Genomic DNA, 72,089 nt, shown 5'->3' on the forward strand with positions numbered 1-72,089 from the left:
TGTGGAGGGAGACCCTGTATTGTCTCAGATTGGTCGTATTGAATGTCAATAAATTGTAAAGCGGTGGCCGTTTTGTAGCAGAGGAGACATCTCGCAGTTACAGGGCTGTTTATGACATGGATTGTGGCGGGAATGCGCTGTCCTCTATGTATCAGATCACACCAGAATTGTCCTTTGGATTGCAAGGTACGGGTTGCCCCCCACTGGAAGATGCAAGCCTGGGACGGTTGCAGAGGGTAGGTGCTCGCCATAGTCTCGTATGTTTTTTCATTCATCACATTCACTGTGACTCCCATATCAATGAGGAACGGGGTATGGAGTCCACCTATGCCTACTGTCACTTTGTGGGCGGTGCTATCATTGGAGTTGTCATAGATGAGTCAGATGTATTTCCTGCTGTACCTGTCGGACTCGTAGTAGGGCTCTTTGTTTGATGGCTCTTCTTCTACTGGGGGATTCTCATACGGGTCATCCACAGAAGCTTCTCTCCTGGGTCTCTGATCTTCCACCTGGTATGGTTGTGTGCGGAAGAGGTGTCCTGATGTCTCAAAGAGTCCACACAGTGTGTCGACTTGTACGTTTTCTACAGCTCGTATGAATCCAGGCTATGTTGGATAGGTCGCTGTGTTTCTGTTGAGGTGGATCCTCGTACCATCCCTCTCTGGATACGGCTGTTGGTTGGGTGGCCTTGTTGGGTCATATCTCCTGTTGGAGCCTGACTGTAGCGGTTGTCTGTATGTCGGCAGTCGTGGTGCCTTTTCTCAGCACATAATTTGGAAATGGTTCTCCTGCCCACACCTCATGCACATCTGGCCAATGGGTGGGCATTGTCCCTTATGTGGAAACTCGAACCCACACCTGTAGCAACGTCTTTCTGGTAGGGCTCTGCGATTGATGTTCCATGTGTCTTGGCGGGCTGTTGTACCCGAATATCGGGCTTGCCCTTGTGGGTTGGTGACAATGGCGGCTACTGTGTCTGTTGTTTTTGGGGCTTTCAATGTTGGCTGCATGTGCGTTGACCCTTTCATATATCCTTACCAAGTCTGATACTTCCTTCAGCGGGAGTGGTTTCTTTAGTGGGTGTTTCCTGAATTGCAATGATATGCACCCTTCTATCACCCTTATTCGGATGGCTTCATCATCATTAAAGTTTGCAAAGTCGCAGTATGTTATCTTCCTCTGGAGGCGTAGAATGAATTGGCAGATTTTTTCATGGGGTGCATGTGCACATTGGTTGAACGTATATCGCTCATAGTTCCTGTCGCGGAGGACTACCAATCGTCCGTTTATAGTGGCGGTTAGGAGTTGATAGGTGGATTTATCTTGGGCAGGGATGGTTTTGATAATGCCCTTCACTTCTTTCCCTACTAAGTTCGTGAAAATGTCCAGTTTGTTGGGAGCGTCCTGATTCCCCACTGCTCTCATGAAATCCTCGAATTCCTCCATCCACTTCTGCCATCTTTGGCCTTGATCTTCCTGTGGTTCTAGGGTGAATGGGTATGGGTGTTGTAAGAATGTTTCTGAGTTTGTAGGGACCACTCCCACCGGGTTTTGCACTAGTGCGACTGCTGCTCCTGGTACCCTTTGGGACATAGTTGCCTTGTCCCGGTGGGATGCCGGGCTTGTTGACCTTTTTTTGTTTGTTGGTTAAGGCATTGTCAGGGCTTAATGACCAGGTGGGCACCGCACTTGTTCTACTTAAGAGTATGGGTGTCTGGTTTGTGGACTGTGGTTGCCCTCACGTGAGTTAGTGAGTTGCTTCGTATGGTCCTCGAGGTGTATGGCAGGCTGGGCTGATTTACGTGTGCTTATTTGACTTCCAGCCACTTGGAGTGTGTGGCATGTGGCTTCCTGTGACTGCAATATTTAGGTGGGCTTGGGAGCACTGGTCGTGGTGCACCCACGTGTAATGCAGTTCTGGGAGCACTGGTCTTGGTGCACCCATGTCTAACGTAGTTCTGGGTTGTATTATTTATAGGCGGGTCTGTGCCATTGTTGAAAATGCAGTGAACATTTCGTTCCACTCCTCGCATTCTAGTGGTTATGGCTGCAGTGGCTTGTGTGTAGCGTGCGTAACACGCGGCCCGGTGCTGGTTGGGCATTGTGTTTTCTCTTTTATGTTTGAGGGGGGGCGCCCTCCTGCACTGAGCCATGTATCTGGCGTAGCTTTGTTCGCTCAGCCGAGGTGTTCCTTACCGTCTTCTCTGTGGCTGATGTACGCAGAGTCTGAGTACGTTTTCCACTGTTGGCGGTCGTCGGGTCGGTTCTGGCATACCACGTGTCTCTGATCCCCACCTTCTCCGGATCGGCCACTTCCTCCCCTCATCAGGGGGGCTGCCTCCGTCAGCCATCTTGCATCCACTTCACAGCTGCTACATTTAGCTGCGGGCAGCCGTGCAGTCCTCCTCATCGCAGGCTGATACAAGGGCGTTGGTCGTTCTCCTCTCCACCTGCGCCAGCTGCCTCCTCTGGCTGCAGCGTTCACTCGATCCACGTCTCCTCCTCTGCGAGCCAACGGGCGTGGGCCCTGGCTCACCGCCAGTTGCTACACCCTGGTCACACGTGCACCCAATAACAAAGCCAGACACAGGGCTCACACGTCTTACTCTTTTATTATTCTGTTACAGACTACCCTTCTCTCCTTGTCCCCGCCCCTTCCTTTTCCTCTCCTCGCTCCCTCCATCGCTCCCTGGTTCCCTCCTTCTTAAGGGAGGAGCGTCCCATTGTCCATAACAACATCTCGGTCCAGATTCTGCTGCTGAGTGCCGATGGACAGGCAGGGACCCCTATGGACTTGGCCTGTATTTTGGCTTGTTCCCTTGATGGGTCACTCACTGCGACAATCCATTGGCAGTGCCACCTGATACCTTGGGATAATTTTTTGTACACAAATAACATTTTCAATCAAGTTTATGCCAATGTGCCAGTTTCTAACTAGAAATCAACACTTTATTTCCTGCGGATATCGAATTGGAAACCGATTCTGGACATCACTAATATGTTGGCCTTCTAGGCACTAATCATTAATTTTTATTACAATCATTCACTTTCAGTATTGCTTACACACATTTTTTGTTTAGACAGGCGATGAATTCATAATACATACCAAACAATACACACAGTTTTGGCAAAATTCACATTTTCTTTCTATTTTTGTGTGTGATAAAATATGTATCTAGAACATTACATGCCAATAAGCCTCAATTCCAGTCTGGAGATGCTGACCAGCCCAGGCTTTGCATTCTGGAATTTCCAGTTCTGGGTTTATAATGGAGGAATTCTGGACTTCAAGTTCCAGGATGCAAAGTTAAAAGCAGAATTTGACAAGCATCTCCCGAATGCAATAGGGCATGTCAGCATGTATGTCTGCCATCTTACCAGTCACTGTCTTCACAGACAGATGTGCCAAGGACTGTCCTCCCCTGTTAGCAGGTGTGTTGTTAGGTCTGGAAAGATCCAGGGCTATGCGAATGTCAGGACTCTTGGGACTCGGAGCTAGCTAGCCTTTCAGTTGTAGCCCCTAAGCTTCTATCCGGGGCTATAGCCAAAAGACCTAGGGCAATAGCCCCCTCAGCTCCCGCCCTAGAATCACCTCTGCCTGTGAGGGTGCATACATGCTGTAGCTACAACGAGCAACCCTGTGGCGCACTGGGTTGAGTGCAGACTCCTTTATGCAGAAACTAAAGATCACAGGAGTGGACCCTACCATTGCCTTTTAACTGTCCAGTGTCCACTAATTTGGCTAGTGGTAAATACTAAGTTTATTTAAGCACTGTATAAGACATTTCCTTTTGTAATCCCACGGTCTGCTGCATTCTTACAGAAAGTCCGTACTCCAGAGTATTTCGGTGGGGGGAAGGTGGGGCCTGTGGGAGGAAGCACAGGAGCAGCTACATGGGGCCGCAGACGCTAGCCAGCGTACCACCACACCACTACTTCCTTTTTTCCACTTCCCACCCCTGGAAGTAGGATTGGACACTTGGTTCCCTGGCTAGGCCCTGCACCATGTAACACGTCTACATGAGGCCCAATATGAACTGTCACTGTGCCCTCTCCCATGAGATAACTGTCCGGATTATGATGTGCAAGCTGGCGGAGATGCTGGGATGTGGTCCAGCTTCAGAGAGGTGGTGCCTCCAATGCACCTGCCGCACTGACACAGAGGACACACACCCTGCAGCCCACGCTGGCGCCTGGTGCCCGGACGCAGGCAGAGGAGGCCCAAGTTGTGCAGGTTCCAGACCTGGCTGCCCTGCTGGCACTGTCCATGACCTGCAGGGAAATCCGATTCCAGGAGGTGGAGGAGGAGAGGGGCCAGGGCCTCTTGGCCACAGACGAGAAGTCGAAGGCCAGGAGAGGACCTTCCTGTAGTCACTGACTGCACTGGAGTCCCTGCGGAGAAGCGTGCAGAACCACCTGCACTGCAGCCTGGGAGAGGCTGAACAGCTCCAGCTCCTCCAGCGTGCAGTGGATTTGCGGGACACAGACGGCACTCTGACTGTAAATTGGACTATCTAGGGGTTGAGACCCTCAACCACACGCCACTATAAGAGGGAACTGTGCCCTGAGATGACCCGGCCCCTTGTTTTTTTAAACATTTTTATTTTACTTACTGTGCACAAGTGTGACACCTCCCCTCGCCTTTGCTGGGCCAGGCAGGCTGCACTGGCAGTGTGACTGCAGAGGTAGCTCCCCCCTCAGCGAATAGGTCTAGTTGGCGTTGCACAGCACATGTTTTTCCAGCCAGAAAGCCTTCTCGTTCAGTCCAGCCAACTGTAAAGTGTTCAAATAAGAAACCTGGAATAAGACATGAAACCCACCAATGCTCACGTCGGAGATCTTCTCCGACGTGAGCACTGTCCTCTGTGTGTTTGAGGGATTTTGCTCACATTCAGGATTTCTAGCTCCCGCTGCCGGCATGCGCAGAGCTAGAAACCTAAAGTGCAAGCAAAATCCAGAAAACATAAGGAGGACAGTGCTCGTGTGAGCGATGTCCTCTATGTGTTCACAGGATTTTGCTTGCACTCCGGATTTCTAGCTCCCCACTGCCAGCAATGTGGCTCATGCTGGCAGTGGGGAGCTAGAAATCCGAAGTGCAAGCAAAATCCCACAAACACACAGACGACAGGGCTCACAGATTCTGTGTGTTTGCTGGATTTTTAACACAAATCACATTGTAACCTGAAATGAAAAATATATCCAGCATTACCTGTAGCCAAAGAGATTGAAGAAATTTCACTATTCAGTGAATTCAAAACAGAGTTAATAGCAGTCTTTCCGATTCGCGTGTGGGCGGATAATGTGTTCTGGACGGAAGATCAGCGCAGGAGTGGTAGTCTTTGTCCTCAAGAGGGGAGTCACTACCAGTGAGGTCCCACTTGTCTAGACCTCTAGATGGGTCTTGCTGAGCGGCTCACCTTCCTAGCCTCAAAGTGGGTGACTGCCCCAGGGACGAATAGTCGAGATTCTGCCTGTCATCCACTGCTGACCATGCCCGCGTTGGGATTTCATTAAGGGATGACAGCGGCGTCAGCTGTTCCAGCCCCCAGGTGCAGAGGAGGTGAGAGCTGGCCACATGAAATTGCTATTCCCGCCTTCTGCCTGACATGCACTGCTGACCAGGTGTCCCCTTTTGGCTCTAATTAAGGGACATCAGTGGTGTAAAATGATCAAGCCTTTATCAGGTGATGCAGCAAGAGCAGGCCATGTGACTGTAAAGACTCGAGGGGGGTGTCTGTACTCCTGCTCTCTATATGGCAGAGGAGAGGCACAGAGGACCCCAGCCAAGATTCTCTAATATCGGTAATGTAGTCGAGAATTAAAAGCTGAGCTCTCATGAGGTGATGCAGGCTGGTTCTTAAGTACAGTGTAGTCCCCAAGCCCCACAAAGGAATGTCCACACACTGTATTAGTGAAAACACAGTTTTTATATAATTAAGGTTCAAGGTTATATACACAATCACATTAACTCACTTTGTGCTTAGTTAATCTACATTGGCAAATATATACAGTTCTAAGTGGTATGACAATTATTATCAGATTTCCTTAAAGTGCATTAACGGTACTCTAGTCAAATGGCACACAAATCAATTAATGAAGTGAACTAACAATTGTCAAAGCTGTCGCAATGGATATCAGAACCGTCTGTCCCACTTCCCTCCTCCGACCCCTCACCTGATGAGCTGAAATCCATAGTGTACCTGGGGGCTTCTCGGTATTGACGACAATTTGAAGCTGAATCCCTTCCATGGTGTGAAGCCACAGCGGCCACCTGTGAACTGTGGCCACTGCGGCCCCGTCACCGAAGGCGGGTGAATAGGGGAAAAAGCCAAATGACAAAAAACCCTTGCTGAGATCGATGTGCTGGAGATTCGGCTAGATGGAGTCCGGAAATCAGGAGCAGTCCGGAACAGGCCGAATGTAGGATTCCGATGAGGCAGAGCAATCAGAATAATCGGTTCAAAAGGAAGGAAGGAAGAGTGGAAAACACAGGTAAGCTAGAGGAGCCTGGACTTAAAGCGGACGTGAATGTAAAGGATCTGAGTCCAGCGGAAGAGCACGTCGCTAGACAGGAGGGAAAAACGAGACTGGGAGAGGGAAAGGAACCCCGAATGGGAGAGAGAGAGAGAGAGGAAACGAAAATACACACAAGCGTACAGCAACAAAGTAAGCAAGCGTTAGCTCAAAGTTGCATCGCGCCGTCCACTGGGGAAACGCAGAAGAAATGCTTCCCGGCTACGGCGACGTCACCACGTGAAAAATGCAAGAAAGACTAGACCGCCACCTATGCAAGGGCAAGAAAGGCGTGTGACAACCTAATGACCACTCCAACAGAACCGTCGCCACAGTCTCCATGCGGTCTGACGCATGACAACAATAGGCATAGGAGGAAAAGCAGTTGGTTAGAACAGTTGGCAAAATACTGGCCCCTACCACTAGGCACAGTTCTGTGTGGAGATCCCCCCCACCTGAGTAACCTGTAAAATAAAGATATACTACAAGCCTAGTCCATATATTGTTCAATTAATCTTATTTCCTGCTAATATGTTTCTACCACCCCAATGTACCTGGAATAGCAGAGTTCCTCGAGGAGGCGTTGATGGATCCTTCTTGAGTGACTCCCTTTAAAGCAGGAGCCACGGATCGTCGATGTGCCTCAAAGAAAGTGAACTTGCTGTCGATGTTCCTCGACGGAATGTTTGGTGGCATTGAGGCAGCAGCTTCAGGTCCTGGCGGTGCTCATCGTTGACAAGTCAAAGACGTCCTGCAAGGATGAGGCGTGCGGGGCACCTCAATATCGATAGTTCGGAACCGCAAAGAGTCTATGAAGAACTTTGGCCCAGCAAGGGCGTCGAGTCGTCCGGCGTCCCTGCGGTCTTCAGGTGGCGGGAAACCCACTGGTGGATTCTTCGCAACGCGTCAGCGGCCTCGACAGTTTCCGGTGGGACAAAGCGGTCACCGGTGCGGTCGAAAGATTCATTTGATTCAAATGTCTTAATCAATGGAGCGTGCGGCTCAAGTCGTCGACGGCACGGCATCAAGCGGTCCCTGCTTCTGGGCAAGACAGCTTTGACTGGCCTCCAGCAGTTATAGCAAACCTACAAACCCTGGTCGACGACGGTGGATGGAATGACCGGTGCTTCTCTTCGTTCTCCTCGGCAGTCCCCGTCTCCGGTCGGCAGCCGGTCGAGGGTCTGACTTCCAGGGAGCTTCGGTGAAGGTTAGCGGTGCTCGATGGTCCCTCGGAGCTCGGGAAGAAGGCACCTTACAAGGTCCTCTCTCGAATCGGTCCTCGAACTTGACAGCTGTCGGATCGGGTCAAAGCAAATGCAGCAGCAAATCTTCTTCTTCCAGCTGGGCTTCAAGGATAAGCTTCAAGTATCAACTTCAGCTTCTGAACGAATTCTAGCAGTGAGAGGCCCCCAGATACACTGTTCTGTCTCTCATTCATTCTGCTGGGTCAAACTCAGGCAACCAATCACTCAGAAGGGCATTCAGCAGTCAGTGAGCCAATAAGGCATACAGTACATTCAGGCCATTCTCCTCCCTTTCAGACACTCAGAACAAGGAATATGTATTGGGACAAGTACCCAGCCATTCAACACTACACACTGCATTCATACCAGTTTCAGGCAGGGCTGTCTCAGTCATTGTGTTTCATACCAGTAACCAGACATCCACAACAAGAAGTGCATATTGGTCACACACTCCATTCACCCAGGTCCCACCCACAGGTATGTACCCAGAACATACAGTCACTGGGAAGGCTCCAGCCAGTCTGGCCTGGAATTCACTACAATACCATATATGGAACTTCCACCCAGCAGCCAGTCAGGGGGAAGGGACAGAGTCAGAGCTTCCCAGGTCTTTGGGAAAACAAGGTAACAGGCAATAGAAAGCAAGACGCCATAGGTGCCATCTTGTTTCCTATCAGGAATCAACTGATTCCAGTGGCAGGGCCTGGGTATCCTAAAATGGAGGATACTCGGAGCACCTGTCAAATTCAGCATGGAGTGGCCACCAGCCCATACCCTGATCTGTGGGCCACACACAGGTGCCCAAAAACATACACTTGGCAGACCTTCCAGGATTTTGCGGCATGAAATGGCAATTTTGCGGCATGAAATGGCAAATTTTGCAGCACAAACCTTTATTTATTGCAGCATTTTTGCAGGACATTTTGTATTAACTGGAGGGTGTAAGATTGCCACATTGCAGGAAATAGGTAGAGTGCAAGGCTAGAAGAGAGCCAGGGTATCATTATTATGTGTCTTTTGTATTAATTTAATAGGAAGAGTCCCAGATGTCTCTGGCTTGGCAGAACAGTGTTTGATTTGGCTACATTTCTGGTTTAATGTTCATGCCTATTTAATAGTATTAACTAAATTGATCATTATCAATTGTAATGCTGAAAATATTCCCCTTCTATGTTCTCCAATCCCCCAAACACTCACACACATCTCACCAACTCTCCATCACAACTTACATTCCTTAACCTCTCACTGTCATACAAATACTCATGTGCTATGTCACACTGTCAAGTCAGAATCTGCACTGCCCAGCCCCTGCCACACTCCAAATCATACTCCCAACTCACACCTTACACTCTACAATTCCTCCCTCAATATACAGTCCTTCATTCTTTTGTGCTGCTTCTGCTTCTTGCATCTTTTCTCCCATTCTATCACATTCTTCCCTCATCCTTTTTCCCAATCTGCAGCTCACTGCCTCTTTCTGGCCAACCGCTTCCTCTACTTTCTGTACCTCTGCTCGCTCTCAGATTTCTGGCCCACCGCATCACTGCTTCCTCTGCTCTCTTGTGCAGCACTACCTCCTCTGACCCACTGCTCTTCCTCTGCTTTCTTGCCCATCACTTCACATCTCACCCATCACTCTCCCTCTCTCTCATAGTGTAACCATTTTTTTTATTTTTTTTAAAATGTAGATTTTGACCCAGTTCCTCAAATGATGGGGCATTTAAAAAAAGAACGGAGGATATGCTATTTTTAGACAACCCATTTTTGGAAATGAGCAGGTCACCTTATTCTCAAAGATGACCGGCGCATTTCCACAGGCTTGGGCTGTAGCGCAAATTGTGCGCTGGCAGCTGCCTTGAATGGTGTTCTGGGTTGTTTGACCGAAGTGTAATTATTTGCGGCGGAATTGACCGTAGTCAATTTTGCTGCAAATTGATTTGCACTTCAGCCAAACAACCCAAAATGTACCTTTCACCACCACCCGACCCCCTCCCCTACTTAACTGCTTGGTCGCTGCCGCTTCCCCTGCAACCCTGCGGTGCCAGATCCGTCCCTCTAACGCGGGTCGGATCCGTCCCTCTAACACGGGTCGGATCCGACTCTGCAGGGTCCTTTTTCGTTATTTTCTTTTTTTTCTGTCCCCGCCTCCAATTTTGAGGAAAAAGGGGAAAACACTTCTGCAACCACCCTAGACCAAAAATACTAAACAAGGGGAGCGGGTGACACCCCCGCAACACATGTTCAGTATTTATAAAAATCGATTGAATAGTACTGGACGTAATTGGTCAAATTGTAACATTCGATAGATTTTTGTCATCAAAATGGGCAGTACTTTGAATAGAATCGCTCTCCCGACAGTGTTCTGCAAGCTCCCAGCGCCTTTCACAGGGACAGGCACGCTAGGTGCCTGCCGCTGTAAAATGTGACCCAAAAAATGCATTTTTATCCTGTTTGAGGAACAGAAATGCAAGCGACTCAGCAGCGGTTCATACCTTAAAAGAAATGCATGACAGGGTCAGGAAAGACCCTGTCATGCAGTGGCAGCCCCACATCCCGTGCGCGTAGGGTTGCCTACAATTTCTGCACATTTAAAAGTGAATCTTGCTTGGAAATGAGGGATGTGCTTTTAAATTGACAGAAACGCCACTTTATTTGATCAAGGAGGTGAAAAAGGCCATCTGAATGGGCGCGCATATAAAATGTGCCCATTCATGTGTCCCTTGTGGATTGGGCTGCAATTTTTGGGGCGCAAGTGATTTCATTTCTTGTGTAAATAAAAAAAAAAAAAAGGTTGTGAACCTGGCACCCTGAGGATTATTTTTTTCAAAACAGTAATTTTTGCAGATTACTTAAAAAAAAAAAATTAAAAAAAAAGTTATTTTTTTTTTTTTAAAGATGCTGTTTTTGCACAAAACGGTCATTTTTGCGGCATTTTGCGCAAAACGGCCGTTTTCGCGGCATTTTGCGGGATCGCAAAATCGCAATAAGCTGGAGGGTCTGACTAGGGGCACAGGGTTGTACCCCCACCCATGGGTGCCATAAGGGTATCCCATGGGTTTGTACACCAAACCAAAAATAGGAAGAGCTGCACTGCCAGGAGTCCCACGTGGACTCCTGGGCAGAAAACAATACAGGACACAAATGAAAAAGGACTACAGGACAAGGACAGTGAGGCCCTGTCCCTCCAATACATTTCCATCATCACAGTGACATCGCATTTCCTGCCTGTTTCCACTGCTGACTACGTCAACCTTGATCTTCCATTAAGGGACACCAGTGGTATAAGACAATCCAGCCTCCAGCAGGAGAAGCAGTGAGAGCAGGTCACTGACCTCACTCTTCCCGTCTTACGCCTGCCACCCACTGATGATCACGCTGACCTCTGGCCTCCATTAAGGGACAACAGTAGCATAAGACGATGCAGCCTTCAGCAGCAGACAGATACTGTGAGAGTAGGTCATGTGAACTTTCTCTTCCTGCTTTCTGCCTGCCACCCACTACTTATCACGTCAACCTCAAGCTCACATTAAGCAACACCAGTGGTGTAAGCTGATACAGCCTCCAGCAGCAGACGTGGTGAGCGAAGGATACTTGACCTTGCTTTTCCTGCCTTCTGCCTATCATCTACTGTTGATTTATCTATCTATGTATTTATTTATTTATTTATTTATTCGTATTTGTTGAGCACACAGCAGCCCTTAGGCATCGTGGCGCTTGTTACAGAGGATGATCAATTCTTAGTTACATATATAGGAGCAGAGCTTAGTTGTGTAAAGGAAGCCAGGAAAAACATAGTACATGCTTAAACACCATACATTTTACATTTTACGCAATATACATATTGTAATGCGAGAAGATGAATGGAGGTGTGTGAGATGTAGGAGGTAGCTGTGGCGGCAGGGGAAGGAGTTAGTTGAAGAGGGCAGTTTTCAGGTGTTTCCGGAAGGCTGTGAGGGACGTCTCAGCTCTGAGGGCAGTGGGGAGAGCATTCCAGAGCTTAGGGGCTAAGAACGGGAATCCTAACCCCCTGCTATGGCCCTGTTGATGTGTGGGATGTTGATTTGGTTGGTGTAGTGTATTCTAATGGGCCGTGAGGATGTGGTCCTTAATAAGGTTTCTGATAGGTATGATGGTGCAGTGAGGTTGAGACATTTATGAGTGATGGTGAGAATTTTAAAGGTGATTCTGTCTTTGACTGGTAGCCAGTGGGCTGCCTGTCTGGCTTGGGTGATGTGGTATCTTTTCGGGATGCTTAGTGCAGCTCTTAGTGCATTGTTCTGGGTAACTTGAAGTCTGTTTACGTTTCTTTTTGAGGTGCCTGCTAGAAGGGTGTTGCAATAGTCTAGCTTGGCCCCTATCGTAGCACTGGCAATTGAGAGGCAGTTTTATTTGGTTAAAAAGGGTTTTATGGCATTGATAAGTTTTGTGTTTAGGGCTGAGGCAATTGTGTTAACACGTTTGTCCATTGATAGGGTGGAATCAGTGTGGACCCCTAAAGTCTTTACTGATGAGGATACCGGAATGTTGGATTTATCTATGTCAAAGTTGGTCTAGCAGGGGTCTAGCTTGGCTAGTGTGGCTTTTTGGCCGAGAATCAGGATCTCGGTCTTGTCCCCGTTGAGGCATAGGCCGTTTGCTGCCATCCAAGCTTGGATGGTGGCGTGGATTAGATGCAATGCCTCTGCGTCTTGGACATATGAGCCTGTTAGAGGTAGCAAGACTTGCGTATCGTCAGCGTAATTGGTGTATGTGATACTGAGTGCATCGAGCTTGTCCAAGAGCGGCTTCGTAAAGAGATTGTATAGTGTGGGGGCTGTGCAAGAGCCCTGTGGGACTCTGCAGTGGATGGTGGTGGGTGCAGCATTAGCTGTGTTGGAGAATACCTTCATTACTCTGCCTTCGAGGAAAGATGTGATCCAGGAGGCTGCTTGTTTGGAGAATTGTGCTGCTTGGGTGAGGTGGGCTGCGAGGGTCTTGTGATCTATAAGATCGAAGGCAGCTGAAAGGTCTAGGAGGAGGAGGAGGAGCAGGAGAGCAGGCTTGCATTTGTCCATGATTTGCGTGATTTTGTTTTTTAGGTCTAGTAAGGCAGTTTCTGTACCATGCCTTTTGCGGAAACCGGACTGTCTTTTACCTAGGATGGAGTTAGTTTCTAAGTATGATTGTATTTGTTTGTGGGCTGCCTTGTCCAGAATTTTGAGAAGGAATGGGACGGTTGTTATGGGTCTGTAGTTGTTTGGCTGTGCAGGATCTAAGGTGGGTTTTCTCAAGAGGGGGCGAATCCAGGCTTCTTTGAGGCTATCTGGGACGATGCCTGTTTTAAAAGAGGAGTTAATGAAGGCTCTCAGAAGCGGGGCGAGGGCTTCAGCACAACCCTGAATGATTTTCGGCGGGCATATGTCTCCTTTACAGGGTGATGGTTTGAGGTGTTTGAGGAGGTCTATGACCTCTGGTTCTGAGATGTCTTTGAGGGAGAAGTTGGGCGAGTAAGGGGCTTTGTGCTCTGGGGGGATGTGAGTAGGTTGGAACGTGCTGCGTAATGGATTATAGTGATCCAGGATTTTCTTCTGAAGGAGGTCTATTTTGTTGAGCATTGCAGCTTGTATGCTTGCGCACCTGGCTTCTTCTTTGATGATTTCATCGGTGCTAGTAGGACTAGATTTTCTGTCAAAGCTGCTAACTGCTGGAACAAATTACCTCTTGACCTCAGAACGGAACAACCGTACCCGAAATTCAGGCACAAGATAATCAACTGGCTGCGCGCCAATGACATATAACTTACACCTAGCTTCCTACTCAGCCACGACCTACCCTCTGCCTGGACACCCCAAGACATGCCCTGGTTCTGGGTATATGTTTGTATATATTCTTGTATATATTTGCTTTTTGCCGCTGTGTTTTATATGCATATGCTTGTATATAGTCTCACATATTTTTGCTCTTATTTGCCACTGTGTTGTATATACTCTTGCCAAATACTGTAACAAGCTTAAACCTTCATGTTGCGCCCGGCTACCCATTGTTTTGGCACGCATTAACAAATAAACAAACAAACAAACAAACAAACCGTAGAGGTGAGTTCATTGAAGATGGTGAATAATTCTTTGGGTTGCGAATTGGCATTAGTTATTTGTAGATTGTATGAGTTGGATTTGGCAGTGATGATGCCCTGTTTGTATTGCAGGGCAATCATCTTGAAGCTTTCTTTGGAGGCGTTGCAGGGGTTAGTCTGCCAGTTTTTAAGAGCCAGTCGTTTGTTAGAACGTAGCGTTTTAAGTTCTTCAGTGAACCAAGAGTTCTTGTGGAAGGATTTTTTCTCCTTTTTACATTCAAGTGGGGCTATTGAGTTTACTGCATTGGTGAGGGTGTCCTTGAAGATGTCCGCTAAGATGGTAGGGTCCTGTGAGAAAGGGGGAGATAGGCATGGAGTGTTGAGGTATGGTAGGAGGTTTTCTATTGTAAGTTTTTTAGCGCTTCTTGTTTGCGCTATAGGGGCCTGAGTGATGATTTTGGAGCAATGGTCAGTCCACGGGTAGGCAAGGTTAGACGTGATGATTGAGTCACAGTTGTGGTCAACAACCCAATACAGGATGCGACCTTTGGCGTGCGTGGCGCCTGAGACTTTTTGGGAGAAGCCTATGTTTAGAAAGTCTTTGGTCAGAGCTGTGGCTGGTTTATCTTTGGGGTCGTTGTAGCCAAGGTTATGATCACCTAGGAGTATGGTTTTAGTAGATCTTTTGATATTATCACTGAGTAGGTGTGTGAGGTGGCCTTGAAAGTCTGCCTGAAGACCAGGGGGCCGGTATAAGACATGGATGTTGATGGTGTTATTAGGTGATAGGGATAGTTTGACAGATAGGATGTCTGCATTGCCCTCCCAATGGTGGGGGATGGGTCTGATGGATAGGGAGTCTTTGTGGATTAGAGCAACTCCACCACCTATTTTGGAGTGTCTATCCTGCCTGTGAGTTATGTAGCCAGGGGGTAGAGTGAGGGTGATGGCAGGGCCGGAGGCATCATGTAACCATGTTTCCTAGTATGTCTAGGTCTTGGCTGGATATGAGGTCATTTATTTCAAGAGCATGAGCGGGGAGAGAGCGCACGTTGAGTAGGGCACATTTGTGGTGTGGTTTTGCCTGTAGGTGGTCTTGGTAGGCAAGCTTTGGGTAGGAGTTTAAAAGGTGTAGAGGTTGGTGGTGCGGGTTTGAAGCTGAGATGTGTAGCAGGCCTAGTTGTAAGTGTGGAGTGGTAAGTGATGTTACTGGAAGTTCTCGCGGCAGTGCGGGAGCCCAGTCTGAGGTTTCTTGACTTAGTGGGCATGGGTGAGGTGATTGTGTGCGGGGGTAGGGTACGTGATCTAAGTCTAGAAAGTCTGGTAGCTTGATAAGGTGAGCCTGGTTGTGTGAGTCTCAGGGCCCATGTGTCATGGGAGGAATCAGACCTAGTGATAGATTGGGCGGTATGGTGCTCTGTGGCGGTGTGTTGAGGAGATGTTCCTGTGTGTTAAGAGATAGTGAGCGTGGCAGACTGGGAGGTATGTGAGTGGATCATAGTGGAAGCTAAGCAGAAGCTAATAACGAGGGAGCTGATGGTCGGTTTAAGGTAGAGACAGGGGTGTGAGACTCTCAGCCTCATGTTGGCCTGGAAGAAGGTAGGAGTGTTAATGTCCAGGGCGCAAAGTATCAAGGAGGCTAGATATGAAGTGCAGCTACAATACAAGGTGGCAAGGTATCTAGATGCAGGATGCAGTCGAGGTACAAGCTATCAGGGTGGCTGTACATGAGATGCAGACACAAATACAAAATATGAGAGTGGCTAGATACAAGATGCAGTGAGAATACAGAGTAGCATGGTATTTAAATACGACATGCAGGAAAAGTACAGCTATAAGGGTGGCTTGCAATCAAAATACAAAGTATAAAAGTGGCTAGATACGAAATTCAGCCAGAACAGACTATCAGGGTAGCTCGGAAACACAATCAAAATATGAAGGTGGCTAGGTGTGAGATGCAGTGACAAAACAGAGTAGCCTGGTAGATAAATGCGAGGTGCAGTCAGGGTACCTATCTGGTCCACTATCCGAGTGGCTGAGCGTGAAAAGCAGTTCAAAATGCACAATAGCACGGTAAGCTGAGCGCGTCATGAAACCGGAACACATGATGTATACATGCCACTAGGGCTAGATGCAGTGAACAGTAAAGGTACAGGTGTGAAGGTAGCTAAAGACAGTTATGCAATCAGAGTCTCAAATATAAAGGTGGGCTGTTATGGTACTCAATCGGGAGCAAGCTTCCATGGACGGAAACCAGTGGCATAAGTCGATCAAGCCTCCAGCAGCTCATATGCTGAGAGCAGGCCACATTCTTTCCACCTTCTACCTGCTATCCACTGCGAATCATGCCGACCCGAGCTTCCATTAAGGGGCACCGGTGGCATAAGCCGATCAAGCCTACAGACGCAGATGGAGCGAGAGCAGGTCAGGTGACCTCACTCGTCTCTCCTTCTGCCTGCCATACACTGTTGACCATGTCCACCTTGGGCTTCCATTAAGGGATGCCAGTGGCGTAAGCTGTTCCAACCCTCACCAGCAGACGAAGTGAGAGAAGGTCACATGACAATGCTATTGCCACCTTCTGCCTGCCACCCACTGCTGACCAGGCCCACCTCTCGGGCTCCCATTAAGAGACATCAGTGGAGTAAGCTGATGAAGCTTTTTTTAGCTGATGTATTGAGAGCAGGGCATGCGACCTCGCTCTTCCTGCCTTCTGCCTGCTGTCCACTGCTGACTATGCCAACCTTGAGCTTCCATTAAGGGACATATGTGGCATAATCCTATCCAGCTTCCAGCAGCAGATGCAGTGAGAGCAGGTCATGTGACCTTGCTCTTCCCATCTTCTGCCTGCCATCCGTTCCTGACCACACCCATCTTGGGCTTCTTTTAAGGGACACCAGCGGCAAAGGCCAATCCATCCTCCAGTAGCAGACTCAGCAAAGCAGGACATAAGACCTTGCTCTTCCTGGGATTCTGCCCACCATCCACTCCTGGCCATGACCACCCAGGCCTTATTTAATTTCAAGCAGTCTTCTCTGTGTCCTCATCACTGGGCACCCTCATCAAAGGACACTTGAACACTAGGAAGCCACATGTTTGTGCCTCAAAGGTCCTGGCAGTGTCAAGGGCCATCCTCTCTGCACCTTGCTACTGTTAAGACGTGGCCATGTGTCTCTCACATCCCACTTTATCCCCATAACCTCCAGGCACAGCCCGGACAAATGCACTCATCCAAACCACACATCTAACCTGGCTGAATTTTTCCAAATCCCACTCATCACTGCTCGCCCTTCTCCCACATACAGTACATGCCCTTTAATGATGATTAACCTCCACTCAGCCATATCACAGATAGAAGACATTTAAGACTTAATCAGTGCCAATGCAGTCGATACTATATTCATTACCAAAACTTGTTTCACACTGATTTTCTCCCAAGTTTGTGATGTCCTCGTCACACCCAGATAAAGCATCCAACATGTTGACTGGGGGGCAGGCATCCACAAAATCAGCTGGCCTTGTACGGTACACAGTCAATGGAAACTCTCACTTGCCAGTTCCTTTTAGCACACAAGGACTCAGCCACTTTCCACCACATGTACAGCTCACCTCGCAGGCGTGGCACCTTCTCAGATGGGATTATGGTCTTCCTTTCCAGCTTCAGTCTCTCACAGAACCAACCTTTTCTGTGGAAACGCCCATCTTCTCGGGACGCAAACAAGCAAAAACACCAGAGACACTTACCTGTCCCTGCCAGAGTCACTGGAAATAACCCAACGTGCACTAGCCGCTACACACATTAGAGGTAATAACCTAGACCTCATATTATTTCCCCCTCCCCCTCACCTAAACTGTGTGGAACCCATCAGTCTCAGAAGGACAGACAATCTAGCCACCCCATTCTCATTATTACACTACCTGGCATCCTACAAGGGTCAGGATAAATGGTAGTACATTGTTTCTTCAAAACCCTTCCAGTAGAGGCACTGGATAACAGTTTCATTAACTTCCCCACCTCTGTCACGTTCAGCACACTGTTAGAAATATGTAGCAAAAACTTAAAGGAGTTGTCAGGTGCTTTCACTCTTGGAAAATTGGGCTGCACCAGAACCAAAAAGCCTGCCCCTGGCATACTGAAAATCTGTCTATCAACAAACAGTTCATGAGATTGAGAAATGTTGGCACAAGACGCACAAACCATAGGCATTTCCATCCCTCAAGACATTATGTTACAATCTCTGACCCTGCTATTTGAAGCTAACAATACTTATTTCACCATTACCACCATTTTGGCAACCTCTAACAGGAGCAAAGGCCTTTTTGCAGCTGTCAAATATTGCACCCAGACCCAAAGATACCGGAATCCCAAAGGAAGTGTGAGGATATCAAAATGTTCTTTATCAACAAGCTCAATACCATCAGGCTCCACATCGAGGATTCCAAATCCTCTGACCACTTCCCTATGTCCCCACCAAGGGCCATTCAACCCTGGACTGACTTCTCTCCCCGCTCAACTGAAGACCTCTTGTACATGCTTGCATCCTTACAACAATGACATCGTTAAAAACCTACCGGTCCTGCCCTAATGACTCTTCTTAGGTTAGTCAGTGTTTACCCCGGCAAGGGTACATTCGCAGATGTCTTAAAAACAGAGCGTGTATGCCCACTTCTGAAAAACTGACACTCAACCCAGAAGACCTAGCAAACTAGTGGTTGGTTACAAGCCTCCAATTTCTCACCATTTGAGAAGGAATCTACTAAGCAATTCCTTACAAACATTGAGCCACTTTGTCTGCTCCGGGATTACCTATCTGGGTTCTAGCCCAAATTCAGCTAGTTCTCCACAACCTTTTGGCTGCATTTGACATGGCCTAGCATCACACACTACTTGCCTTCCTTGCACATAGGATGGTCTTCTCCGGAACCGTCCTGAAATCGTTCACATCCTACCTATCTGGCAGACACCACTCTGGCCAGATGGGCTCTCTCAGGTCTGAATGCCAGCCTGTCACCTTTGGAGTCCCTCAGGGTTTAATTCTCTACGTGGTCATCTTTAGCATCTATATAGAACCGCTGGTCTTCCTCCTAGATGACTCCAACATCGCAATATACCAGTGGGCCAATGGTACAAAGTTGTACCTAAATGTCAAGGGCCCACAAGATATTGTTCGCCTTTGCTCATGCCTTGAAACAATAGCCTTGGCAGCATTAAAACATGGATGACAAGTTCCTGCTGTGAAGGCATCATGAATGAGGACACAGACAACAGATTCAAAGTTTTAAAGAAAACGGTTTAATTAATGTCAGGATGGTTGAACATCTAACTTGCCCTATGCTAAGGTAGTATTTCTCTCCAAATAAAACTAATGAAAGTCTGAGCCAAAGAGTTCAATTTAGGAATCCGTCTGGGTCCAAAACCTATGCTTGCCCTCACAACTAAATATATACAATGTGTAGGGATGTCAGTAGCCAAAAGAAAATAGTGTTCAATACAAAAGTCTGAGCTTCTTCCAGCTTCCTTTCCCAAGTGTAAAGCAGTTCCACAAAAAGTCTCAAAGGTACCTTCTTTGGATTCAATAAGATATAGTTTTAACCAAGGCTCTGGCTTCCCTTCCCCAGGTTCCAAGCCACAAAACACAAAGGAACCTTTAGACTCTGTATCTCTCTCTGTGGTTTAAGTTTAAAGTTCCAATATAAATTCAACTTCAGGGTTTATTTGCTTATTCTTCAGAGTTAAGTTAAATTTGAAGCACAATATGTGGTAAATTGCTTGTTCGTTAAAGTAAAATTCACTGTGGAATTCCGCATGTAATGGTTTGCTTAAATTTAGGGTCCCATTCCTTCTCTGGCTAAGAACGGGTATTGGTTCTGGCTGGTCGCAGCCTCCCTGCCTCCCTGAAACTTGAGGAGAACCATCTCCGGTTCCGGAGCACCTTAAATCCCTCCTCTTTGGTTCTGCTTTCTCCCCCTCTCCCCTGCTGAATTCCTGGCTTATACTGAAACTGCACTGGTTACTTGGCCACCCTTCTGATCTCGGGCCCAAGCCCTGCCAATTGCACACCTGCACTGTCTCCATGGAAACCTCTGCACCTGGGGACTGTTGTCTGTATCCCTACAGTCCCCTCACCAGAACTTCGTCTGCACTCACCCTGCACTTGCCACCTGCTGGCCATTCTTTTATTTATCTTGTTTATTTATTATCCCATGTACCGCACTTTCCTTTCTTTTATTTATCTTGTTTATTCATTAACCCATGTATTGCACTTTCCCCTCTCCTTCCCCCGCCAACCCCACACACTTTTCCTTTTTCCCCCTTCCCTTGAAATTGCACGATCTGAATGACACCTGGCCTAGTAAGATCGTTGTCTGTCTTCCCTCTGTTCTCCCTCCCTTGCCTCGGCGGGCCTTGAAACACTTGTGTATAGGCGCGTTATAAATGCCATATCATGTCATATTTTAATTTGGTGTTCAATAATGGTGATTTTCACTCTGAACTTTGTTTTACATTATGTATTGTTCAAGAAGCATTGCTCATTCTGCTTTAAATGCTTCTGTAATTGTCTGAAGTTTGTTCTGTGTTAAGAGTTTAAAGTTAGTTAGTTTTAGTTTAAGTGGATTACCCAATGTCCGGAGACCTTCGAAAATGTGTCTTGTACTGCACGCAACCACGCTGATACAAAGTAATCCTGGTGGTTCAGTGATTTAAGTTGCAAAAGACCGGAGACTTTTCGAAAACATGCTCATGAGAGCCACGTGACGACGCTGCTACAAAATATCTCTTGACAATAAAGTTGATTCATTCGCACACTGGCTTTCACAGCCACAAGAAACTCATTGGTCGCTCTGACAGGTCTCGATGTAGCCCAGAGCACAAAGTATCTGATTTTCAAGGTCCAGCCCCATCCTTCTGCCTCTCAGGCACTCCTGTGTGGACCTCTCCACACAGGAGAACGAGCAACGCGGACATGAGGGAAAGGGATATGGTACCCAACGTCTCTGCGTCTCATTCCGTGAAGGTTCTCTGCAACCTGCCTTGATCTCCATGCTGCTTTTGCCTGGAACTTTTGCCCGAAAAAATACATTTTTTAAAATGTATTTAGGGGGTCCCCCCAAATCCCTCCTCCCCTATTATTTATTCCCTATTTCCCACACAACCCTACCCATTATATGACTTTACTCCCCCCACCCCATATTTTTCAATGATTTCTTCAGCAAAACATTTTTGGAAAACAATGGTGCGAAAAAAACTGGGGATGAATGAATGTCGCACAAAGAAGAGGAAATCCTTGAGATTGAGAGCAGCTTGGGTACCCATGAGAGACACATGTACATGACCTTTGCTTCTGTGTGATACCTGTAGGAGTCTGAAGAAATGCCTGTGATTGTGTGAGATAGGACATATGTGGATTTCAGTGACTTTAAGTGAACATAACTACAAAACGACAATAAAAATAAAGCTGTGTCCAGGTATTGCTTCACACATGTAAGAAGGAAGAGGGGAAGACAATACCTATTATGCCCTGCTTTGGGAATGCCCATCACCTTGTCATCAGAAATTCACAGTCTGTGAAAGAAATGGTCGCTGTGGCCCAGACAATCATTTCACATTTTGGCCAGGTTCATCATGCCAAAAATACACAGCGTCAATTACAGGTGTACCACAAATTGCTGCTGTACAGTCTGAACACCTCAGTAGCCACCCAATCGGAGCTATACTTTAAAAATGTTGGAAAGTCTACATGAGCAGTTTAATGCCATCACAGATTATTTGCAATGATCAGATCAGAGCTCTAGATGGGGCATGCATTATAATGAGCCAGGGCAGCAGCAGTGTAATGCCTGCTTTGCACTCTTTTCAAGGAGGCCACAAAGCGGGTTAGCCATAAAAGTGCATCCGTCAGTTAAGGGCTCCCTTTAGTTAACCTGCTTCAGCTGAACCTGCTCAGCATGTGACAGCCTATGCCTTGGCAGGTGATGTGGATGTATCATCGCTGCTGAGAGACTTACTCCCAACTTTGAACGGGGATCCATAGGTATCGGGGTTTAAACATAGCAATGAGTACTGTGAGAAACATGAAGGTGTCTCACCCGCTAGTCCCCGGGGATCTGTCATCCAGGTGGCCAGGACACTGCCTTTGCTTTTGGATCAAGTTCCTGGGGGACCAGTGCGGGAGGATCACCTGGATCTTCAGAGAGAGGAAGTGGGACACCAGATGGTGAGACACGGTATCCTCTTCCCTGTAACACCTTTTCCGCAACTCTCCCCCTTAAAATATGCTATTTGGGGCCCCTGTTGAAAGGTAAACTACAGACTGCCTACCAACTACTCAATCTTGCCCAGGGAGTCACCTTTGTATGCATCAAAGAAGGGCTACTGAAAAGAGTAGGTCAAACTAGTAATTTCTATCAGCAACAATTGAGGGCCATTAGAATCCTGGAGAAACCCACCTGGAAATGGGTGAATGTATCAAAAATACTGTAGCCCTTTGGATCAATAACAAATCCTTAGAAGAATTAATACAAATGATAACATTAGAACAGTTCATCCATTCCTGACCCCTTTTTACCACTCAAATGCAGCCAAACACTTCAACTTGGTATATTGAGGAGAGGAACGGAAAGATTACAAACCTACCCACCAACCCCAACCTCAGGGAGTAGACAAACCAGGAGGGTCATATCAAATCAAGGAATGGATATCAAAAGAAAAGAACAACTAGAAGCCAAAAGATCTGACCCTAAAAGTAGAGATGAAAGTAAAACAGTGGAACCCAAAAGAAGCAGACGACCCTTTGTTATCTTCTTTTAATGCAGATAAACTGGCATTTTGACAGCCACTATCTGAACAATTTGAAATACGAACCTATGGAAATAGACTGTTTAAAGGGAGAAGAGTGGGAAGAATCCAAAGAAGATCTAGAGACCTTCAGCATATGTTTATGTCGGTCCTCTGCTGACTTCACATATGAAAAGTCTTGGGTGAATGGGAGACAGCAAAAGGCATTAATTTATTCAGGTAGCAAGTAACCCGCTATAAGAGCTGTCCTGGTCACAACAATGGATCTCGAGAATGCTACCCGAGTTAGAGTTACCTCTCTACATGGGGACAATGAAATGCCCCCTAAAATACCTGTATATATTAACATCCGGGGCGAGTCCTGATTAATATCTTCAGCCATCATTCTTGGACTCCCTGAGGAAGTCATTCTGGGTCGGGCTGGCACTCAAATTAATATTCCAAAAACTCTTCAATAAGGGACTCCAAAAGGACGGAATCCCATGAACCCCCCCAAGATATAAAGAACCCATAACACCAGAGTCATCCTCTAGAGACCAGTTCATTGGTTATTTTCGAGAGACCGATAAAACCACCTTGCCTCTACCTATACAGTCAGAAAAAGATTAGTAGAATATGCGAGAGTCCCTGGATATATCCCGTCCCTGTTCTTTCCCAGGTCTTAGCAATGAAGGACCTGGGCGAAACCAGTCATATCCACCTTGCATAGAGGAAGGGTATGTGAGAAACCTGAAGGTGTCTCACCCGCTAGCCCCAGGGGATCTGTCATCCAGGTGGTCAGGACACAGCCATCACATTTGGATCCAGTTCCTGGGGGTGGAACAGTTTGGGAGGATCACCTGGATGAGGGGTCTTCAGGGAGTGGAAGTGGGACACCGTATGTTGAAATGCAGTATCCCCTTCCCTCCAACACCTTTTCCCCATCCTAACAGGTAGGATGCCTAGCAACTCAACTCCCCGCCCCCTTTCCCGACACAAACACTTTCTCATGGACAGATCACCATGAGCGATGACGGACTGACACCAGAGTCATATACCTGACATGTCCCAATACAATGGTCAGGCAAAGTCAGGCAATTACTGATCATTACACACACCTGATGTCCATCACACTTCCCCACACGGATAAAAGGCTGAGCATGAAAGCACACTCTGAGCGGGGCAAAACAGACGAAGAAACAACAGTTCCAAGATGGCAGTTTAATACAAGGAGAAAGACGACGAGACCAGAGAGGGTTGGAAGGAGGGAAGTGCCCTTGCCCATTAAAGACTGTTACTTTCGTGAACCTTTGAAAGTAAGAAACCTAAGACCAGGAACTAAAGCTGATGAAACCTGCACGGTGCGTCAGAGGTACCTGGGGCTCTCCCGCGTCGATGACCAAGGTGGGGAGGAGTGATTGCCACCGTGGTACTGGCCTTGGCTCCCGGTGAGCTGGAGAGACTGATACCAAACCAGCCTGTGTTTTGAACCAAGGTTTCAAGCAGCAACATTATATGAAGATATCTAAAGAGAACAGTGTGTGAGACATATGTGATGAGCGATGCAAATATAATTGGAAACCAATGGTGTAACTGAACTTTGGGAGACCAAGAAAAGATACCGTAGACAGAGTGGTGCGTGGCCACGTGGGTGCTCATTCGAAAGTCTCTGTTAGGTATCCAACTGATGCTAAGTGTGAGAAAAGGGAATCTTTTCTAAGACAAGCTTAACCTTGTGCACATTCGAAAGTCTTCCATGGTTTAATGTATACTACAATTGGCCCGAGCCCCACTCAGGGACTCTAATTGGTTAAAAGAAAGGGATCTGAGCCCGGCTGAGGGGAACCCGTGGTGAACCGTGAGTCACTCGAGAAAGAATATTCTTTGAACATTTTAACAAGGGGATCTGACCCCAGAAGAGGGGGATACAACATTGAACTTTTGTTTTTGAAAGGGATCTGAGCCGGGCTGAGGGGGATCCAGGGTGAACACCCAAATTGAATACTTGTAAAAAAAGAAAATAACTTTTGCATCTTGTTTTTGTACATCAGGCCCTCTGGATCAAGAGACTTATTAAGAAGTAAAGAGATGCTGGTAATGGAACTGTATCCTCGTGCCAAAGAAGCCAGAGTATGTACTTTGCTCGAGTGAACCGCCGTGCTGAAAACGTGGGGAAGGGAGGCCAATGGGCCAAACATTCTGACATGTAATTTTGTGAACACTATCCCACACTATTTGTAAATTAGCAATAATGATTGGCCATAGGTTTTCTAGTATAGGCCCTTTTATTTTGACAAGACTCCACCAGGACTGCATTATTATTATTATTTGATGGTCGTAACTTGCTCTCATCTATAGAGTTAGGTTTAGATAGGCATTTATCACACCCTTGCGAAAGTTCATTAAACACCCTTGAACTGTGGTCACTTGTGTCTGTCTTACTGTTGATACCATGCCTTCCTTAAAGTACCTACTGGCTACTTTCTATCTGCACGTGTTGGGGAGGAGAACCCTCAGCAAACATCAAATGAAGGATAAACTGTGTAAATAAGCAAGAATGCATTGTTTCAGTACTTGCAACATAAATTATAGAAAGAAGGCAGTCAGTAGAAATAACATGAGCCAGCCCAAACTTCACAAATCACATTAGGAATGTCATGGTCAAGATTAATGGCATTAATGGGTAGTACATCAATGACACCTGTTGAAAGGTTTGCGACCAATCAAGGCGCAGTTTAGTGGGAGTAAAAGCTGTGGGACACCCTCATCGGGGGAGCATGCATCTTGAATAAAGATGGTTATCAGAGATAGACAGTGCCTCATCAGCTGCACTGATACCTATCTTCTCGACATTCAACCTGTGGGAAAAAAGATGGGCAAGTACAGCAGCACTTGTGGGAGTTGCTATTGATTTGATAAGCTGCCCTTCAGAAATATGTTTTTTTATTGCAGCCAGGGCTATTGTCTCTAACTGCAAGAAAAGCCTCTCACTGCTGCATGCTGAAAAATGTACATTTATAAAAATGAACAAGACCTACATTGCGGCAGACTATGACATGACATCTTCCCATAGCCAACCCACCAGATCAAATGATGACAGTAACTTGCTACCTGTTACATGTTAGACACTGAAAAAGTGGAGCAGGGTTGATTTGCGGGGCATATGACTGGGAAACGGTTAACTGCAAGACTCACTTTAGTTGACTTATTGATGACAACATGCCATTGCCTTTTATGAAAGTACTATTTTTAAGTCCTACTATTATCACCGTCAGCCACCTGACAAATGCCCTTGGGCCTTCCCAAACAGTGCAGCCACCACTTAAAGTTATCAGGTTCTCCTAAAGAGTGCAGCAACCCACTGATACGTTCTCAGGATTTCTCTTGGAGCACAACGACTGCGAAGGTTTGCATGCATTCCCACTGAGTGCCCTCACCCCCTAAAGTTCCCTCAACTGTGCTACTGAGCACTGCTACTCTCAGTTATGTGGTGTGTCCCTGAAAGAACAGTCAGTTCCCCTATCTATGGTCATTCCTTGCCCCTGTATAGCCATGGAGAGCAGGGAATGATGGTGCTGCAGCATATGCCTCACCACAGCAGCCTCAATTGCAATAGAGTGCAGCTCTCCACAGCTGTGGGACACCAGGTAAAGCAAGAAGTGTGTGCTTCATTTGCCATCTCCACAGGTGCTGCCGAAATGTGCATGCTGCTTCCAACCACTTGCTGAGGCGGCACAGGCAACACAGGCCTATTGGTGCCAACAGTCATAAGAGATGCTGGCACTGACTGGCCAAGCGTGCACCGTGCAGTGTTTGTCTACTGCTTGGCACGGCATGCCCAATGATGATGTGGTGCTGCGCTCTGGCCCTGGGAAGTGATAGATACTGCATCCTCACTACCGCACGAGGGGTCTGAAGAGGGAGAGCTAAACAGGACCCTTGTTACACCTATCCGGCTCTCATCTCGGTGACAGAGAAACAAGAGGTGTACATCATTCCTCTGCCCTTCCTCCCCATCATCAATGTATTGCAGGCGGGAGAAACGCTACTCACTCAGACAACCGTTCAGACCATATCCTGATGATGGTGCTGAAGAGATACAGCTGCAATCGATTGAACAAGTTGACTGACTGTAACCTTGAAGAAAACCGATGACATCACAACGGACACCATGACATAAATGCCTTAGAAATGAAGCACATAGGCATCCCTGCATGAAGTTACACAGACACTTAGATTTATTGCTGACAGACACGAAGAACATGCTTATGACTCAAATAGTTAGAGGACTGACACACGTACACCTTTGCTATGTGGAAACCGCAAGATGCACAAGAATAGATATGAACTACTTGCTGACGCTTAAACGCAACTAACATGGGCTTCCATGTAAATCAAGATGGAAGACACAAGTACATGGAGTGAATGGAAGAAGCAGAAAGGACTCGAGTATACAGAGAAAAGCTGACAGGCTGATCCTGCGGAATCATGCAGACCGGGCTTCCAATTCAGCCACCGTGCACAGCCTTGCCAAGGAAACCGAGAGAATTAAAGTTTCAAGTTAGCAGAAGTGATAGGACACCTGCAGGCAATACAAGTTGAAAATCCTCATAATTGCAAGCAGAAAAAATCATCCAAAAGTAACACCAGGTTCAAAGCCGAATGTTCTGTCTCAGGGCCTAGGAGGTCGGAGATGGTAATTTGTTGAGAACATGCAGCACTTTCGGGACAGTTCTCACCACCTTGAATAGATGCACTTTTCCTGGTAAATTTCCAAAGCTCCAAGGCTGAGAAGACCCTTTTTGCCCAATCCCCATTCACCTTCCACGTTAAGCTCATGATTTGTTGCACCGTCCAGTCACCTCACACTAATCTGTAATGTTGTATTTGTAACATTAAGAGGTGGTCTCAGGAGCCACCAGATATGTTTTATACAATTGCCACACTAACCCCTTATAGAATGTGTAGATAGTTGACCTTACTAACAAACCCTGACCCTCGTTAGGTTTTCTAGAATGTAACTTCATTTTGTGACATCATGAATTAACAAAACTGGATGACAGACTCAAGATTGAGGAGCAAGTGTGGAGAATGCTGCATTGTTCATACTTCAATCACTGTCATTGAACGTTCAATTAAGGTAGTGAACCCTTTGTCGTATGGCTGGATCTACTGTTTTTTGGTGCAGGGAATTTCCTCGGCCCAGTTCCTCTTGCATGTAATTGGGGAGATTGATAATAGTTCCCCTGCCTGTAATTCAGGTGGTAGCATAGGATGGTTGCTAAGATCCCTGGCAACTAAGACCGTTTTTTCCCACTGCGTGCCCAAAGGGATGCATCACAACCCACGAGGACCGGATTGAAAAGCATACGTTGACACTGAGAGGTCGCCAGGAACCACCTTGGTGAAATTCCTGCCCCCTCCATGTGTGACGCCAAGCAGACCAGAGGCCAGAGTGGCAGATTGTGGGAGAGACAGTGCCTGAGGAAATCAGAGGATCCGCAGAGTCTAGGTATGGTCTCAGCTATATGACAAATAGTGGGGAGGGAAATTGTTGTTTGTGATTTGTTTTGTGTTATTTGTGAAGTATACCTGTTTCCAGGCGTTTAGCTAGGTTATGGATGAATTAGTTCCTGCTTTCTAGGCGTTAGCTTAGTTATGCAGATGATGAGGTTTCCCCTCTTTCTAGGTGCTACCTTAGTTTACACGTGAATTATGTATGGATGCCTGTTTCTAGGTGGTCAGCTTAGTTTATGTATGAATCATGTATGGATCCCTGTGTCTAGCCACAAATTTAGGTCAGGGAAGGTTGTTTCGTAGTTCATCTTTATATGTATTCCTTTGCTCCGATATAGAAGAAGTTGCACATATTTTGTTGGATTACCCTGTGATTTGAAAAGCAGGAAGATGGCTGCATGTCAGTTGTATTGTTGTGTCTTGGGGTATTGTGGGATTTGAGAGTGCACTCGAAGTATTGGCATCTTTGCCTTAGGCTTGTGGCATCACATTAAAGGTTGTTAATAGGACTTGGCATGTAGATGAGGGGGTGAAGGACCATAGTGGGTCACAGACTTGTTGTTGAAGGAAAACAGGAACAAATCTGGTGGAAAACAAATGTTTTTAACTTGAACGGGCGATGATGGAAATGTAAAAGAGTGTTATACTATTTGGGTTGGGATCGAGGAGCACATGAAAGAATTGTGGCTTGGCCTTTAAGGGCTAAGAATAGAGTGTGGGCTGTGCACGGAGCATGCTCCTGTTGGCGTTGGTGAGCCAGAGAGGGTCGTGAAACATCCAGAGAGCTGTTTTGGTTTTGGAGAATTTGATTAAGAATTGACAGTAACTGTGATATATATATATATATATATATATATATATATATATATATATATATATATATATATATATATATATATAATTTGACAAGTTGTTGAAACATGTCAAATGTCCGAGCTTGAGGTCAAGTAAGTATCGGCAGTCAGAAAGTGACGTGCCACCATGGGGGATACGCCCCTTAAAAACCTGTGCAAGTCCCTTCCACAGAATCAAGACAAAATCTGCAAATATAGTGCAGAATGGACATGCAATACAGAGGGCAAAATGGGAAAGCCATGGCCACGGGAGGGCAGTCTTTCCAAATCTGCGCTGCAACACATGGCCATGTATTTACATGCTGCCCATAAAGGCAAACATTTAGTAATCGATTAGCTATGTTGGAGCTATGGCAAATGTTTGAGGACAGGGAAGAGGACCCACCAAAGAAAGAGCGTATGCTGAGCCAGCATAATGTGGGGAGTGAAGCACCCATGGCTCCTCCTCACCCTCCTCAACCCTCTGATCCTGCGAGAGAAGGCCAGGAATGTTACCCCTTGAAAGAATTAAAAGCATTGGCAGGATATACCAACCCCATATATGCACCACCGGCATATATCAGGGAAAACACACATAGAAGAAAAGGAAAGAGAGAAGAAAAGGCAGAAGGAAATAGAGGAAAAGGCGATGAGAAAGGCAGAGGAAAAAAAAGAGAGGCAGGTGCAAGTGAAGAAGGAAAAGAGGAAACTGGAAATTGAAAGGCTTGTTAAAGAGCATCGATACAGAGAGGAAGAAGAAAGAGACAGAGAGAGAGAAGTAGAGAGAGGCGTCGCAAGGAGGTAGATGACATCATGACAGGATCAAAATATTTAAATGATGATGAGAGGCTTAATTTTGAAGATTAAGAGGACAAAAACAGCAATGAAAACATGGGAACCATGGGGTCAGTGACGATGCAGATGGGAGGAGGCCACGGTGCCTCTACAGGGAAGTAAGCCCAGGCTGGGAACACTGTGGGGTGGAGAGGAAGACATTGAGATGGGCAAGTTAGAACCTGAGGGATGCCTCAAGGGTTCCAAAGGCAGATCAAATATCACAGACAAATTTACTCCATATTCACAGAGGCTCAGAGCTTTACCAGGACAGAAAAGAGCCAGTATGACGAGAGCGTTCACTACCACAAAAGACATAGGGAAGCCTGACAGAGGAGTAGGGCTGACACAGTTGTCATTGCTAGTAAAGGGTGGCAGAACACAACAATATATACCGTGGGAACAGATGGACAAAGATTATTTGAGGTGTAAGTTACCCTTGTTGACTGCAGGAGTGGTATAGTGGATTTATGAGTTAGAAAGACTGACGGCAGGAACAACGTTGGCAGCAGTAGATGACATGAAGAGCTTACTCTCAGCCATTCCTGGAGAGGTAGCTGACGATGTTTGAAAATGAGCAGGGTACCCCAGAGTGAAAGCACAGAACACAATGTAGGATGGCGCGCCGTTCAATAACTACAGAGCAGTCGTATAGCAGGCTCTGAGAGTACAATACTCAGACACATCTGACATAAGCATGATTATGGCACACAAAATGTGTGAGGATGAAGACCCACTTCAATATATTCAGGAGATACAAGAAAGATGGTTTCTTGAGACCCGCAAACCGTGGGATAAAATGGTGGGTTTATTTGATCACATATTAAGCCAAGGGCTACTAGAGCAGGTACAGAAGCAATTAGAGAACTTAGTGGGGATGTAGGCAAAACCATGGTCAGAGATCCTGTTGATTATAATACATTATTGTTGAGTAATACCGGAAAACGCAAGGAAAGCAAACCGGAGGAAGCAAAGTTAGCAGAGTTAGTACAGAAAAAACGATCTCCACTATACAATGGAAGGGGTGATGCTGGTGAGTAGTTACCCAGAATGCAAAAAACTCACAGCGGCTGAGGGATGTTTTGTGGGAAGAGGAGATGCTACCTATTGTCCACAGGAAAGAGGAGGGGTGCCTGGGGAAGGGCAGTTGGGTATCCAATGCCGCAGGGTGAAGACAGGAATAACAGGGAATAGCCAAGACCAATGGGAGGTTCGACCCAATGTTGGACTTGTGGTAAAATGGGTCACATATCACAAATGTGTAGGAGTGGAGGGGGAATGCAGCAGAATGGGGGTGACATTTTAGCCCACATACCAGGCCGAGCAGCCTGACTATTATGCCCAAGATTAAACACAGACACAGACACACCGCTGCAATTAACGGCAGCACAACAGGCACCAGGGCAGTCAAAACAGCCCATGGTATACACACCATAGACACATGGGTACACACAGCCATTGCAACCAGCATAGCAAGCACCAGCACAGGAAAACGCAGTAGCCACAAGACACGCAGACTCCGCGATGTAGACTCCCATACATAGACTAGGGGGAACGACTGTGGTGGGGGCAACCCCTTTACGGGGACAGGTATGACTTTACATTCACAATAGGACAGCCCAAGATGGACCTGATGTGTTCAATCCTATCTATTACACCCGACCCGAATGAGGAACCACATGTAGGGGTAGCTATAGGGGACAAGACTTTCTCTTTTCCTGTGGATACAGGGCGACCAGATCCTGTTTTAGGGAGGGAGATACCCAATGTCAGGCATTCCCATGAATGTGCAAGGATTCTCTGCGGCTAATGATTTGGTTACTTTTTACTGATGAACTCCTTATAGCTCTAGGGGAACATGGCCTTACCATGCCACTGTTATAATCCTGACAAACACCAGTGAACATGATCGGAAGGTATATGATGAGCAAACTTAACATAACCATCTAATTCAATGAGCAGGGAATAGTGTGTTTTACCCCAGGAATTCACTACAGGAAACACACTATAATTCATTCATGTATTTTGTGGTCAGATCTTACAGAGGAGGGTGCCTGTAGACCCAGAGTTATTTTGAGATGGAGTGGAAGTAGTATTAGCATGGCTTCCAGGGATAAAGGGCAAACTGCTTCGTCTGTCCAATGAGTTTTTGTTCAGACCAGAGTTTCCCTTAGATGAGACGGAAGGCCAAATGTTAGAGACGGTTATAGTGAGGGACGAAAGGATAGCACTAGACGGGACTGATGATACAGGGTGGCATGGAGAGCAGTGATCGCAGTAGGAGAAGGGCACCAACTGACTGACTTGACAGACGAAGAGTTGTTCAGAGATTACTATTCAGATTTGGAAACTGTGTGCTACTTATTGGGTGAGGATTAATTAAAGGGAAGTACCAAAGACAATGGCCCTACTGAAAAAGGCATCAGCACTATTTCTTGAGGAAGATTTTGCACAAGTGCCAAGCATCTTATGGACCAACAGCCCGTATGATGTTGGCTTCTTGAAGGGAGTGGGAGCTGTCAAAATGAATCTCGAGCCAGGGGCGATCTTACCAAGTGCAAACAATATCCTTTATCTATGGAAGTGGACAAAGGTATTTTTGAGACAATTTCCGCGTTAGTGCAGCAAGGGATTTTGGTGCCATTACAATCACAGTGTAATACAGCTATGTTCCCAGTGAAGAAGGCAACAGGGGGATTGTGGCATTTTATTCAGGACTTGCGCCCTTTGAACAATATTGTTGAAGCAGAGTTCCCGTTAGTTTCTAATCTGTCAACAATATTATGTAGCATTCCACTGAAAACACCCACTTCATGGTGATAGATTTGAAGAACACTTTCTTCTCTATCCCACTTTATGAGGAGTCACATGATCTGACGTAATTTCGATATAGAAATAAAAAGTGGAAACATACAAGACTTTCTCAAGGGTACTGTGAATTACATTCTATATTCAGAGTGTAAAGAGATGAAGGAAGATCCAATGCACAAGTCCAAAGATTAATGATTCGAAAAGAAATATTCATTCACATCAGTTCATGTGGTATGATAAGTGTGACCTTTATATTTGTTGAAACATTAATTATTCAAAACAACAGCCATCACGTGTTTTGACCTTCCAGGTCGTTATCAAGGCTGTACAGTAACAAGAAATAATATTCATGACATAAAAATATAAGCCAATGGCATATGGAAGCAAGAGCCATCATTTGAAACAGACAAAAAGTAAATCATTGTAATTATGACAAATTGAACATTGAGTCATGAACATATCACATCCAAAATTAAAATAAAATAACAATATCATACCATGAGTTCAGAAGTTGATTTGGAAGTTATGAGAGCAGCATTGGTAACAGAGGAAAAAAACAAAATTAAACAAAAAATTGATTTTGAGGGGTACTCTACTACATTAGTAATAAGTAGCTTTAAAAAAAAAGTAGCTTAAAAAACACAGTTCAAAATGTGCATGTGGGAAGATGTGAGTCTGGGTAACACATACCGTGTGTCCAGGTAAGTAGGAGAACAGAACGGTAGATTGGTGGTTAGTAGTGCATGGACCACCTAAGGAAATAAGGAAAACCCTATGTTGAGTGGGAAATTGAGAAAATACATTTCCTCAAATGAAAAAGAGAGTGAGAAGTCTAGCAAAACAGACTTACCCTATAATTGTAATTCAAATATTCAGTGCATATATGTAGAACATGTAGGTCAAATGGTAATAATTGAGATTCTGAAAGAAATAGAGACCAAGAACCATATGTAAAATTAGTCTTTGTCTGTCCAAAGTCAATATATTGGTCAGCAAAGAAAGATATACAGCAAATAAATGTCTACCTGTTGAATCAGTGAGTTGTCTCAAGTAAAGTGCAGGGCCTCAATCCCCATGTTCACACGTATAGATGCGCCGTGTCTGTAACAAATGTGAGAGAGCGGTAGTTTAAAGCAATGCAGATCGCGCTGTTACATAGCATTAACGTCGCACGCGTGACATCATGCGCACGTTTTGCGGATGATGTCACGCACGCCACGCCAAAAAACCCGGATATGGGAGATACGGATGAAACTGATAAACAAATAGTTTGGCAATGGTCAGAAACTAAAGTGAATGTATTACTTGTAAGACAGAAAGAAGATGCAGAATAAGTTTCTGCATATCTAAGTGAGACTTGTGTGAAATTGGAGTGACCACACAGTGATGGTCTGTTTGTACATATTATATTTGTGCAGAGAGCCTGAGATTAATATAGATGAAAAGGCTGGTGTGTGGCCGGAGTGTAAGAGCCGCTCGGGTGGCATATTTGAGACATTTTAGACAAATATGGCGCAATTTAAGAAGTGATTGTTAACATGTTCCCACAGCACATGGTGAAACAATTAGGGTTCTTAATAAAGGGCTTTCTTTTGCACCAACCAATTGCACAGACTTTGTACAATTCCAAATAGATCTTTTAAATTCATCAGGAAATTGAAATTAAAAACATTCTTTGTGAATCAGGTGAAAACCCATGTCTCCATACCGCCATTACCTGCACTTAGTGAACACACTATGATGGATATGGGACACATTGAGACATTACTATCTTTAACCTCAGAAAAAGCTCCCGATAGAGAGCAAGTGATGCTAGCCCTTGATGTACAGAACAGTCATCTAGACATAACTGAAATCAATCTATAATCCAAATTCACACCCAATTTTGGTATTGACAATGTTGTAGATTCCTTTCACATTGCCATGATTAAAGATATACATACTATATTGGACAAACCAGTCAAACCAACTCATAGCAGAAAATTAGATTTGCAGGAATTGCAAGCCCTAAAATGATTGGAGGAAGATCCTACTATTACCATCAAAGAAGCTGATAAGGGTGGCAATATTGTCATACTTAATACCGAGGATTACATCAAAATGGGAATCAAACACTTAGAGAAACCAGAATGCTATGTCAAACTTACTAAAAATCCAAGCAAACAAATTGTTCTAGACTTACAATGCCTTATTGAAGAATGGTATACCTTGGGATATTTGACTGACAATGAGGAGCAATTTTTGACCATCACTGACCCCAAGATGCCCACTCTGTATTTTTTGCCAAAAATACATAAGCACTTTACAGAGCTGCCGGAAGTCAGGCCCATCATGAGTGGCATCGGATGGGTCACTGAAACCATATCACAATATTTAGATGAGGTATTACAACCTTTTGTTATCAAAATGAGCACCTATATTAGAGATAGTAGACAAGTCCTGCAATTCTTGCGAACCATAATATGGCAACCCAATTTTTGCTTGGCAACCTTGGATGTCACAGCTCTCTACTCTAATACCAAACACGACCTAGCGATTCAAGCCCTAGACTACATCTTTCGGAACTCATCCATTTCTTACCATCACCACATTCAAATGATCAAGTCCTTTCTCAAGTTTGCCCTTTCCAATAATGTATGTCTCTTCAACAATGTATATTATTTGCAATCAACAGGTATAGCCATGGGAGCTAAATTTGCACCTTCTTTGGCAAATCTCTTCATGTTGCACTATGAGGAAACACACAACTTGATAAGCCAGAATTCCAAAGCAAACTTGTGTGTTGGAAAAGATATATTGATGACATTTTGATTATCTGGCAAGGTACGAGCGCTTCCTTTGATGAATTTGTTACTCATGCCAATAATAACAACTTTGGAATCACTCTCTATGGGCATACTAGTCCCACTACTGTTACCTTTTTAGATTAGGAAATTTTTGTTGAAAATAACACATTAGAAACTAGAACTTTTCGAAAACCAACAGCAGTGAATGCCATACTGCACCCCAGGAGTTGTCACCAAAGAGCCACCATACATAACATCCCGGGTGGCGAATTTTACAGAGCGAGAAGAAATTGTTCTAAAGATATTGACTTCACAGCTGAACGTAAACAGCTGATCGATCGCTTTAAACAACAAGGTTATCCAGTTTCGACAATGTTTAAAGCATCTCAAAAATATTCATCAACTAAGCAAGCTGACTTACTGGCCAAAAAACCTTCAACAGATACTCAACATAGGCCTATTTCTATTATCACTCAGTTTTCAATGGACTCTGTGACTCTCTTCAAGTTGGCCTCCAAACATTGGCATCTTCTTCACTTGGATTCTGACTTAGATCCCTACATCTCACAGAAGCCCAAATTTACATTCACTAAAGCTAATACCTTTCGCAACAGACTCAGTCCCTCTTTCTTCGATCCTCCCGATGCTAAGATATATCCAACATGGCTGAAACAGCCTGAAGGCTTTTTTAAATGTGGGCGCTGCAACCAGTGCCAATACGCTTTTGAGAATACCAAGGAATTTGTTGACCTAATTGGGACTAAAATCATGATCAAAGACTTTATCAACTGCAAAACCAAATTTGTGGTTTATGCTATAATATGTGTCTGCAACAAAGTATATATAGGGAGTACGATCAGACAGTTGAGAGTCCGTATTAGGGAGCATCTTTCAAGTTTCAATAAAACAGATGTGAATTTACCCCTGGCATCACATTGGCAAACACAACACCAACTAGCCAACAAAGCAGACATACGCTTTTTGGGTTTGGCAAAAGCCAAGACTAACAAACGTGGTGGTAACCTATGCTTACAATTGAGGCAACTAGAATATAAACTTATTTGCCACTTTCGATGTACCACCATCGGCCTAAACTCAGACCATGAAATGCATGTCTTTTTTTGAATAACATTGTAATTGCTGTTCTATTTCAACTCATACTTTGTTCGATACCTTGCCAATTGAACCAAGCCATATCAGTTTCATCTAACAATATTATGATTCAGTCAATTAGTATTATTGTTAACCATCTAATTTTTACATTCAAATGTACGACATTACTTTGTGCATATTGGCATTACCTAATATGTAACTGTACATGCATTTTGTTTGTCCTCCTCTGTCACCTCACCTGTTGCTTAAGCAAATTGCTTTTGAATATAATTTTTTCAAGTTTCACCATGTGCTGTGGGAACATGTTAACAATCACTTCTTAAATTACGCCATATTTGTCTCAAATGTCTCAAATATGCCACCCAGGTGTCTCTTACACTCCAGCCACACACCAGCTTTTCATCTATATTAATCTCAGGCTCTCTGCACAAATATAATATGTACAAGCAGACCATCACTGTGTGGTCACTCCAACTTCACAAGTCTCACTTCCATATGCATATACTTATTCTGCATCTTCTTTCTGTCTTACAAGTAATACATTCACTTTAGTTTCTGACCATTGCAAAATATTTGTTTATCAGTTTCATCCGTATCTCCCATATCGGGGTTTTTTGGCATGGCGCGCGTGACGTCATCCGCAATACGTGTGCATGACGTCACGCACGCAACGTTAATGCTACGTAACAGCTCGATCCGCGTTGCTTTAAACTACTGCTCTCTCACATTTGTTAGAGACTCAGCGCATCTATACGTGTGAATATGAGGATTGGGCCCCTGCACTTTACTTGAGACAACTCACTGATTCAACAGGTAGACATTTATTTGCTGTACATCTTTCTTTGCTGACCAATATATTGACCATGGAGAGACAAAGACTAGTTTTACATATGGTTCTTGGTCTCTATTTCTTTCAGAAGCTCAATTCCTACCATTTGACCTGCATGTTCTACATATATGCACTGAATATTTGAATTATAATTATAGGGTAAGTCTGTTTTGCTAGACTTCTCACTCTCTTTTTCATTTGAGGAAATGTATTTTCTCAATTTCCCACTCAAAATAGGGTTTTCCTTATTTCCCTAGGTGGTCCATGCACTACCAACCACCAATCTACCGTTCTGTTCTCCTACTTACCTGGACACACGGTATGTGTTACCCAGACTCACATCTTCCCACATGCACATTTTGAACGTTTTTTTTAAGCTACTTTTTTTATCTACTTATTACTAATGGAGTAGAGTACCCCTCAAAAACATTTTGTTGTTTAATTTTGTTTTTCCCCCTCTATTTACCAATGCTGCTCTCATACCTTCCAAATCAACTTCTGAACTCATGGTATGATATTTTTATTTCATTTTAACTTTGGATGTGATATGTTCATGACTCAATGTTCAATTTGTCATAATGACAATGATTTACATTTTGTCTGTTTCAAATGATGGCCTCTTGCTTCCATATGCCATTTGCTTATATTTTCATATCACGAATATTATTTCTTGTTACTGTACAGCCTTTGTAATGACCTGGAAGGTCAAAACACATGTTGGCTGTTGTTTCGAATAATTAATGTTTTAACCAATATAAAGATCACACTTATCATACCACATGAACTGATGTGAATGAATATTTCTTTTTGAATCATTAATCTTTGGATTTGCGCATTGGATCTACGTTCAATTCTTTACACTCTGGTTCTAATGCCTGGTACCATCTAGGGGGCACCAGTGGAAGGGTGCCAATGCAGCAGATCCTATTTGCATCAACTACCTTATCACCTAACTGTCAGCGGTATTAACAAGCGCACTGTCTCCTTACGACCCCTAGATCCTTATACAGTTACATTCTATATTCAACAGGCTCCTCCAAATGGACCTAGAGAACACACATTTGGACAGCACGGTTATTCAGTATGTGAAATGCAGCAGGTCAGAAGAACAGTGTCAGAAGGACAGTACAGTAGTTGACAGTGCTAGCAGAGAAGGGTTACAAGGTGGACATGGCAAAGCTACAATATTGCCAAAGCAAGGTTTTGTACATTGGGCAGTTAATATTACAGGAAGGCGGGAATGCAACCCTAGAAAGAGCAGAGGCTATCTTTGGAACACCACCACCACAGACTGTGAATGAAATGCAGAAATTATGGGGTCTTTGTAATTATTGCGGGCCTGGGTGTTCGATTACAGCACATACACTAGACCCCTTTTAAGCCAGCTAAAGGAGGCCCAGAGGGGGGATAGTAAATTGACATGGACAAAGGAGATGACTGAAACATTGAAAGAGCTGAAAGGGGCAATATGCACAGCCCCTGTGTTAGGGATTCCTGACTACAGTGACAAATTTGACTTGTTCTCACACTCAACACAGTGGTGATGGCAGCAGTGCTCACACAGAAAACAACCTCAGGGCATCAACTAATAGCTTATTATAGTGGCCATTTAGATCCAGCAATGAGCGGACATTACCCTTGCGAACAAGCATTGGCTACTGCTGCCTTTGCAGTAGAGAAATCAGCAAATTCTCACAATGGGCTGTAGTACCACACTGTATGTGAAGCATGCACGTTTTGCTATCCTGGAAAAGCCCAAGAGCACATTAACCACTCAGAGAGAATCTGGATATGAGGTAATTATCCTGAATCCATCAATAAAAATAGTAAGATGCAGAGTTGAAAACCCAGTAACATTCATAGAAGAACAAGTAGAAGAGGGAAACTATGTACGTGACTGTACCACGTACACAGAAAATGATGACAACATCCCCAGAGCAAAGGAGAATGCCCTCGGAGGAGGGAAGGTACTCTTTATTGATGGGTCTTAGACCGTTGACCAGACGACAGGAGAGAGGCATATTGGGATGGCAGTAGTAAAGTTGAAACCAAGCGGGACAGTTGAAATAGTGGCAGGGCGAGATTGCCTTTGCATTTTTAAGCGCTGTGAGAAACCGGAAGGTGTCTCCCTGGCTAGTCCCTGGGGATCTGTCATCCAGGTGGCCAGGACACGGCCATCGCTATTTGATCCACTTCCTGGAGGATGGGCCAGTGAGTGAGGATTACCTGGATGGGGGTCCTTGGGGAGTGGGAGTGGGACACCGGCGAGCGAGACGCAGTGTCCTCCTTCTTCTTTTGACACCTTTTCCCCATCCTACCATGTAGGACTTCCAAAACACTGCCCACCCCTTTCCACACAAACACTTTCGCACAACACGAAAGACAATGGACTAACACCAGGGCTGTTTACCTGATGTGTCCCAATTCCAGGATCAGGCAAAGTCAGGCAATAGACCAGAATCAGGCACACCTGATGGCGTGTGCTGCAGCTGGCATCTACGGTACACAAGACCCTCCTCCGCTGATAACCAAGATAGGAAAGGACACTAGTCTTGGAGGTACCAACCTTGAATTCAAGGATAAAGAAAGACAAATGGTTCATTACAGCTGGTGAGTTGAGGGGAGAATTGATAAGAAACCGAACTGTGTTGAACGAAAAGTAGCCAACAGATAATTTGAACTTTGAGAAGCTAAAGAGGGGGAAACCAGCGACAGATGAGGCTGGCGCCATGTGAGTGCTCAAGCAGGAAACTCTGGGTGATTACCCGATGGTAGAAAGACTACAGTAACCAGAAGCACTTGGGAAGAGGCAAAAGGGGATCAAAGTGGTCATACAAGGGTCTTGTAAAATCCTCTGTACCGTTGAAAGTCTTTGACCGGCAGATGATTGCGAAAGCTAAGGGAAGTGAATCCCGCATGGTGAAAAGTTAATACCTGAACTGTATATTGGAAAAGTCAGCGAGAGTGAACCCGCCAGATGGAGACCGATAACGAGGGGGAAAGCCCGAAAGCTTGTTTAAAAAGACATTGAGGTTTGTGAAAGCAAGAAGTATTGCAAGACAAGGGGAAGGAAAGTGTCCCCTTTGTCATTTCGGATCCGAGCCCGGTGGAGGGAGGTTGAGGGGTGTAAAGCTAGCACCCAAACTTCCCTGAGAAAGGAACTGTTTTTGTGAAATTGTTGAAATCGATATTGTTAAGGGTCTGTGCCCGAAAACGGGGGACCCAGGGGTGAAGCCGTCACCCAAAGTCTACGTGAAGCAGAACTTGTGTTTGTTTGGTGAATACATCAGGCCTCAAAGGAAAGAGACTTTTATTGAAAAGAGACTTTACCATCGAAGAACCTGATAGCTGGAATGGAATTGTCAACTCGTGCTGAGAAGGCTTGAGCGTATGCTGTGCTTGAAAGTCCCACCTTGTCCCGTGCTAAAAACGTGGGTAAGGGAGACCTCAAGGCAATCACATCCTGACTTATTATTTGAACACTGATTCCTTTTTGATACCCTATTCCTCACTCTTTCTGTGATTAGTTGTATGGAATTGGCAATAGGTTTTTCTTAGATAGGCCCTTTTATTTTGACACAACGCCACTAGGACTGCTTTATTTTTCATTTAGTGGTCGACGCTTGCTCCCATCTTAGATTTAGCTTTAGGTTAGGCGTTTTTCCACCCAGCATTTAAAGTTCAATAAACACCCTTGAACTGTGATCACTTGTGTCTGTCTTTAATGTTGCCACCATGAGTTGCTTTTAGCGCAAGCAGTGGAATGAGCAGCTCTTATAGTGGCATTAGATGCGCATGAGGACGACGAGATTACAGTGTACTCCGACTCCGCCTACGTGATGTCAACAGTATATGTAGGACTGTCACATTGGAAAAGGAGGGGCTACAGATGTGCTGACAGTACACCGTTGCAGAACGGGCCTCTATTGGCTAGACTCATAGACGTGCTGCAACTCCCATCAACCATACCATTCCTTGTGAAGTGCCAAGCCCAAACAAGGGGAGAGGACGTGATCTTCCATGGCAAGAAAGCTTCAGACACGGAAGCAAAACGAGCAGCATATTTTACAGAAATAAATGAGTTTGACACCCCACCTAATAAATGCATATGCCTGCTTAGTGTCAGGGGCTCACAGGTAATGGCTCAAGTGTTAAGCATCATGTAATGAAAAGCCAAGTATCACATGTATATGGGTACAAGAAAAGGAGGAGAAGCTTGTATTTTAAAACCTTGCTTTGTATTATGTGCAGGAGAAAGGCTAGATTTGGACACAAAGCCCTCTGGGGTGACAAAGGGACCAAGGGACTACATTTCCCAAGAGGCTCGCGTGGCCACGGGCCTCTGGGAGTCATCAGGACGCCACCCAAGCATCCGCGCATGCACGCAACGCTCAGGACGATGTCCATGCTTCCGCGCATGCGCACACCACACCCAAAGATCCCCGCTTGTGCTCAAGGACACCAGAGAGGCAAGACGCGTATCCTGAGGGCTCCTGCAGGCTGTGATCCGCGGGGCCACTCCTCACCTGCCAACCCTGCAGGCCCCGCGCAACCCAACAGATAAGTTGTTTTAGTATTCTTGCCGCAGTTTAGAACGCGGTCATCTTGGGAAGGGAGATTGTGTTCGGGAAACTTGAGAACAAACGCTTTTCGTTCGAGCAGACATCAAAGTAGTACAATCAATCGTGTTTGGAGCGCTGAGACGCTCATTGTTGTGTGACGACTATTGAGGGGATTTTCGGGCATAGAACCCTCCACAGCAACGCATGGAGAGTGTGTGTGTGTGTCGGGGCACCGGCACTGTTATTAGCCTGCATCCGCATGTAATGGGCTCAGGAAGTGCAACTGTAACATTGTATGGTGACGGAAACTCACACATGCTTTTGCTTTCTTGTAGCGGCATTTGTCGTTTTACTACGAGCAGAGGACCAAAGCCTGTAGCAGAATCCACCGCTACTGCAGCACAATACGAAGCTAAGATCTCTAATCTTGTTTGTATTCCATGTGTGGTTGTGCCTCTTAAACAGCCACTGTGACCTAACGTTTAAATTCGGTTTTGGAGCACGTGTTAGAGTGATGTAAACTCTACAGTATTCAATGCAATAGGGACTTGCTGAAGGTATGTGTTAATGCTTTTCCACTGAACCAATTAGAGAATTAATGCTACCTAAGGACCAGTACTAGGTGGTAAGCCAAGTGTATGCAAGAGTGTGTGGGCGGAGATAGACGACCACAGGCACCCAGGAGGGACCCAGAAGATAAGCCTTTCCCATAAACCCCAACCCATCCAATACCACTCCCTAACCCTCGATCCGGTTACCCTATATCCCCCTACCGATCCAATCCAGCAGACCCTAACCCTCTTTCCCCGGCAGGTTACGGAGGCCTGTGGTGGTAATTGTCCAGGCACCAAGACCCAACGGGGAGGCAAGTGTACGTGCTACCTCCGCGCAAGGCCAGGAACTTGACACTTAGCATGATATTGCGAGAAGGATACTGTTCATTACCCATTAGCGAAATAGTGGAATTTAGGGATGTGCACCAGCAGAGGAGAAGGAGCTATGGATAAAGAAATGGTGTTCAATATCTCCCACAGATACACTGTGGTGACAGGAAGCACAGGAAAGCTGGTGATTCCTTTAGCGTTGTTGCAGATTGCGCTCACTCAGCTGCTACTTGGTGGACTATAGCGCCACTTTTATGAGTACTTGCATAGTATGTCAAAAATTCAACTTGGGTCACGGGTTTCGTGTAGTGTGAGGAGCAATACCGTGCCCTAATGGGCTTTTCCAACATCTCTGTATAGATTACGTGGGCATGATCCAAGTGTGCAAGGGTTACAGATAAATAATTGTGGTAGTAAGCTCTTTTTCTCGCTGGATCGATGCTGCTCCATGCTCACACCTGATGCTCTCATTGCAGTGAAATTCCTTGTCAGAGAGGTGTTCCCACAATGAACGCTTGGTCCTGTGTTCAGACAATGGACCTCACTTTGTAAATGAAGTTTTTGAGCACATCACAGCCTGGCTGGGGATTAAGTGAACATTTTCTTGTGCTTATTACCTGCATGCAAATGGGATTTGTGAACGCCTCAATGGTCTGTTCAAAGAAAAGATTGCCAAAATAAATGTAACACTAAAAAAGGGATGCCTCCATTGCCTGCCCTAAACCTTGTACTCATTGCGTAATCAACCTGGATCCAACCACCATTTAACCTCTCATGATGTGGTGACAAGACGATGCATGTGCCTCACACTAGAGCATTGACAGATGCCCAAAGTACAGCCACTGTTCTGGGTGATGAAATGCATGAATATCTTGCTTCAATGATGGTTAGTGCTTCTTTTATATCTCAACAGCCCAATTCCCGTTGGGGGAGGCGAAGAAGGAAAATGAAGATAACACACCAGTAGCACATGACCAATCTGAACTGCTTGGACAACAACCTCTTTATCTGGGAGACAAAGTGCTCCTCAGAAATGTCATTACTTCCTGGTACAAACCTAGGTTTGATGGCATTTCACTGTAGAGCAAGTTATATACAAGGCTGTGAAGTTAGTAGGAAAAAAGGCTTGGAACTACCTTGGAGACGTCAAGCCCTGCAGAGGTGAGACCCCCTCAGCCTAATACATTGATGCAAGAAGAAGAACAAGAAGAAGAAAAAACACAGTGACAAATTCGACATGATCAAGGACTAGAGCTAGGCAAGAGCAAAATTAAAAGATTGACTAGGTACACTATCTTTTCCTTACACTAGATAATCATCGTGAATGTTTGGACTGCTTTGGCGAATAATTTTATACCTGAACAAAGGTTGAAGAGCACTTTTGCAAACTTGCAGTAACCTCTGGACAAATAATACCACCTAAGGTGTTCTTTTATGCTTTTCTTCTCTACTTGGCCCATACTTACCCAATATTGACACCGGGCGACACACCTGTTATTGCATCACTTAATAGTGTGAAACTACAAATTGTTTGGGAACAACTGTTTCTCGCTTGAGTGCACAGTATTACCATTGGAGAGGCTGATTGTCCAACTCATAATAACGTTGAACATCAAAGCATTTTGGAAGCACTTTTGCAGACTCCATCGACGAAACAGGGGGCATACAACCTTACAAGATATAGAAGTTGTGGCAAGAACAATTGTGTTTATATTTTCTGCATTCTGCTGTCCCTACCACTTTACCCTCTTTGCAAAAGGTTGCATTGTCTCACACACACGCTATAGTAATTGTTAACACAACCCTGATCCCTGCTGTTACTGAAGCTATATCTGGTGTGTAACTAGCGCTGTGCGAGAGGTAAAAAGGCTCAGGCAAAGCGCAGACATATATTTTGAACACATAAATGCATATCTAGCTGATTCGGCTCACGTGTCTAACCACGTGTGGGATTCGTAATGAGGCCCACAGTGTTCACATCATCCCTCTCATGACCTGTGCATACCCTATCCCACTTGACTGGTCTGACCGTGCTGCCATCCCACTATCAGTCACCACTCGACTAAGGCCCACAAAGGTCACACTAAATGCTCCCTCACTGAACGCTACTCATTCAAAACCTTCCCAGTCAATGAGCTAGAAGCAAGCTTTGCAGGATTACCCACCACAGGGGAATGTCTCAGGCCTCCTAGAATTATTCAGCAACTCTGCTATGAAACTGGTGGACACTCATGCACCCTAGAAAGTAGCTGTGCAAAGGCCAAACCATCCGCCCCTGGGTACACCCCTGAGGTCGCCTCCAGCAAACGCTCAATCAAAGCCCTAGAGAAATGGTTGTGCAAACACTGTAACCCCAGAGACCTCACCAACCTCAAACTGTCTTTGACAATCATACAATTCTGATTAATAAAGACAGAGCTGCGTCCTACTCCACCATCATTGTGGCAGCCTCTAACAGGAGCGGAGCAAAGCCCTCTTTGAAGTACTAAAGCACTGTACCAAACATCACCTGACCCTGAGGTACCGTATGTATCAGCAACTCAGGAGAAGTTCAACAGAATGAACACATTTTTTAATTAAAGAAAATAGACAAAATCTGAGAGACTGTTGAATCAGCCTCCTACAGCATTACCCCCCTGCCCCACTGCACATTACCTCTCTGGAACACATTCTCTCCGCTCTTTCCCCAGATCTCCTAAAAATGATTGTAGCCCTCAAAATGTACTTCTTACTCTGACAATATCATCCTGGCCTCGATCATTAAACACTTGATGGGCCTGGCGCTCAAAACGTTCCCCAGCATTATTTATGCTTCACTCAAAGAAGGGTCATTCCTGGACACTCTCAAGACTGGTCTCATACGACCACTTCTGAAAACACAAATCCCAGATCCAGATGACCTGGCCAATGGCTGGCCCATTGCAAACCTCCCCTTCATTGGAAAAATCTTGGGAAAAGTAGTTGCTACACAGCTACTTGCCAGAATCGAACAACTTCACCTCCAAAATGACTATCAGTCATGGTTCCACCCCAGGTACAGCATCAAGACAGCCACCATCGAGGTGGTGGATGATTCAGTCGAATTTATGGATAAGGTTGACCCATCCCTCCTCGTTTTCCTTGACGTCTAAACTGCATTCGACACCATCAACCACTGCATCCTCCTTTCCCTCGTTGTCGACAGGATGGGATTCTCTGGCATTCTCTTCAAAGATCCCAAAATATCCATCCACCAATATGCAGACAATACTTGGTTGTACATGAGATTAAATAGCGCGCAGGACATAATTTGTCCCTTGGAATACCTAGCCATTATCCAGTCCTTGATGTCAACTGCCTACCTCAACATAAACCCATTCAGTACTGAATTCGTCCTCATCGGTTCGCCCCCGAAAAAAAGCTTGTCCAACAATGACTCAATTACATGCACCTAGAAGGATTTGATCCGCAACTCTCAGACTGTACAAAATCTTTAGGCTTCACAATTGACAGCAGCTGTCCTTCCAAAAACGCATAGCCAAGAAGGTCCAAACTGCCGGCTCCAAATCTCCACCCTTCATAAAATCAAACCCCTCATACCGCTACAGGACTTCCGGAGCGTAGTTCAGGCCCTTGTCATCTTGCACATCCACTGGGGAAATGCCCTCCTGATGGGGCTCACAGCTGCTCACCTGGCTCCCCTAAATGCAGTCCACCACACTGCAGCATGTCATTTTATGGGTGCACAGAAAGTTGATGGAATCACCCCCATCCTACATAAACTACATTGGCTTCCTCTCCAGGCCAAGATACTGTTCAGTACCGCATGTATCATCTACAAAGCAGTCACAAGTAGCACACCAGCATACCTGGCGGCTAAGCTCTACATATCTGGTGGCACACAGTCCTTACGTATGAAATCAACCAACTGGCTTGAATCACAACTCGTCCACAAAGAGAGGAGATGCAAACAATCCTTCTCTTGTCCCGCACCCACCCTCTGGAACTCGATCCTGGTGTCTGCTCAGAATGGCACCACAGTTCTCCTTGTTTGCAAATCTCTCAAAACAAGGATTTTTCAACATCACCTGACCAAGGACTGATTCCAATGGATGAACATACTGATGCACAGACCTCAACTCACATTACTGCGCTACTGTTAAAAGTTGCCAGGCCACATGCTGGCACCCACACTCTGTACATCGCTCCACTGCTTTCGAGCTAGGTCCGTGCTTTAAACAATAAAATAAAAGAGAAGCAAACCCAGTCCTCAAACGTAAAATTGGGAGAAATTGTTCACTATTGGCCATCCATTCTGTATTCACTGTCCTCTGTAGTGATATGTGCAACAGCACAGTCCATGTATCTCCACTGTCTGAACAATCATTTATTTTTCAGTCTCTTGGAAAGCAATATATTGGTCTTCTTTTCCTCTGTTCTATCGGGATCCATAAGACTTTGACACCAGTCCCGTGCTCCCCACTCCATATTTTTCCTCTGACATTAATGATTTCTTCATTTGTAGTTTTTTTCCCTTTCTATTCTGATGATGCTCAGGTCTTCTTTTCCTTCCTTATAGTCACTGATTCTTTACTCCCTTTTAGCTGCCTGTTTACAGGCTAATGAATCCTGAGTGGATCACCATTGTTTGGTGTTGTCCCTACACAGACGGTAATATTCTTTTGGGCTTTTTCACTGTCTCCTTGTCTTTCCATTCACAAACCTATTTCTTTTAAACTGTCCTTAATTCTCACTGAAATTTCTGCTTCGGGTTTATGTTTAATAGTTTTCTCTTTATCCAAGGGCACATTCTCATGTATGCCTATAACATCTATAACATCAGGAACACTGGACACCCTTTACTAATCTCGTCTGCTAAACCCCTACAGCGTATCCTTTTCCCCATTGGCTTAAGTTATTCCTGCACACTTTATGCTGACCAGTCTAATTATTGTTTTATTCCCTTCCAGGTATTTTGCACTCTGCTGTTTGTGTACTCATTTGTATTGTTTCTGAACCACCATTTATTGTTCGGACTTAGTTTTCTTTCAATTATGTATCATTTTTCAGTATATTTTATAATGCATTTCATTTAAGAGTTATGCTGTGAGACCCCCAACCGGCCCATACAGTCGGGTTTGCTCAGAAGCATTTTAAGACAAGATAGCAGCACCCGTGAGATGGATGGGAGTGCAGATTAATACCCCAACACCAAATCAATAATGACAACTTGACGGTTTGGCAAAGGAAGTCCATTTAGTGACAAGTACAAAAAAATGGGGAGTCTCATGAATATCAGCGGATGCGTGATCTTACTTCTCACTTCACAACTCCAACAAACTTCATAAAAAACACAACATTTATACAAAAAACTCGTCATCACTGACGTTTAATGCTTAAAAGTTGGCATACAATTCTATTGGTTTGGTAAAGGTAACTTTACTATAGGTACTATATCTGTATATGGTAACGGACTACGGGGATTGGATAAACACTGTCAGGTGTGGCATCTAAGCCCTACCGTCAAACTGGCTACTGTAGACGTCACTAAAAGTACGACGTCCTATTGGTTCTACTAACTATAGGACCCTTGATTACTTGGTCCATTGTGATTGGGTTGGTCCTAACCCCACTCATACTTTTCCACTTTGCTTAGCAGCATGAAGAATGGTCGACCAGGTGCAGGGTGCCCCTTAGTTCCCCCGACCTTCCTCCAATTATTGTTACAATCAATCATCACTTTAGTGATCATGTGTCAATTATTTCACTGTGGTTGGCCTCGAGACCGCATCTCCTTTCTGGAAAAGTTCTGATATCTTCTCCTGGCCTGTTGCCATGCATAGGTGTGAAGGTCTTGCTTCTGCTGGCTTGGCTGGTCATGTGATTCAGACACCGTGAATTTGCCTCTTTTTCATCAATTAGTGTATTTGATTTTTGTTTCACCCACCACCTGCCTACGGCTTCTTATCGTGACCTTTCAGAGCAGTATATTCTGTTCTTTGCTTCAATTAATTGTAGCTGCTGTTCGTCTATTCCACTGACATGACCTTGGTTGTCCCGGCACGGGTTGCCTCTGCTGAGTTTCGTTTCTGCTGCTTTATTCCTGATTTTCCTTAATATGAAACTCTTCTCATGTGGCCTTTAGTAACCCTTTTGGTTGATTCTGCTTCTGGTGCAAAGTGGAAATATACTTATATAACATGCTTCTTTTGCGGTAGATATATGTAGGTGGCGCTTGCCGCACTATCCTTCTACTAAGCATAGCAAGCTGCATGATTTTCTTAGCTTTCTTGCGGTTTCAAGCATATGTACATGTGTAAACTGGTCGAATATCTTCATCGTGCTCATAGCTTAAACTTCTTACATTTGACATCGCCCTTTCACTTTGGGTTCATGCTGTCCCTTATTCATGGCGTTTCGTCTCTTTTTATCATTCTCAGGTTGTTATGTCTTCTATATGTGAGTCAGTCCAGGTTCTTGTGACGTTACCATTTGTCTTCTATTAAGACCTTTTTGGTTTCTTCAGGGACTGTGTTTAGACAATCTTGATTTCGTTTTATTGGTTGGTATGGCTTCCTCAAGGGATACCTTTCTGTCCATGGTTTCCATGGTATCGGTACCTCAATAGGTGCTGTTCTTCTGATAGGTACTGGACAAAGCCCCATTGCGGCTCTCTCTTGGTTTATTTGCTCAGCATACGTAACATATTTCGGCATGAACGTTCCTGGTACTTCAAAATGGACGTTTGGAGTGCAGGCTGCATTTGGGACCTCCTCTACAGAGTATTCATTCACTTTCTCTGGTATATCTATCAAACCTATTAACCTTACATCATCCATTTTGTAATTTCCCTGCTACCTATGAGGGTATTTTGCTCTGACAAAGTACTCTATACTCATTTCACAATTTTGTTTTATCTAGCTCTAGGCCCCTGCATTAAGAGAGGACCTTCGAGTGGACATCTAGTTATTTCGAACAATTACCCATTATAAAAAAAGTCTGAAGGATAAATTGTTGACTTGCCTTCTGCAACCTTTTATGTAAATCGCTTTAGCTAAAGTGGAAAATTAATATAAGCCACAGTGTTTAGTGCCTTTTTCAAGATCATAGATCTTGGTGACATATTTGTGAGTTCTATAGGGCACGCCTTCCACATTGCTTATAGTTTGACAGTAAGATTGTCATAAGATAAGGATGTATCTTTAAACCTGACCCACGTGGGCACAAGAGGGAGAAGTGGGAAAGAGGGAAGTGTAGGAGTTGGGTTTTATTGGTTAGTACATATTGGAGAGAGGAGGAGGTCAGGCGAATAAAGAAAGGTCTGCACACAATGGAAGTCTGGTGTCCTTTATAACTGGCAACAAGGTTTTCATCCTGTTTCACCACAACCCACTGATGCGGGTATCAGCGATCCTGCCGAGCATACACATGCTCACCAGACACGCTCCAGGACACGGCGAAGTTCCGCCTACATACGCAGGCAATCTCGACGTGTTGAAGTTGCCGGCAATCCCGCCTACACACATGGTCTATCCGGCTGTGTTGAAGTTACCTGCGATCACACAGAGGAAAAGAAAATAACAATATTAATGAAACTCGGCAAAGCAATGCCTACGCACACGGATGAGCCTGCCATGTTTAAGCTGTTAGCAATCCCACAGAGAGAAAACAAAATGAAGGAAACAACAAGAGGAACCTGCTGGAGCTCCAGTACAGGTGATCCCGCCTACCCCTCCATACCGGCAATCCCGCTGGATGACACACAGAGAAGTCAGAGCTACATGGTTTAGCTCACTCCCAATCCCGGTAAGGCGCTGAACACCGCTGCATTGCCCTGGGAGATGCCGCAATAGAAATAATGTACATTCCTGCAATAGGGATAAAGGAAATTCCAAGACAGGCGATCAAAAGGGAAATTACCATTGCTGACCCCTCCTGAAAGCCTAGGGTGTGCACTACATTCCAGTATCCATACTCACCCTGCAACTGCTCCAACCAATCTACAAGGGACAAACCTGCTCAGGCTGCACAACAGCACACAGGGCACCCCCGACAGCCATGCCGCCCATGTTCAGGGCAGCATTCCTCAGAAAACCACTCCCATTCATGCTGATGCCCCACACTGACACAGGCCCATGGTGTGTAGAGTGGGTAGAACATTTTGACGATTTTATCACGGCGGTGGGGGAGGACAAATCACCTGTGCTAAGTGATGTATTGACTAAGTTAGTTGCAAAAGAAATCAAGGCCATTATAAAAACAAACCCACAAGGGAATGAGACACATATGAAACACTGATTGAGGCTCTGAACAAAAAGCTAATTATCCAACCCAAAAGAGAATACGAACGCTATGTGTCAAACAATGCACACAACAACCCCAAGAAATTATCGACAAATTCATAACACACCTATTGTGGGATGTTTTAACCCACAAGGCTCTGTCCTGTGACAGCCCTGTGTGCCGGTGGCAGCAGAATCAGCAAAATGGCCGCAAAAAGCCCTATGCGTGCCAAAACCTATGAAAAGGGTGCTTTGAAACCGGAAAAGATAGCCGCCAATCTACTTTGCCTGTGTCAGTAGTGGAAGGAGACCACACTGCTGAAACCTGTCACTGGGCTGCCCACCGAGTGAACATTGAAACTGCATGAACGGCAGTGTTTTATTGCAAGGAAACCCAGAAATTGCTCTGAAATCCTTTTTCTTGGTTGCTAAGAATACAAAATAATGGTTCCAAACAACAGAAAACATCCAACATCCTTGCTGGGTGTTACCCGTCACTGCATTTAAGGAATCAATATGAGCACACAATGCCAGGAAAAGCAGAATCTATCATCAGAATATCCACATTAAAAAGTGTGCTTGCCTGTGAAAATCTGACAAAATATGGGCGCCGTACCACCGGCCGCCTGTATGATAGCTGTCAGTAATTGCATTAGAAGCTTAAACTTGTGCAGTTAAAATCAAATGGTTGGAATTGTAATATAGGTTGCAACTATTTAATCTCTATGTTTTAAAGACTGGAATTGGAGTTCTGTTTTCCTGTTTTAAAATTGTAAGTTTATTTTTATCAAAGAAAGATTTAACAAAGTGAGTTTTAAAGTAACCTGATGCAAGCCCAAAACTACAAAGCAAATTCCCCAGCTTGCCCCAACAAAAGGCACCTCTCCTGCTTCCCACCAAAAGCCAGGAAATCACATTCAGGTGTTGATGAAGAGGGGAGGAGATTTGGGCTGCTGCTACTGGGGAGACAAAGGACTCCCTTAGCTGAAAGGATATGCAGATTGCAAGTGTCAACAGTAGCCCCTGCTAGAGGAAGAAGGCAGGGATTGCTCTTGAGCGACCAGAAACTTTGGGGACGGGAACAGACATTTTTGTTGATTCTTAAAGCACAGAAAAGCATATTTTTGAAAAAGACTGACAAAGGACTGTGGGAATTTATCAAAATTGTAAAATTACGGTATTGTTAATGTGAATTTCTTGGTGCACATTTCAAAAGGACTCAGAACTCTGCGATGTTCTGAAAAAGCGTAGTGAAAAATTGGGTTTTGCAGCAATTGCATTGATGTCAGAAGCATGAAACTTCATATGATTATGCCCAGATATCATGCGCACATATGTGGACAAATCAGACATTGGGTCCCGGACCAAAAGTGTGAAAAGTTGCCAAATCCAGACACAAGCTCTCACAGCGACAGGGCTTGGATGAATACTTGCTCCACAAAATATGTGATAAAGATATGATATTGCTATCAAGTTTGTAAAATTGTAAATATGTATGATATGAAAAGTAGATTTCATGTGCAAAAACAAAGGGGAGGTTTTTCCTGCATCATAAACCACATCGTCATGATGACACTCTGTTTTCTTCTCCAATCAAGGGAGAGGAAAGACCCTAGCCAATAGAATACCTAGGGGTGTGCCTAGGATAATTCAGCATACCCACCCCTTTAGTAAACATATAAATAGAGACAGCTTAGGACCTAGACACACACATTCACAGACCAACCGATTGCTGGCGGAGCACTTTGCAAGAGAAATCCATATTCCAGACTTCAGATTACAGAAACTTTGAAAGCAGAAAGGCCTATTTCCAAAGCTGAACCATGCTCAGCTTGGTCTTTAAAAATCCAGAAACCAGATTTTACCCCAGACCTCTAAGGGGAACCAAAGAACAGCCTGGCTGTGCTGTGCTGCTTCCCTGCTAAGAATTATTGCCAGAATCCAAAGATCCAACCCAGTAGAGCAGTGCTGTGACCAGATAGCTGTGAACCAGAACCAGAGCAGATCCAGTCCAGTCCCACTGTGCGTTGACAAGAGGGCCTTGCTGATCGCTGACCAGACCAGTCTGGTGTGCCCAGCAGTCTGTCCCAGAAAGTATCCCTGACCAGATCCTTGACGGGTCCATCCAAAAATATATAGTGAGTATCCTTAGTATAGGACTGTCACTAGCATATGTACTGTCCATAAGTCATCCCTATCCAAATCCATCCCATATTATATCCAGAACTGTATTGTTAGATATCCTTTTTGTCTTGCCTGAACTCTCCATCTCATTCCCTATTATCTTCTGTACTAGTAGTGTTAAAATCATCTTTGCGCTGATATATTTTCTGAAGAAGGCGAGCGTCTTGGCAGGCAAAAACCATCCGGTGACGTCCTGGTATGGTGGCTGTGCTGTCGTGTAGTTTGCATCTACATAGTTTATCCGAAGTGTAAAGAAACCTTGTTTGTAATTTTAAAAGCGCATCCTTGTTTTGCCTCTTTCTGAAAAAAACGACCTCCACAAAAAAAACCAAAACTTCTTCACCGTTTATGCTAGAAACAAAATTTAAGTGTCTACTTGAAGCTAACATCCTAAGCTTTCCAATGAAACCGCATCGTTCCTTATAGATTTACCGCAATCACGCTTACCGCGCGCTGAAAAGTTTGCCGCAAATTTTTTTCGTTTGGCTCAAATCTAGAACGTGTGAAATAGCTGTACATTGCACCCGACCTCAAAATTAAGTTTTCTACTTGCTTCTCACTCTCTACCCATTGTTCGTGTTTGTCTGATACCATACAAAGCGGCTCCCATTAGTATTTCAACCATTTCAGTGAATTAAACCCTTGTCAGTGTTTTTACCATTCCATTCAAACCAACTTTAAAACCATTTTTGACAAGTTTGCAATCATTCCTGTTTCTCTCTCTGTGTTGCTGGGGAAAATTGTGATTGATATATTTGCTTGAGTTCTGCATTCCTGAAACCTGTTTTCTTGCCTTCTATTTCTTCATATTGCATTTTGGGGGGATTGAAGGGTGTACAGGGGGAAATACTGACCACATTGCCATTTGATTGAACACACACAAAAGTATTCTTTCTGTGCTGCATTATTTTTCCCATCATTACTCCTTGTGATTAAAGAGATTGTAGTGTTACATCACCCCATTGGTGATTATTGTATAGCCATTAAAAATAGTGTGACATATATTGTGTATATATAAAATAAATATTTTAACTTTGCAAACCAGCCTGATTCCTGGTTCAGTGTGACCGGGGGGGATTCAAAGAGAGGGGCGTGATATAAGTGGTACATCGTTCCGAAATAAAAGAACTTATAGACACAAATAGTTAATTAAGGGTTTCAACTGTGCATCACACGCTAGGCATTGACTTAGGTGAAGTGCCAGGTTGGAATCACTTACACTATGTCAAAAGCTGGTACGCTGCCAATTCTCTCAATTTTCCGATGATGAAGCCATCAGGCTCTGAGTAATTGAAGGATGTATCTCCTCCAAGTTCAGGAAACAATTACTCAAAATAACCCTCCCCATCGATGAAGTAATTGAGATGACAAGAATCTATGAGAGGGTCGACGTACAGACAGCATCCATAGAAAACACCCCGATAACCAAGACAGACACAGGAGAAGCAGTAGCCAAGATGCAGATACAAAAGCCAGGAGACTGCATACAACTTGCAGGCAGATCACCCAATCAACAATATAACAGAACTCTGAGGCAATGTTACAGATGTGGTGAGTTTCCCACATGCAGGCACGTGCTCAGCACTCACTCAACGATGTTCAAGCTGTGGGAAAGAAGGCCATGTTCAAACGGACTGTCGAGAAGGAAGGCCATTCCCCACGCCAAGAATCAGCCCCATGTCCACCGGGAGACAAGGATTTAGAGCTTCCCCTCCTCTGCAGAGCCAAACGAGGACACAATCCGCATACACGCCGAGCCCACAAACATATATGCTGGCAGTGTAGGAAATGCAGGTCATGTAACCTAACTCAGCGTATGACCAACCTGACACGTATGTTTGATATGGAGATGAGTATGACGACCCGCCATGCACCTACCAGCAACACACTGAGCCTCTGATAAGTCACCACTACGGTTACCCACCCGAGTTCGACCAAGACTGCTTTGATGAATATGTGAACCTAATACAGGGTGATCGGGAAGCCAAGGAGGCACCAATAGTTTTCATCAACATGGGGGACAAAAACGAATGTTTCCTGATAGATTCAGGAGCAACCGTGAACATAATGGGAGAGCAAGAATTCATGCAAATGACAAACAAACAAACCCTCACTAAGCCAACTGCAAGGATCTTCCAATGGGGAGCCGCTCACTTGTTACAATCGATGAGACAGTTTCAACGCACATTAGTACATAAAGGCCACTCAACCACCACCACAATCCACATTATATGCGGCTATCTGTTAAGTTAAAAAACGCAAGATGGTTAGAACTCATTGACATTCACAATCAAAAAACTGTGAGGTCATACAATCCACCCTGAGCCCGCAAGGAACCAAGGATCTCATCAGTGCAATGTACGTGAGATCTTTGTCTAAAGAATCCATTCAGGAAAAATTCCCAATCCCAAAACTACGTTTCAAGGCCTAGAAGGGGAAAGTGAAGATAAAAGGGAGCTGCCTTGGCATAACAAATGCGGACTCTTCACAAGAGATTACTGCTCTTCACCACCTAAGAAATAAAAACTTAATACAGACAGAGGAGGTAATATAGGGCCTATAGAAATTACAGACATATCAGCACATCTAAAGATCAATTACATCAAGCAAGGCCTTGCTCTTGAAGACGACAGCAGACGTGACCTGCCACTAAGGCCCAGATATGAGAAAGTGCAAGGGCTGATCCCAAGACACAACAAAATGGGAGTGAAAGACTTTGCAAGATGTCTTAGGCTGGAAACGGCTGTGGATAAAGAAGGTGATTTTATCCTTAACAGATACAACGTGCTGAGACTATGTCACTGCATTCCCCATCTCCGGCAAATCAGTACAGATGACTTTGCCATAATCGAATTTAGAATCAAAGACTGCATGGTTCTCGTCCATTCACATCTACGGTCAATGGAGGTAAAAAAACCTACTCCTTTCTTCAGTGGCTGATTTTCTCCTATTAGAGTTTGACTTGGCTGACCTTACGGAAAAAGGTTTGGAGGTTGTGCCTGAATTTAGGGCCCCAGAAAATGAAAGACCACAACTGAAAAATATGAAGCACGAAGGGACCGCCTTAAGAACCCACAGAGGTCAGGGAGGGTCAGTCCCTCTGGAAAGACCTGGAAAGAACTGGGGCTTGGCAAGAGATAGAACTTCAAACCTAAAATAACTGATGCCCAAACCTCAAGTTAACAACAAAATCATGAAAGGGACAAAGTTAGGGCAAGGAAGGTCGAATTTGCATGCAAATCCCACAATAGATCTCTAATGAAAGCCTCTTGGTCTTGGCTTCCATCCGCACTGGTGTCTAAAAGCAACCCAGTAGCTAAACTCCAGGAAGCTAAAAAGAAACTACTTATCCCTAGCGTCTTGGTATACGGGGGGCTTTTCACACCTACTGGAGGAAGGAGAGAGTACTTCATCTGCCTCCAAGAAACTCAGTTAAGAACCAAACCCCTGCCTAGATGGCTTTGAAATCCCCATGAACCCTGCCCTTATGGGAGAGACCGGCTGCCCAAGGGCTGGGCCCCTAACTTTAATCAACGGTGGCTCTGGCTATGAAATAACCAGTTATAAAAACAAAGGCTCATACATCCAGGAAACTGTCCTCACAAATGAAAGTATGAGGTGACCCAAAAGCGGAACAAGGAAATCCCATCTGACCCGTATCAACATCTGTTGGAACCCCACAAGTCTCGATATAAGGGCTATGATCAAGACAATCGCAGAATCAATCGACGAGGCATATAATCTGGAAGAACCCTCTATCATTTTATGTGGGGATTTAAATCTGACCTGCGTGAATGTGAACAGAAAACTGATAGGAAAATCTTCGGGACCAAGAATGCCTCAAATTCAGTGGGGATTATTGTGGCTTGAGCTAATGAAAAGCTGTGATGTTCATATTTTGAACAGATATTTTGAAGAAAATAACTGATGCCACCCAACTTGGAAAAGAGGAACGCAATCGTCGGTGCTGGACTACATTTTCGTGTCAAGGGACATGTTAGAGGTTATAAACCATTTCAAAATAATTCCAGTGAACTCCAGCGATCACAACTGGCTGAGTTGCTCATGGTTCACAAGGCTTGCAAAACACAGGTGGAGGTGACAAATAATGCAAGCAGGCTGAAGGTGTCTAAGATGGTGGTGGAACAAACAGTGACCAACTATTCGGTCAGACTCCAAGATAGTAAGATCTGAAGTGAAGGACTCAGAGTTGGCTATGTTCCAATCCTATCGCTCTTCCGCACAAAAAATAGACCCCACAAAAATCACTAAGAGGAAATGCACCAAGAAGTTTTGACCAACAGCTGGTAGAAAAACGCTATGAAATGAGGAGAGCAGTGCGGGTCCTAAGGAAAACCTCACATGTATCTACAATAAAGGAAATTAAAAAGATCAATAACAAATACAAGTCTTGGTTTATCAATCATAAGTGCATCTTAATCCAGCCAGATGCGGAAAAAATGTTTAAGGCAATCTCGAAAATAGATCAAATCTGAGGTCTAATTAAGATAACTCGCCACACCCAAAGTCAATTACAGAGAAATGGAGCGACTGAAGCCAAATGGACTTCCTTTTTTGGAAATGTATTCAAGGAACTACCAACTACATCTGTAACTTCAACAACGCCAACATCCCCCTGGACACTTTCCCATGATCATGAAGATCTAGTGAACATGATCAAACGTGCCAATCCATCAAGGGCTCCCGGTCCCGATGGGCTAACTAACTTGACCCTTAAAGAAAATCATGAGCAATGGGCGACTTTGCTAGGTTTGATCTTGGATAACGTGAAATCATCCAGAACGATTCCAGCATCATGGACAATGGCTCACATGATTCCAATAGTCAAAAATGGCACTAGAAACAATCCACAAAATTACCGACCCATCCCTTTATTTTGGAAATGATGGGGAAAAGGAATGTATCCTTGTTGTTAAAAAGACTCAATAACTGGGCCATGATCGAATACAAAAATGACATCTTTCAATCAGAATTCGTAAAAGGATTAGGGACCTCCCCCTGCCCTCCTCCTAGCTATTCTGAAAGCCAAATCCCTGAAGTTACAGACCAAGATCCATCTGGCCTTCATTAAATAAATTAGAACATTGGAACTGCCCTAGAGACCTGGAACAAATCAGAGGCCTTCACACGGACACCTCTATAAGAATATGTCTAAATGCATCCGGGACACAGAGCAAAGTGATACCAACAAGCAGGGATGTCAAAGAAGGATGTCCCCTAGCTTCTGCCCTTTTTAATCTATACATTGCAGACCTGCAGGAGTTCATGTCAGATGTCAGAAGCTTCCCACCTAGGATAGGTTGGGTGAAAATCAATCATATACTCTACGCAGACGACCAGGTCCTCCTTGATTACACCACAATAGGTCTGAAATGGCAGCTGAACAGATTGGCGAAGTACCCCAAAGAGACCAATATGCATGTCAACACAGAGAAAACTAAGATCCTGACTTAAAAAGGGCCCTAAAACAAGGAAAAATGTATTTAAGTGGAGACTGTGGAGTACAGAAATTACATCAGATGTCTCTTTCAAATACTTAGGGATCCAAATTTCAAACAGCACAGTTGAAATAGACACTGTGCTCTCGTTAAGAGAGAAAGCTACGGCCCTGGCTAATCGAGCCCTGATCATACAACGCAAGTTCTGTCGATATTCAATCTTTCCCATCATCGAATTCTACAAAACCAAGGTGGTCCCTACTCTGACATATAGATCCGACGCCCTCCTGATGTTGCCCCAAAGAAACTCAGCTAGATTGGAAGGTCGTTTTTGGAAAAACCTCTTGGCCTCGCAAAATCAGTGCCGATCCAGATTATCAAAAAAGACTTGGGTTTAACATCATTAAAAGCATAAGCTGATTAGAAATCGTTGAACCTTTGGGGGAAATGCATGAGTGGAAATACATCCCCTATGCTGGACCCCATAAAAACAGAATTGGAAGGAGGGCCTAACAGCGTTTTGGCAAAATTGGCTGCAGACTGCAGGTCTTTGTTAATGGACATGGGCACCACGACTAATGAACTGTTCACGAATCCAAACAAAGTCAAGAAAAAATGATTGGCACATGATTGGATAATTACCGCTGATGAAGCAAGAAAATACAAGCTTCACTATTCTCTATCACAGGAGGTATGAAGCCACTGAAAGCCCCCTGAATACCTGAAATAATGTCCACATCCCAGTATCAGATCACAATTTCTGAGGATAAGACTGAACCTGTGCAAAACAAAAGAGGTGACTTCTCTTATAGCTGGTCAGGGCCCAACAAGCACCACTTGTAGATTCTGTAAAACAGACGGCTCGGTGAAGAACCTACCACACCTATACGTGAACTGCACCGGTCTAACACAGGGAGAGGACACTGTATTTTGGACACTTCCTGGAGGGATACAAAGATTATAGCAGTGGTAAAACATTTTAGGACATGTCTGAATCCTTGGTTTGGAGAAGGACATACGTAAATAATGCTGATTGGTTTATCCAAGGGGTTGGATTATGTGGCTAACGAGTAACTGTTTTTTCTTGATGATAGGCTAAAATGTTTACATGTTAAACTAAAAATGCATCTTAAATAAATAAAAATAAAACATTCCCAAAACTATGCAGGGTATTAGGAAATCTGAAAGGAGCGCCCATTCCCGAACACCCACAGAGAACGGGTTTTTCATCTCTAAAAGGCAACCTTGCAAGAGTTAAATCAACTACTTCAAAATAACATCATTGAACTCGCCACCGGGCCCACTCCGTGGGTTTCCCTGCTGGTGATAGTGCGAAAAGAGGGGAAAAAATCAAACTGTGCATCGACATGAGAATTGCGAACACTGCCATCCAACAAGAGTGCCACCCAGGTCCCAGTATTGAGGACATGATTGTACAACTGAACAAGGCAACCACATTTTCAAAACTTGACCTCAACCAGGCGTATGACCAACTGGAACTGAACCCTGAGTCGAGAGTCATCACAACCTTTTCAACACAGAAAGGACTGTTTCGCTACAAGAGACTAAACTTTGGGGTCTCGTCTGCTGCTGACCTTTTTCTAGAGGCAATCCACCGGGTCATCCGCCCCATCAAATCGGCAATAAATTACAGTGATGACATTCTGCTTGACAGGTGCCATATACCAAAATGTTATCACTGTAATTTATGGACGATACCACCCATACTACCCATCACAAACCGAACCGCTACAACGACTGCTACAAGACGCGTTCGAAAACATCATGAATGCATTGTCGGAAGCTAAATGGATAGCTTACTTCTTGATGCGAGTTGCATGGGGCAAGGGGCCATCCTGGCCCAGACGAAGGGCACAGCTTCACAGCCAAAGCATATCGTGGAATACACAAGAAGGTCTCTCTCACCCACTGAAAGGGCGTACTCCCAGGCCGAGAAAGAAAGCCTAGCTGAGGCCTGGGCATGCAAACACCTTCATAACTTTATAATTGGAAAATAGTTTACACTGGTCACAGATCATCAAGCCCTATTGTCCCCACTCAGAAAGCCTCGTACAAAAATGCCACCTAGAATTGAAAGATGGGGAATCAAGCTACAGGACTATAACTACAACATCATTCAGAATCCAGGGGGGACCAAAACCCTGCAGACTATGGGCCTCATTACGAGCATGGCAGTAGCTGGGATTGTATGGCAGGCACGGCTACCGCCATGCTTGCTACCGGCACTGCCTCCTGAGATTGGGCAATAACCGGCCCATTACGAGATGAAGGGGCCGGTAATTGCCCATTAGTGGGAGGCGGTAATGCCGGGCTCCCGATCCCCATTCGGCCCCATTGAGCACAATGGGGGTCGGGAGCATGGTTTCACCGGCAACATTGTTAACGGTGCCGGTGCAATCACGAGTTCTGCTCGCGGGTGCCGCACAGTCCGCCAGGTAAAACCTGGTGGGCTGTCAGGAACCAACGAGCATAACTCGTAATGTGGCGGCCCGGTATGAATGGTGCCAGTGCCTTACCGGCACCATTCATACTGTGGCCGCCACTATTGTAATGAGGCCCTATATCTCACACCACCCTGAGGGAGACCAGACAACAAGGAAAGGCGATGTCGAATACATCAACTATGTTACAGCAAATGCACTACCGCCCACTGTCACACTGGAAACGATAGCGCAAGAGACAGCAAATGATCCATCCATGGCCATGGCCATTCACCTGACAAATGTAAAGAAATTGAGAGACTACCGCAGACAGTTCCAGGCACACCTAAATGCAAACCAGGCAGAGATAGAGAGACTAGCAAAGATACACAAGGAACTGGCAGTGAAAGGCCACTCAATACTACTCAGAGGATGTAAACTCATCATTCCAACGGCACTAAGGGCAGCAGTTATACGCACAGCACATGAGCATCATAGAGGAGCCCAAAGCACACAAAAAACTGTTAAGATGCCATGTGTGGTTCCCCTATATGGACACCCTTGTACGTCACTGTCTACCATCTCAGTGCACTGCCAAAGCGGATCCCCCGCTGCTATTGCAACTGACCCAAATTCCAGAAAGGCCATGGGACAGAGTGGGTCATGTGTTTTCCCATTGTGAAGAAAACAGCAACAACGGCGTACCCACAGGTGGCAGCCATCATCGACGAAGTGCTCAGTGAATGGGAAATCCCACATACCATCAAATTAGACAATGGGGCCCTGTTCAATAGCCATTACTTTGCGATGTTTGCCAGACACATGGTATTCAACCACCAGATGGCCCCAAGCAAACGGGATGACTAAAAGGTTCATGTCTTCAATATAGAAAAGCCTCCAGAGAGCACACATTGTTGGTGTCTGTCTCCACCAAGCTCTGTGTAGAATGCTAAGAGACTATGGAAATACGCCACATGAAGCCACCAACAAAACACAAGCTAAATTCATCATGGCATACCAAGTGAATACCAGACTAGGCAACATGACACTAGATCGTGGAAGTCAAGACACTGAAATAAAGAGAGATGCTGAAAAGGAATACCAAACGAAAAGGGAAGCAGATCGCAGAAGACGAGTGAAACCAAAAGACTTCCTGATAGGAGAAGTCCTCATGAGGGAGCAAGTCCAAAGAAAGACCGACCCCCGGTACTCGCCACACCCGTTCAACATCTTGGCATTGAAAGCATCGATGGCGACCGCATGGAACGCGGATCAAAGGTTAACCAGGAACGAGTCACACTTCAAACACCTATTCAAGAACAATGACACAGAGACAATGGCAAGAGAACGGGAGCCGGAAGTAAAGGAACAACCTGTTGACCCATGGCTCCATCCATCCAGAGTCATGCGGAGGCCACAGGAACGGCAAGTGGAGTCAACGATCGTTGTTCCCAATGAAGCCAGAAGCCGTTCCCAGAGAATCATCAGGAAACCGCAGCGACTGGTGGAGGAATGCTAAAGCCGATCTCAGGACATTCGTGTGGGGGAGAAGCATGCCACAAGGTGAGACTGTATCTTTAAGCCTGAACCACTTGGGCACAAGAGGGACACGTGGGAAAGAGGGAAGGGGAGCAGTAGGGGGTTATCGGTTAGTATGTATTGGAGAGAGGAGGATGTCAGATGAATAAAGAAAGGTCTGCACACAGTTGAAGTCTGGCGTCCTTATTAAGTTAACAAAGATAGAATCAACAACTCAAAACAGTAAGGGTTACAAGTTGCACTGTACTGCATGTGATTTCTGTTTGTGCTGAGACAAAGCTTTGTGGGATTTACAGGGTAACTGCGTTAGCCAATGGGTGACTGTGGTGTACGTAGGCTGGGCGGCAATAGGTGGCAGGCCAAGCCACAACATTTGTCGGAATCTGGGAGGGACTGTTGCTATGTGGAATAACTACTTAAGGCCAGACGTAACTGAGTGGGTGAATTGGTATTGCTGGAGAGAGCTGGCAGGCGGACACTGAAGGGGGCCGCTGTGCCTGACGGTGGCACACAGCACACTGTTTCCCATACTCAGAATCCTATCTGACTATCCTGTCTGTGGCTCACTCTCTGTGACACCGAAACCATGGATTCTTTCTGAATTCGAAGACTGCATGTCTGCAGAGAACCAGATGAACGCTTTCTGATGGAAAGATGGTATCTGTTGGGGTTCGGTCGGGGCCCCCATGCGGTCCCGTAAGCCCCCGCTCCCGACAGACACACACACACATGTCTTGCCAGTTCGGGCTTCCCGGTCGCTCTGACGCGGCCGGGAACGCCCCGTTTATTTATACAGCACGCGGCGGCATGCAACGTCACGCCGCCGCGTGCGAGTCACATCACGGGGCAGCACCACACTCCTCCTTTTTCCAGGAGAACACAAAACTACGCTAAACACACTATAATCCACACAAACACAAACTGCTTCACTCAATAACACAACTTGCCCAAAACCCCCTTATTTTCAACAACCCGGATCCCCTTACTCAGGTTGGTTAACCAACAGTCCCAAAATATAATCGCTGAGGTAAGCGGGTTTCCCTCGCCCAGCCCTCTGGGGGTACCTCCCACTCACCTCTGGCACGTGAAGTCTTTCAGCAGGCGTCTCTCTGACAGGGGATGCAGGGGTGCCGGAGGGACATCCTCTGTCCTCCGGTATCTCCCCCACGTCCGGTTTCAGCGGCGGTTCAGTTCTTGAGTCACCCAGTTTCTTGAAGAAGCTGACGTTGCGGGTGACAGCAGACCTTCCGTCGGATGCCGTCACCATGGACCCCTTTACGGCCACCACATCCAACGGCTCCGGCTCATAGGGGAGCGACAGCTTTCCATGGGGGTGTGATTACGGATGAGGACTTCGTCCCCCGGTTCCAGCCGCTGGGGGCGGAGCCCTCTTTGCAGGTTTTCCTGCTCAGTCCTCACCCGCCGGTCTGCCTCGACCTGTTGATTGTCAATTACCCCCGGTTCCTTCTCTCCGACCTCGGGCAATAGTCCCCGGGGGCACTGCCTAAACAGGGCCTTTGCTGGAGCCACCCCCGTGGATGCATGGGGGGTGTTGCGGTACACCCTAAGAAACTGATACAGGGCTCGCAGTAGTGACTGTCCTTGTCCCTGGGCAATTCTGAAAGTCTTGTTGAGCGTCCGCATCAGTCTCTCAGCATCTCCGTTTGCCCTGGGCCACAACGGGGATACCTTCCGGTGCTGGACCCCGCAGCTCTCCATGAGTTCCGCAAAACGCTCACTTTGGAACGGCGATCCATCGTCCAAGCACAAGGTCTGGGGAAACCCATGCACTGCAAACACTTTCTCCACCGCCACGACCACATGCTTGAAGGCCACCGACACGACAAACTCCACCTCTGGATATCGGGAATATTCATCCACGATTGCCAGAAAGTGGGTGCCCACAGACGTCGACCCGAAGTCCGCATGGATGACCTCCCACGGCCGCGTGCCCCGGGGCATTGCTTCAATTGCTGGCTCTCGCTGTAAAGGAGACGCCGCCTGACACCATATGCAGGCCGCCACAAAATCGTCGACCTTGTGCTCCAGTTCAGGAAACCAGACCTTCAGACGCAGCCTAGCCTTGGTCTTGGCGGCTCCCTGGTGCCCATGGTGTGCCAGAGCGATCACGTCTTGCACCTTTGCCTGGGGGACCACGATCCGGTCGCCTCGCAGCAGCAGGCCAGACGCCGAGAACGAGAGCTCCTCCTTAACTTTCCACAGCTGCTCGAGTGCTGTCTTGGCCTCCTGGGTCCACCCGCCAGGGATTCTATGACAGACTTCCAGGAGCCGTGCTGCATGGAGTGCTGGAGGATCTTGAAACACTCGTCCTCGGCAGCTGCCGCTTCCAGCTCTGAGAGAGGCATTGCGTTAGGCGTGGCTGCCTCCACCACCATCCGGACGTGATCGTCGGCTTCCTCCTCGCAGGTGTCGTACTCCTCTCCCCCACGCACTCCCAGATGTCATGAGAGATAATCCGCTGCGTTGTTGGCGCCTGGCCGGTACACCAGTGTCACTCCGTATTCGAGAAGGGCGAGCATCCACCTCTCGATTCTGGCCAGTGGCTTGGAGGACGACCCTGCCAGAATGGGCAGCAGGGGCTTGTGGTCCGTCACCACCGTCACTGGACGCCCCAAGACGTAGAGGCGAAAGTGTCTGCAGCCCCAGAGGACCGCCAGAGCCTCACACTCGATCTGCGAGTATCTTTGTTCAGTTTCGGAGAGCGCTTTGCTGGCGTAGGCCACTGGCCGGATGCTCCTGTCCCGGTCCACCTTAGTTAAGATGGCCCCTAGACCAAATGGATTGGCGTCCACAACGATTTCCAATGTTAGCGCCGGATCGAAAAACGCCATGGTGTCCTCCGCTGTCAGGGCGCTTTTGATGTCTTCAAAGGCTGCTTACTCAAGCGGGCCCCAGTGCCAGGCTGACTCTTTTTTTGTCAGGGCCCTGAGCGGTTCTGATCTCGAGGCAAGGTGCTGGATGAAGCGCCCACAGTATGTCACCATGCCAAGGAACCTCCTAATGTCCGACGCCGACTCTGGAGGCTGCGCCTTCTTAATGTCCTGGACCTTCCTCAGGTCTGGTGACACACCCCCTTCTTTAAAGACAAAACCAAAGAATTCGATGAAAGGGCGCAGGAACTCACACTTGTCCCTGTGAAGGGTGAGACCTAGCGATTGCAGTCTTTCAAAAGTCTTCCCCAGCTTTCTCAGATGGTCCACCTCGGTCTTTGCGAACACCAGAATATCATTGCTGATGTTTAAGATGCCCTCCAAGTCTGCAAGGGCACCTCGAATAATATTCTGAAAGACCTCCGTAGCCAATGATACTCCAAAGCTGAGTCTCTTGTATCGGTAGAGCCCCCGGTGAGTGGTGAAGGTGGTGATATGCCGAGACTCCGGATGGAGAACGACCTGGGGCCCCCATGCGGTCCCGTAAGACCCTGCTCCCGACAGACACACAAACACACGTCTTGCCAGTTTGGGCTTCCCGGTCGCTCTGACGCGGCCGGGAACGCCCTGTTTATTTATACAGCACGTGGCGGCCAAGAGGGCACTCATGCTCCGCAAAGAGGCCCGCTTTGGAGGAACGCACTTTTTCAAGAGAGTGCAGACCGGCCGCCTGCATCAATTGCTCTGATGTTTTTCTAAGCTGGCTTCAGCTCTGGTCGTCGATAGCTGATCACCAGTGTGCCATGTTTTCTGCCAACACCAAGGCATGTACGATAGAGGCACGCAATCTTAAACCATGTGCTATTCCTCCTCCAAGGGACCTTGTCAGCCAGCGGTATCACCTGTGCATCAATCCCACATTAAAAGCCTGCTTCAAGTCATAACATGGCATGACACAGAGTCACCAATTTCAAACAGCCCATTTGCATTCTGTTGGGGTAGGCCAGGGCTGCGAGTAAAGGAAGCCACTATTTTGTAAAATAGGCAATGGGCAGACAACGGCCACGCGGGTGTGTTGTGCATGATATGCAGACACTACATGTTCTTGGCTGTGCAGTGTGCATTCAATGTAAATGCTGTCATTGCAATGAGTAAGCTAGAGGATGTGCCAGTCTGCATAATCTGTATGCATGCAGTACAATCCCGTGAGGTCTGCAGGGGTGGGGCAATGTGTATGCAATGGAATGCTGTCACTGTATAGTTCTGATATTGTAGTATTTCGTATGTGTTATGTAGCTTGCAACCTCACATGGTCCTGTGGGTTTATCTTTACGCACTTGTCCTCTCTGCCACATAAATCCAGTGAAGAGAAGTTCCGGTGTTAGAGACTAAATTGAACTTGCTTCACTTTCAGGTGGGATAGAACACGGGTATGCCCCCCCTCGCAGGCTGCTCCCGCCTTAACCCATGGAGGTCATTTGGGGACAGCCAGGGGTAGCAAGTGCAACCTCTGGCATCTCCCCTGCCACCCTTGTAATGGAGCTAGTGTTTAAAAAAAATACTTTGTTGTTTTCAATAGGGAACCCGGATCCCTGTTGAAAACAAACTATTTAAAACAAGTCACACACTCCATTATGCCGGCCTTGGCATCAGCATCGGGTGCTGGAGTGGTCAATCTCATGGTTGCTAAAGCAACGCCCCCCCCAACATCCGAGCAGACAGCAAGGCACCACCTGCCAGGTCCCTCCTTGGGGTGATACAAACTCCACATTGGTTCTGTGCAGAAATTAGAGAGTTAAACCTGATTTTGGCTGGTTGGTGTGAACTGAAGACATTATTTGATTGATGGCTCCACAGGCTCTGATGCCTCAGAGCGAGATGATCAGGCACAGAGCCAGTAGCTGCAGACCTCAGAGCTGCAGAAATGAGAGTTAAACCTGATTTTGGCTGGGCTCCCCAGATGCAGATGCCTTGGAGCGAGATCCAGCAAAGAGCCAATAGCTGCAGAGCTCAGAGTTGCAGAAATTAGAGAGTTAAACTTGATTTCAGCTGCTGGGTGGGTGTGAACTGAAGATGTTGATTGACAACTTCAGACTGACCTAATATAACTCTGAGCGCACATGTGCAGAGGACGTCAGGTCATCACTGGGCACTAGTTTCACACTAGTTTTACACTTGTGTGCAGACTGGAACAAACTCCAGTGCAGTTCAACTCAAGATTTAGTGGCTTTTGTCCGGTGTCCGAACTCAAAGGAGGAAACAAAAAAACAGGGCTGTGGCCTCAAGAAAAGGTAAAGCGAGGGTGTGAATGCTGATAATGGGTTGTGACTTAAACAGGGCAGAATGTACAAACCGATTCTAGGATCTTCTGATTTCTTTGTTATTTGGGGGAGGCCCAAATGTACCTGTGTCCTTTGCTACAAAAACCATATAAACGGCCCAGTCAATATGTGTGTTGTTTCAATGTATCATTTATAAAGAGCAACAATTAATGGCATTAGTACACTGTATGTGTGGGAGGGCTCTTATTTTTGCAACACAGGCCCTGTGTATTCACGCTCAAAGGGGCCCTGTTAAACCCAGGTAATTGCAGACATGAAAGTTGTTAAGGATTTAAATCGGGCAACACACATCGGACTAGGACCCCCTTAGCCTTGGATGTAGCGCACAATTGGAATGCTTTTTCTTTATTTTCTGCAAATTCAACTTGAGATGGCACACAACCCATCTCACACCCCCTTTTACAAATACCCCGGGTCACAATGGACCATGAACCAGCCCGGTTGGTGGGAATGCAATATTTATTTATTTTTAAATTCAAAGAAATCACACACATTTTAATATTGGGCAGCAATCACCAATGGGGTGATAATTACAATGAAAATCACTGGAATACACTTGGTTAACCTTCAACAAGAACATATCCAAAGCACAAAGGAATCGGAACACTTTTTCAATTAGGATAGATAGCAACCAATTGGAGGGTTCCCCTGCAATTTTCACTCAACCCACAATTACTCAAATTCTGAGTGGATAGAAAGAGGCAGCAGGTAGTCATGGATATGAGGCAGCAAACAGAATCAAAATCCGACCTTCCCTCTCAAAATAAGATTTTAATCCCTTTGCAATGGCATGAAATTACACTCAGAATTTGACAAATAATTAATTAATGTACGGTTAAATCAACAAAGCAAATTTGATTTCTCACAATAGCAGGAAGGTATGATCACAAGCAACCACAAGGCAAGGGATCAACAAAAGGCATACAGTTCAAAAAGCAAGTGGAAAGCAAAAACACGATGCAGCCGAATCACACGTTGGAAAGTTGCATTTTACTAATTTGCAGTTTCAAATGTCAAAAACGGTTTCTATGAAAACGGGTGAAATACTCGAAATCGGAATGCGATTCTTGGGCTGGGGAATAGATGCACATCACAGGGGACAATATAGAAGTGAAATGATGTCTCTAGCTGAAGGATTGGATGAGATTTGCAAGATAAAAGAAGTTTCAGTTTTGGAAAAATAAAGCCGTTAAGGAGAGAAAATCAGTTTGGAAAGAAAAAGCCAAAGTGTTCTTATACTAGTTTATCAAGAAGATAGCCCAGCCCATGAAACAGGTTAAGTTAAGGACGGATTAACCCGCTCCATGTCGCATTTCTCTTTATGTGGAAATTACTTAAATTATTCAAAATATTACTAAGGATTTACAGATAAGAATTGTGCTAGCACTAGGAAGCAAGGACAGGTTGCACAACGAATTGAACAAATTAGCAAGGCATGGATAGGATTACTTAGAGAGTAGAACAGAGATGGGGTAAGCTATATGTTGCTATGGGATGGGATGGGGAAATACTCACAGTCAACCGGGTTCTGGTCATCGCACGGCGGGCGCCCCTTACAGCAAACAGCTAGCCAATTCTGGTCACTGAATGGTAAAGGTACAGCTGGATGGCAGGGGTACAGTGGGCATGCAGTTAGCGGGCAAAAAGCCAGTCTGGTCTCAGAATGCTCCCCAAAAGGTTACCACAGCTTTTCCTCTTTGTTTTGGGGGGTTTTAGTGAGATTTCCAGATCACTGCCTTCCTGAGCTAGGGTCAGCTATGCTTTGGCCTGGCAGTAGAATCTGGAATCTGGCAAGATGAATGTAGAATAATAGGATACGCAGGCGCTGGAAGTTCAGGAGAGAGTGTGTCCAGAGTTCTGTCAGCCTCCCTTATATATAAGGCATGGTGACATCATAGGTTTATATGGTGTGGCAGGCTTAGCTGGGCACACCTCTAAACAACTGGATTGGTCAGGGGTGATCGTTACCGCCTTGCTGTCAGCTGGTTAGATTTTTTCAGCTTTATGATGTGGCTTTACAATGCAAAGGATCATCCCACAGTTACTTTAGCTAAAATCATTCTTAAAATAAATCACACATTTACGCAATTGTGGCATTTTTACAAATTATCTAGGCAGATTACATATTTCACGCAGAGCATGACAGTACAACTCTCTAGTTTGTGAGACTTTGCTTTGTCCGTCTTATAACTTTTCATCATTTTCAATGATAAATATTCAACCTAAAATTCTATAACTTTATACATTGGTATAGATTATCATAAGGCATGCAAGTATTGAATTTCAAAGTGGCATCATGTACACTTTCCTCAGAATATCCCCTTCTCTGCCATTTCTGTTCCCAATATGGCAGTGAAGGCTTCCACATCTTGTTTAAAAGCCATCAAAATTACACTTAAATTGTTAACTTTTTTACATTCCTACAAAGTCCTGTTGAAGAAATAAACATCTTAAAAGTTTATTCATAAGATAGTCTTTTGAAACAAATGGTCACCATTGTCTCCCAAATAAGGGCATAGCTTACAAGGCTGCTCCTGAGTTGGCTTCGACGCTCCCAGGGAAAGTTGCGAGGATGTGTGATTTCCTATTTCACACGCATGTGTCCCAGAATCTCTATTGTAAGAGGCCTCTGCCCAGACAAAAGTCTGTTGGGAATGGGATGTTTTGCGTCCTGGTCGATTCAAAGTTTCCAAGGGAATAATTATCATAGAGGTGTCCCAGCATCTGCTGTGGCTTCTCTTGGGGGTAGGGAACTCCTGTTGTCAGCAACCCCCCAAGCAGAAAACCTGCTTGGCTAGTTCCACAATACAGCCAATGCCTTAACTTAGTTATTTATTTATTTAGTTTTCCTGAATCAGAAAGCCAGGCTGCTGAAATCAAACATTATGTTATAGTTACACCCAAATCCCCTTAAATTTCGAGGCAAGGACAAGTTTTTATTCAACATTGTACTTTTAAAGCAGGCATTTTTCTTATTTGTAAAAGCACATTTGACAGGTGGTGAATGCTGCAGGTGTCCCTTTCAAATTTGTTTTTTCTCTCCCATCTGGATTCCTAACACTGTTGTAGTCCCAGTCAGTTTCTCTTACACCGCAGTCTGTTTAAGGCAAAAGGTCCCTTGAAATTGACATATGCACAGAGCTATGATTTGTTTTGCAGGGTTTATTTTTGACACTTTGTAGCAAAAAGTCAAGCGTTTTCCGTACAGCTGAAAGTAAAGTTTCTGGGGACTCCCAGATTAGGCCTGACACAGCCTGTCATTCAAGGATAATGCTTTCTTTTGCTGGAACAATCTAGATATGGATGGGCATGGCAGGGCCTCATTGATAAAAGCCATGTGGTGTTGAACAGATGAAAATAGCATCAGGGCAGCATCCTCTTCAATGTAATATTCCCTTTTCAATGGGAACTTTTTGCAAGCAGCAGAGCAGCACTTCTTTTGAATTTGTTTCTTTTGGTGCACTAAGAACACACTGGCACCTTTCTCGGTGTGCCCCCTGTTCCAACTCGCCCAATAGGGGTTTGGCAAGATGGTACAGCCATCCTTTTGTCGCTGCAAAATGCAGTTTTGATGCAATGGCGCTCCAAGGAGCTAGCACAGCCATTTTGCTGTTGACTGCAAAAGCACAGCTGGTTATGAATGGGAATTCTGCTGAGTGGGTCAATGTAGCCCACAAATCCCCTCCTGAGTCTTCTGAGATTCCTTGTCGAGAGAGAGTAGGGCAAAATGAGGTTCATTGGTAGGGCAAAGCAGGGTTCATCGGGTAGGAGTTCGTCTTCCATCAGGGAGCGGTACGCAATGATCCTCGTGTTGTCTCTCGTTGGATTATGGAGCGACACCCACAGCTTTCACTGAGTTCTTCCTTTGTGGTGTTGAGCGACACCCTCAGCTTTTTCTTCCATCTCTCCTTTCCAGGTCCCCGGGAAGGTCCTCCTTGGTCTATGAAGGGCGCAACCAGTATGAATCTATTGAAATAGATTAGAACCGGTTACTAAATCTTTCCACTGACTGCCCTCCAGGAAGGTTGACAGCAGTGGGACACACATGCATTGTAATAATGACAGTATTCAGACAAGACAAATGCTCGCTCACAAGACACAGATAACTACGGATTTGGGTAGAAGTTTTGGGAATCCCTTTCATCCTGACAATGAAGAAAAACACGCCCTGTTAAATAATTATACCTATAAACCTATCTGTTCCCTTCTGGTTCTTCT

This window comes from Ambystoma mexicanum, chromosome 5q (assembly GCF_040938575.1).
Source record: "Ambystoma mexicanum isolate Mex_15411 chromosome 5q, UKY_AmexF1_1, whole genome shotgun sequence".
NCBI lineage: Eukaryota > Metazoa > Chordata > Amphibia > Caudata > Ambystomatidae > Ambystoma > Ambystoma mexicanum.